The following is a 69,117-nucleotide window of genomic DNA, read 5'->3' on the forward strand; positions in this document are numbered from 1 at the left end:
ATTTATGTGAGCACACAAGCCTGTGTGTCTATTCCCAGAGATGGTTGCAAGTCTGTGATGACGAAACAGAAATACTACATTTGCAAATTCCCTGGCAATAGTCCTCTTTAATTTTAGAAATTATACTCGCTTGCTTTTAAAGTTTCTATTAAAAAGTTACAGAAAAATGTGTTTATCAGTATCCTCCATAATGCTATATAAATTCAATGTCCTCTGAGGGAAATAACAGAAGGGATCGTGACATTTCATTGTCTGCCTCTGTTTCTGCTATAGATTCCTGCATGACAAATTACCCCCAAACATCGTGACTTAAAATAACAATCATTTTATTATGTATTATGATTATATATATTGGTCATAAATTTGCACTGGACTCAGCACAGTGATTTTCGTTCTAAATGACATTGATGGAGATCACTTGGTGATACTCAGCTTGTGGAATGATTGGTCTCGAGGGTCCAAAATGGCACCCAGTAGGGATGGCTGGCAGGCTGCGCTGTCTACTGGAGCACCTGTGCTTGGCCTCTAACATGGCGGCCTCAGAGTAGTCGTAATTCTTATGCAGTGGCTCAGGGCTGCAAGAGCAGTCTTCCAGGGAACAAGGAGGAAGCTGCACGGCCTTTTATGATCTTGCCTCAGACGTCACACAGCAACACTTCTACTATACTCTATTCATCAAAGTAGTCACATGCCCACCCAGGTTCACGGAGTGGGGACCTAGATGCTGCTTTCAAATGGGAGGAATGTTAAAACATTTGCAGCAATGATTTGGAACCCATACAACCTCCCGACATCACTGTCCTTTACCTGTGTCTCTAGGAAAAGCCCCCATTGCTAAGGGAGCCAGGATTATACTGGTTTAGACGCTTGAAGAATCTCACCTTCAAGTTGAGGACTAGAAGCAACACAGGGATGGGTGCTCCCAGCATCGTGCTTAATAGGGAATTGGGGTGAAATTTTTGGGCCAGCTTCTTGATGTCTTGCAACTTCCATTGCATTCAGAGGGAGGAACCTCACTTTTGGTGGTCCTTGGGACGGCATGTTGTCAAAACAGAAATGTGGACACACAGAGTGAAGTGTGGATCTAGTGACGAGGTGAGAATATGTTCCCAAGACCAAGACCAAAGCCCAGGTTCTGTAACTGGGGCGTAAGTTCAGAGCAGACTGAGCATCAACATCCATTTGATGCCGGGTCACCTGAGTAAGGTTGATTTCCATATCCTCCTGGGTAACCACGTGGTTGGTCTCAGAACCCAGGCAGGCTAACTCTGGGGTTGGGTGCTTGGCTTCTGGGTCAGATAAAGGGGGAGTGTTCAGCTAGTTGTGGATGGTCAGTCGCCACACAGATGAACATATGTTTGTTGAATTGATACTTTGTGCCAGGCATTTTTGGCCCAGGGCAGAGTAGAGAATGAGGTGTTGTCTGCCCTGAAGGAGCCCCAGCCTAGCAGAGGAGACAGATGGGTAAGCAAACCCCACACTGTGTGATTGAACTGGATAATGGAAGGAAGTGCTAGGGGTTCCAGGAGCACAGAGGACGGAGTGGCCAGTTATAAAGCCTTTCTTAACAGCTGACCTTTGAGCCAACTTTGAGGTTGAGAAGGTAGGAAGAACCTCCTGGACAGAAGAAACAGCCTATGACCAGTGTGGACTAAGTGATACCATACGTTATGTCCAGGGAACGCTGGGTACTCCTGTGAGATGGCAGTGCAGGTCTGAGAGGGGAGGACATCAGGCTAGAAGAGGATTTGGGCTGGATTGTCAAGGTCTTTGCATTTCAGGCTGAGAAGGTTGGAGTTTTACCCATGGAAAATAGAGGATGCAAAAGAGTAGAAAAGGTGGCAACTCACCAATGCTGTATGAGCTGTTTCTAACCAGGGAAGCCAAAATTTGTCCCTCGGCTTGGAGCTTTGTAGTGTTTGATATTTTGCAAACCTCTGTTGGAGCCAGACTTTCTCTTGTGTTTCTAACTTTCTGTTTTCTGAAAAGTTTAAAATTTTACATTGCTGCCATGTTCCATCCAGTTAAGACAAGATTATCTACCAAAAATAATCTGAAAGGCAAATAGTATATAGTTTAGCCAGTTTCCCTGTCATACGCTTCACTACCAAGGAAAGAGCAGATCAACAAACAGACAAAATCCTTTTTGTTCCAGACACAAGAATTAAGTCGTCAGCTTTATATATGTTGATGGATTTTTTTTCTACGTGCGTGCGGTGCAAACCATCTCCCAGAGGCAAATTATTTAAATCACCTCCTGACACCACACATACGTATTTGTGCAGCCAGCAGTTGGAGGGGTGGGTGGCAGGGGATTCCAGGTGACTCAGTACATCTGGCATCTGGGTCACAAATTTCTCTCAGCTGACAGGAGAGGTGTTGCCGCCATGATAGTCGCTTCCCATGACCTGCCACCAGATCATTGCATGCGGTGTGTGCTGTATGAGGCAATTACAGGTTTGTTTTGAGGTTGGTCAGCCCTCAAAATGATGCAGCTTCCTTGGCTTTTCCAGCTCATTGAGCTTGGACGGCCTTGAGCACTTGTTCTCCTGCTAGCTTCTTAGATGTCTACCCTGGTTGGGAGCAGTAAGTCCATCTTGGAGTCTAGACCTTCCAGATATTGACATGAATCACACACGTTTTGAAATTTTTAAGCGGTTCAACCACATGTGTAGCAAGACGCCCAGCGCGGGAGAACATTAATTTTCCTTCCCACCTCATTGAAGTGAAACTCCATGCGAACATAAACGATGGCACTACTTGGACGAATATCGTTTCCCTTTCCAGCTGGGGCTACCTCCATTGCCTTGCACAGATCTTCTTTGTCTGGGGGAACTCTACCTGCTTGGCCCCTTCTGGGAAGGGAGTCCAGATGCTGCTGGGAAGAAATGGGCAAACTGGCACAAAGCCCAAGGAGATTCAAAAGAGAGGGATGGGGTGCCAACTCCCTGCCTCAATGTTAATAAAATATCTCTAATGGATTCAACTGGCCCTACATCGAGGCCACCGAGAAGGAGAGCACACGACCCTGAGGAGGAGCTCACCCCTGGAAAAGCAGTGTGGTCTAGTGGTTCAGTTTCTCCCCAGACCCTGACTGTCACGGGAGGTGGTTCAACATGGCTGAGGTTGGAGACCCTTCTCTTCTAGTCATTCTGTCACTGTTAGTGGCCTTCGGGAAATGACCAAAAGTGCTGTGTAACTAAAGAGCTATAATAGGGGAGTCAGGCCCACTTCTTCATTTTGCATCTACCTCCCTGCTCCCTTTAAAGAAACCACCACTTATACCCCATCATCAAAGCAGAGGCTCTGGGCGGAGTGCTGCATTGCCTCCTTTTGGGTGGCGGGGAGTGTTATTTATTTACTCATTAGCGCTGTTAATAACATCTTTGTTGCCTGTGTTCTTAAAGACGTCTCTACATGCATTACAGAATGTCCATCACATTGGCCCACCTCTTTTTGTGGAAACCTCAGCAATAGCCACAGAGAACGCAGAAATCCAGTGCACCAAGCAGATTTCCCGTGAGGCAACAAGACAGGTAATAGATTAAATAACCTCCTGGGGCTTTTGGCCTATAAAGGAAAAACTCTGTAAGGATAGAAATCATTCTTGTGATAGGTGAGGCTTTGCATTATCAGTTTGAATAGTAAAGAATATACTCCTGCACACTGATGGCGACAGCAAGATGCATTGGTCATAATATATTTTTTTCTCTCCTTTTTTTTTTTTTCTAAAAATTGGCACCTGAGCTAACAACTGTTGCCAGACTTCTTTCTTTTTTCTTTTTTTTTAAATTGCTTTCTCTCCCCAAATCCCCCCCAGTACATAGTTGTATATTGTAGTTGTAAGTCCTTCTAGTTGTGGCATGTGGGACGCTGCCTCCACATAGCCTGATGAGTGGTGCCATGTCCGCGCCCAGGATCCGAACTGGTGAAACCCTGGGCCGCCAAAGCACAGTGCGCAAACTTAACCACGCGGCCACGGGGCCGGCCCTGCATTGGTCATAATATAACACAACATACTTAAAATGGTGTTGGGAAACCTGGACAACTACATGCAAAAGAATGAAACTGGACAACCGTTTCACACCATACACAAAAATTAACTCAAAGTGGATTGAAGACCTGAATGTAAGACCCCAAACTATAAAACTCCTAGAAGAAAACAGAGGCAGTGGGCTCCTTGACATTGATTGTGGTGATGATTTTTTGGATATGACAAAAGCAAAGGAAACAAAAGCAAAAATCAACTGGGACCACATCAAACTGAAAAGCTTCTGCACAGCAAAAGAAACAATCAACAAAATGAAAAGGCAACGTACTGAATGGGAGAAAATAATCGCAAATCATATATCTGATAAGGGGCTAATATCTAAAATATGTAAAGAACTTATACAACTCAACAGCAAAAAGCAATCCTATTAAAAAATGGCCAGAGGATCTGAATAGATATTTTTCCAAAGAAGATATGCAGATGGGGGGGCGAAAGGGGTGACTGGGCACATGTGTGGTGATGGGTGGTAATTAGTCTTTGGGTGGAGAACATGACATAATCTACACAGGAATCAAAATATAATGATGTACACCTGAAATTTATATAAAGTTATAAACCAATGTTACCTCAAAAAAAAATTTTAAAAATACATTTCTGCCTTATTATAAAATATAGCAAAAAATTTGTATTTAAATGACAAATATGTAATAAAGATTCTCACTGTAGGGGGAAATCAATCTTCAAAAAAAATACATACAGATGGCTAACAGGTACATGAAAAGATGTTCAACATCACTAATCATCAGGGAAATATAAAGCGAAACCACAATGAGATATCACCTCACACCTGGTAAATGGCTGTCATCAAAAAGACAAAAAATAACAAGTGTTGTGAGGATGCAGAGAAAAGGGAACCCTTGTGCACTGTTGGTGGGAGTGTAAATTGGTGCAGCCACTGTGGAAAACAGTATGAAGTTTCCTCCAAAAATTAAAACAGAACTATCATATGATCCAGCAATTCCGCTTATGAGTATTATCTGAAGAAACAAAAACACCAATTTGAACAGATCTATGTACCCCCATGTTCACTGCAGCATTATTTATAATAGCTACAACACGGAAACACCTAAGTGTCCATTGATGGATGAATGGATAGAGAAGATATGGTGTATTTATGTATACAATGGAATAACTATTCAGCCATAAAAAAGAATGAAATCTTGCCATTTGCACAACATGGGTGGACCTTGAGGGCATTATGCTAAGTGAAGTAAGTCAGACCAAGAAAGAAAAAGACCATATGATCTCACCTACATGCGGAATTAAAAAAAAAAAAAGCTCATAAGTACAGAGAACAGATTGGTGGTTGCCAGAGGTGGGAGGGTAGAGGGTAGGGGAAATGGGTGAAGGGGGTCAAAAGGTACAAACTTCCAGTTATAAAATAAATAAGTCACGAGGATGTAATGTACAACACGGTAACTATAGTTAATAATACTTACTGCATATTTGAAAGTTGCTAAGAGTAAATCTTAAAAGTTCTCATCACAGGAAAAAAAATTTTTTCTAACTATGTTTGGTGATGGATGTTAACTAAACTTATGTGATCATTTCACAATATACACAAATATCAAATCATCGTTGTATACCTGAAACTAATATAATGTTACAGGGTCAATTAGACCTCAATTAAAAAAAACTAACATACTTAAGAACAAACCATGAAAAACATTGTAGGATTCAAGTGAAAGGTAGTGGGATTATTGGAGCAAAGATTATGAAGCTCCATGTTCCTGTGGGTGGGGGGACTTGAGCAGGGGTTAAGAATGGACCCCTTCTAAGATGCTGAACAGTTTGAATTCAGGCAGTTGTACTGATGGTTCTGTTCTCTAAGGGATGTCTGTTCTCATCTGTTACCCTTCACCTCCTAGACTGACGGGGATTTTCCCCACTGCAGGGCCGAGAGGAGTGAAACAACGGTCAACGATGATTAGTGAAGAGAAGTCGTGCTGGGGTGATTACCTCATACGCTCATCAACCCGTGGAGACCAAAGGGTCTGAGTGGATCTCAGATACTTTCTGAACCCAGCTGAGATGCTCAGATCCACTTCTTTGTCTTCATTTGGTGAAAGCATATCTACTAATAATAACCGTAAATGCTAATATTCATTTATCACCTACTCTGTGCCAGGCGCTATGCTGAGGACTTTTCATTGGCTGTCTCACTTAGTTCTATGTTAGACTCTGTTTTGTAGGTTTAAAAAGTAAGGCTCCTAGTGCATAGATTGTTGCCAGTTATTTGAAACATGAAATAATGACCAAAAAATCCACAAGTCCCCTGAATTATAGAAAGGTCTTTTACATATGCAACAGGATGTTAAAATGGCAGCCTCCAGACTCATGTTTGGCTGAGGACCCAAGATAACACCCTTCCGTTTCAAAGTGAGACCCAGACTACCTATGCAGGACTTCCAAAGGAGTGAGCTGGCCTACAGTTGGCGTATGAGTGTTGAATTGGCCAGAAAGCTGGAGATCAGAAGGAGGATTCTTTCACTGGGAGGATGTAAGTGAGTCCCGCAGTGCCCCCCTCCCCTCACAGGGAGGTTTCAAGAGCACTTTTCTGTCACTTCAAGGCTACAGAGAGGGGCTTCAAAGAGAGATTGATGTTTGGGGTGCACAGTGGGCCAGGGTCTGATTCATACCTGATGAATGTTAGGGTAGTGGGCTCACCCAAGTAGCACCTGGAAGTAGAATAGGGACTGTGGTGTATGCCAGGACAGAAGGTCCTAGTGGACCAGGAGGGAGAGCCAGGGAGCTGCTATCTTAGATCCTGCCTAAGAAGGCCACATGGGGAGACCTTAGCAGAGAGATGCTGAAGGTATACAGCCCCATCGCCACGGGCTGGGCCAGGAGTCTTAAGTGGCCAGCTGGCAAGCCCAGTGTCCATATCTAGAAACCACAGGTGAGAGATGCCTGGTGAGTGGGAGTGGAGGTGGTTTCTGAAGAACCCATGGAGGTACCGATGAAAGAACCAGCCTTAAGTACCATTCAAGGCCGGAGGAAACCAGCATCGTGTGGGCGCCAATCAAATAAAATCTTTCCCGACCCCACCCTTGCTCCCACCTGGGATGGGTCAGGAACTGCAGTTGACTAAGGAGCAAGGTGGAGTTTGAGAGGAAAGAGAGGAGACACTGGCCCGCCCCTTTCTACCACATGCTTCCCGCCTGCTGCAGACCCCAGCTTGGGGCAGGAGAGCCCCTAACTTTCACTGACATTTTCAGGGTTTTGTCTGTCTATTGACTTGTTTTAAGTACACTGACCTGGAAATATTAAATTACCAAACAGAGACTGTTTTTGTTAGAAATGATGGAAGACTTCTGTTACCTAAGAATAACCAGAAAAGTTATGCCTCCTGTCCTAGGCTTTCTCCAAGGGGTAGGGAAGAGCTAACCCACAGAGCGGATTCGCAGGGGCAGTAACAATAACTTCAACAGTTTATTTATTAAAGTGGACAAGTCCCCTTTTTTCAAGCCACCAGTTACATATATAATGTGAGTTTACGTCTAAAGTCTGTAACAGTTTGTCTCTTTCAGGTTTTGAGGAGGAGACTGGCTGAGATATTCTTATTTTATGGGTATGAACTTATGGTGACAACATACATGGAATTAAGGAAACCCATGGAGCTATCTGAGCGGGATGTGTGGTCCTTTAGAACTCCAACATTACAATGCAGGACAGGCTCGAGGGAATCAGAAACAGTGGCTTCTCATTGTTTGGGACACATTGTTGGCTCCCGTTATCCCAGGCATCTTGTCTCATCCTGGGATTGACCGTCTGTCGCTCCTCACTCTCTTCTCTGTGGGCATCTTGCATCTGATAGTCTGTCTGTCACCGTTCAATATGGAGCACCCCACTGGGCAGTTTCCCATCCCGCCATTTCCTAGGCACCCGACCTCACCTCCCCTTGCTTGAGAACTAATCCCCAGTCCAATCATTTGGGACTAGAGTAGAGAATTCTGGGGCACAGGCATGGCAAATATATGAAGAAAGAACTGCTTGTACTTACTTCATGAGATGAGTTCTGCAGGCGGAACGGGCATCATGGACCAGCTGATGGAATTATCCACCAAAATTCTTTCACCAAACTCCACAACCAATGGCTGGATGGCAAATCAGCTATTCTGCTGGCCACTTTCCTGCTTGGTTTTTATGCTATTGTGTGTGTCATCATTTCTGTGCACCGACTTTTATCAATAAATACATATTGAGCATCAATTATGTACAAGTCATTGTTACCCTAGAATCTTTTTCTTTGAGAGTTTCTCTCTCCCCTTTCTTGTAATAAGGTCCTGTAGACAAGATCATAACAGCAGGTGCCTTCAGTTTTCCTGGCCACATAATTTCAAAAATCTTCTGCTCTGGCACGCTCAAGACTGGAGTCAGGCGCTCTCTCTTTTCCACCATATTTCCTGGATCTTTTCTGCTGCAGAACTCTTTATGAGCCTTCATCTTTGATTTGCCATGGAAAGTTCATTGTAGGAAGGCTACAATTTGTTCTAATTCTCATTAGTCACCCTTAGAACCCAATCTTGTGTTTTATTGCTTGATGGTTGAATTCTTTTGAATTACTAACATATCTCTTTTCATTTTAGCTGTTTCCATTTCCTCAGTCATCTAAAGATTCAGACAGAATCTAGCATCTCTAGATTCAGAACAGTTGTGAGCTTTTCTTATTGAAAAGAACCTTCAAATACTTCAGGATAATAATTTACAAATCCTAATTTAAGAGCATTCCTAGTTAACTACCTTCATTTTTTACATGTAAGGAAATTACATGTAAGGAATTGGAAAAGATTCCCAATTCTTTTCAAGAAATATTTTTAGATGGCCTCATATGCATCAGGCACTCTATTATGTCCTAGGGTTAAGAGACTACAACCGTATCATTCCTTTCTCAGAAACTTTCAGTGATGAGCCAATATCTAAAAAATTAAATGTAAACATCCCAAGTGGATATTCAAGACCCAAAAACTCAGACTCCAACCTTTTCTAGATTTTTTTCTCAGCTTTATTGTGAAATAATTGACAGATGACATTATGTAAGTTTAAGATGTACAATGTGATGATTTGATACATATATATTGTGAAATGATTACCACATGGTGTCAGTCAACACCTCCATCACCTCATATAATTACCATTTCTTTTTTATCGTGAGAACATTTAAGACCTTCTCTCTTAGTGACTTTCAATTATATAATACAGTATTGTTAACCATAGTTACCATGCTCTATGTTAGACCCACAGAAATTACTCATCTTATAACTCGAAGTTTGTACCTTTTGACCAACATCTCCCTATTTCCCCCATCAGCCAGCACTTGGCAACCACCATTCTACTCTCTGTTTCTGAGTGCAGCTTTTTTAGATCCCACATATAATTGATATTATACAGTATTTGTCTTATTATTCTCTAACATTTCACTTAGCTTAGTGCCCTCAAGGTCTGTCCATGGTGTCATAAATGGCAAGCTTTCCTTCTTTCTCATGGTTGAATAATATTCCACAGTGTGTGTGTGTATATATATGTGTGTGTATGTAGATCACATCTTTACCCATTTATCTGTTGACGGACACTGTTATTTCTATGTCTCAGCTGTTGTGAATAATGTTGCAAAGAACATGGGTTGCAAGTATGTCTTTGAGATGCTGTTTTCATTTCCTTTGGCTACATAAGAGCAGTGGGGTTGCTGGACCATATGGTGGTTCTATTTTTAGTTTTTTTGAGGAAACTCCATACTATTTTCCGTAGTGGCTGCACCAATTTACGTTCCCACCAACAGTGCACAAGGGTTCCTTTCCCTCCACATCCTCACCAACATTTGTTATTTCTTGTCTTTTTTGATAAAAGCCCTTCTAACAGGCGTGAAGTGATATCTCAATTTGGTTTTGATTTGCATTTCCCTGGTGATTAGTGATGTTGAGCATCTTTTCATGTGCCTGTTAGCCATTTGTATGTCTTCTCTGGAAACATGTCTGTTCAGTTCCTCTGCCCTTTAATTGGATACTTCGTTTATTTACTATTGAGTTGCATGAATTTCTTATATATTTTGGATATTAACCCCTTATGAGATATTGCAAATCTTTTCTCTCATTCTATAGGTTGCCTTTTCATTTTGGTGATGTTTCCTTTGCTGTGCAGAAGACTTAGTTTGATGTATTCCCACTCATTTGTATTGGCTTTTTTTGCTTGTGCTTTTGGTGTCACATCCAAAAAACTGTTGCCAAGACCCAGGTCAAGGAGCTTTTCCTCATGTTCTCTTCCAGGAGTTTTATGGTTTCAGGTCTTATGTTTAAGTCTTTAATCCATTTCAAGTTAATTTTTGTGAGTGGTGTAAGACAGGGGTCCAATTTCATTCTTCTGCATGTGGTTATCTGGTTTTCCCAACACCGTTTATGGAAGAGACTATTCTTTCCCCCTGAGTGTTCTTGGCTCCCATGTCAAATGTCAGTTGACTATATATGGGAAGGTTTATTTCTGGTCTTTAGATTCTGTTCTGTTGGTCTGTGTGCCCATTTTTATGCTGGTACCTTACTGTTTTGATTATTATAGCTTTGTAGTATAATTTGAAATCAGGAAGCATGATGCCTCTAGCTTTATTTTTCTTTCTCAATATTGCTTTATCTATTTGGGGTCTTTGTAGTTCAGTACAAATTTTAGGACTGTTTTTTCTATTTCTGTGAAAAATGCGAATGGAATTTTGATAGGGAATGCATTGAATCTATAGGTTTCTTTGGGTACTATGGACATTTTAGCAATATTAATTCTGATCCACAAACATGGGATATCTTCCCATTTCTTTGTGTCTTCTTCGATTTCTTTCACCAGTGTCTCATAGTTTTCAGTGTACAGGTCTTTCTCCTCTTTGATTACATTTATTTCTCAGTATTTTATTGTTTTTGGTGCTATTGTGAATGAGATTGTTTTCTTTATTTCTTTTTCAGATATTTCATTGTTAGTGTACAGAAACAGAACTGATTTCTGTATGTCTATTTTGCATCCTGGAACTTTACTGAATTAGCTGGTTAGTTCTAACAGTTTTTTGGTGGAGTCTTCAGGATTGTCTATACATAAGATCATATCATCTGTAAACAGAGATGATTTTCTTTCTTTTCCAATTTGGATCCCTTTTATTTCTTTTTCTTACCTGATTGCTCTGGCTAGGACTTTCACTATTACGTTAAATAGGAGTGGTGAGAAGGGGCACCCTTGTCTGCTTCCTGATCTTACAGGAAAAGCTTTCAACGTTTCACTGCCGAGTGTGATTTTAGCCGTGGGCTTGTCATCTATGGCCCTTGTTATGATGAGGTAGTTTCTTTCTTGTCCCAATTGGTTGTTGTATTTTGTCAAATGCCTTTTCTGCATCTATTGAGATGATGTATGATATTTATCTTTCATTCTATTAGTGTGGTGTATCACATTTATTGATTTGCAGATGTCTTACTATCCTTGCACCCGAAGGATAAACCTCACTTGATCATGGTGTATGATCCTTTTAATATGCTGCTGAATTCAGTTTGCTAATGTTTGTTGAGAATTTCTGCATCTGTGTTCAGCAGGGATGTTGGCCTGTAGTTTTCTTTTCTTGTAGTGTCCATATCTGGCCTTGGTCTCGGGGTAATGCTAACCTCGTAAAATGAGTTTGAGAGTGTTCCCTCCTCTTCAGTTTTTTGGAAGAGTTTGAGAAGGATTGGCACTAATTCCTCTTTACATGTTTTGTAGAACTTACTAGGGAAACCACTTGGTCCTGGGCTTTTATTTGTTGGGAGGTTTTGGATTACTGATTCAAGCTCCTTACTAGTTATTGGTCTGTTCAGATTTTCTATTTCTTTATGATTCAGTCTTGGTAGGTTTTATGTTTCTAGGAATTTATCCATTTCTTCTAGGTTATCTAATTTATTGGTGTATAATTTTTCATAGTAGTTTCTTATGACTCGTATTTCTGTGGTATCATTCTAATGTTTCCTCTTTTATTTCTAATTTTATTTATTTGAGTCTTCTTTTTTTTCCTAGTCTAGCTAAAGGTTTGTCAATTTTGTTTATCTTTTCAAAAATCCAGCTCTTAGTTTTATTGATTTTTTAATTGTTCTTCTTGTTTCTGTTTCTTTTATTTCTGCTGTGATCTTTGTTATTTCCTTCCTTCTGCTAACTTTGGGCTTAGTTTATTCTTCTTTTTTTAGTTCCTTGAGAAATAAAGTTAGGCTGTTTATTTCAGATCTTTCTGTTTGCTTAATGTAGGCATTTATTGCTGTAAACATCCCTCTTAGAACTGCTTTTGCTGCATCCCATAGGTTTTGGCATGTTGTGTTTGCATTTTCATTTGCTTCAAGATTTTTTTTTTTAATTTCTTTTTTCACCCATTGCTTGTTCAGGAGTGTGTTTGTTTTTTTGTGTGAGGAAGATTGGCCCTGAGTTTACATCTGTTACCAGTCTGCCTCTTTTTGCTTGAGGAAGATTGTCATTGAGCTAACATCTGTGCCAGTCTTCCTCTATTTTACGTGGGATGCCACCACAGCATGGCTTGATGAGCAGTGTGTAGGTCCATGCCCAGAATCCAAACCTGCAAATCCCAGGGTGCCGAAGCGGAGAACGCAAACTTAATCACTACACCACCAGGCCAGCCCCAGGAATACGTCTTTAAATTTCCACATATTTATAAGTTTTCCAATGTTTCTCCTGTTATTGATTCCTAGTTTCATACCATTGTGGTCAGAAAAGATAAACGGTATGACTTCAATCTTCTTAAATTTGCTAAGACTTGAGAAGAATGTGTATTCTGCTGCTGTTGGATGGAATGTTCTGTATACACCTGTTAGGTCCATTTGGTTTAATGTATAGTTCAAGTCCAACATTTCCTTGTTAATTTTCTGTCTGGATGATCTATCTACTGTTAAAAGTGGAGTATTAAAATTCCACCATTACTGTACTGTTGTCTATTTCTCCCTCAGATCTGTTAGCATTCACCTAATATATTTAGGTGCTCTGATGTTGGTTGTATATATATTTATGATTGCTGTATATTCTTGATAGATTGACCTCTTTATCATCATATAATGACCTTCTTTGTCTCTTGTTACAGATTTTGAGTTAACATCTATTTTGTCTAATAAATACAGCTACTTCTGCTCTCTTTTGGTTTCCACTTGCATGGAATATCCTTTTCCATCCCTTTACTTTGAACCTAAATGTGTTCTCAAAGTTAAAGTGAATTTCTTTCTTTTTTTTTTTGAGGAAGATTAGCCCTGAGCTAACTACTGCCAGTCCTCCTCTTTTTGCTGAGGAAGACTGGCCCTGAGCTAACATCCATGCCCATCTTCCTCTACATTATATGTGGGATGCCTATCACAGCATGGCTTGACAAGTGGTGTCATGTCTGCACCCGGGATCCGAACTGGCAAACTCCGGGCCGTCAAAGCGGAACATGCAAACTTAACCGCTGCACCACCGGGCCGGCCCCAAAAGTGAGTTTCTCATAGGCAGTATATAGTTGGATCTTGTGTTTTATCCATCCATCCACTCTATGCCCCTTGATTGTATAATTTAATCCATTTACATTTAGAGTAATTATTGATGGGTATGGACTTACTAATGCCATCTTATTAATTGTTTCCTGGCTGTTTTATAGTTCTCTTATTCCTTTCCTCTTCTCTTGCTGCTTTCCTTTGTGAATTGATGATTTTCTGTAATGGTATGCTTTGATTCCCTTCTCTTTATCTTTTGTGTATCTTCTGTAGCAACTGGTACTTGTAGCCAGCCTGTCAATGCTCTGCCTAGATCCCTTTGTGTCCCTTTTGCGGGTTCTATGTACCTCTTGTTGGGCTTCTGTGTGTCTTTACTTCTAAACGGCCTGCACCTGTCACTCACTGTGAGCCCTGCCCTTGCATACTAGAGCTGTTTACCTAGACACAGAAAACTAAGTGCTTAAGAGTTTATGTCTCCTGGGTGGCCAAGGAGTGATTGATATGGGCTTCTGAAAGACCAGCTACCTGGCCTCCAGTTGGACACACTCTGAGGAATAGTTTACACTCCTGAGCTGCCCTCCTGAAGGATCAGGCAGAAGCTGGAACTTTGCTTTATATCGTATCTTTGCTTGGATTCCTCCCCTCCCTGTCCTGCTTCTCTTACCCCCTTCATGGACTCCTCATGGGGACACTTTCACAGTACATCACTGGTACACGAATCCTCTCAGAGTTTGCTCCTGAGCTAAGACTGCACCATGTGGAAGACGACAGAAGACTAAGCAAGATTTAATCATTGCTCACAAAGACCAGAATCAGGAGGAAATCCTCGTCTATGGATAGTTTGCTTTCCTAGGAGACTCTTTCTGGCTCGCCATCAGAAGCACCCAGAGTTCAAAATGCATGGTCTATATAACTTACATGTGAGGACCAAGGCCTTTGGAAGTCTGACATTAATATGGTATCACATTTGGCCTCATCTCCTGGTTTATTGACTGAATCTTCAGCTCTTGAAAGGCATTTGAGATTGCCTGCCACCATGCAGGTTACCTATCACTGGTTCATTGAGTGACATTTGACTCTGTCTGCTTTCCCAAAGTGGAAAAGTCTGTTCGTGCAGCAAAGCAGTGTTTGAGGAGCGAACTGTACTTGGAAAACATTGGAGATAATTGGCCGTCAATCCTAATTGCCAGCTTCCTGTGTTCACAGGCTGGGATAATACTATTGCCCAATCACAAAGAAACAGGGAAGGGGGGGCTGGCTCAAGGCGCAATGCTCTTCCTGGGTGCTCCCTCTGAGGTGACCCCCATGGCATTTAACTCTGACACAGTTGCTGCTGTGAGTTCCTGCTTCCCTCCCTTAGACTGTGAGACCTCTGAGGGCAAAACTGTGTATGTTTTGCTCCTGGTTGTATTCCCAGAGCCTGGCACACCGCCTGGCACTCAGTAGGTGCTCGATGAATGTGTCCTGACCACGCATGGGAGCCTTGTGACCATGAAGCTAGGTCTCCAGCAGGTGATCACATCAGGTTCACCTTCTCAGGACTAAATATAGACGAAAGGATTCTGGAGTTTAGGCTGTTCCTGCTCCAGGCACCCTGGTCACACACCAGAGAAACTGGCCGCTCCAGTTCGCTGTTACGCTGATTTCACCTGTTCTTCCAGCTCAGTGTTGATAAGAGGCCCCATGGAAAATATGAGCAAGGTGCAATCTCCCCAAACCTCAGAAATCTTGCAGAAGGCTCAGGTGTCAGCCTTGGAGTTTCCTAGCTTAAAAAAGAAACACATTTGGCATGGTCTGAATTCACTGTTCTGAAAACTACAAGACTGAATGGTGGGCTAGTCTACAGTCTTATTTTAATAGAGACAAGCACCTGGTCCAGGAGAATGGAAACCAGACTTTGGAAGGAGAAGAGAGAGTTCTGGAAGGTCGTCTCTGCCTTCGATTCATCCTTGCACCCCAACTGCCTATGAATTAATTGTATCAAATGTCACTTGAGTTGGATGTCTCTGAGAGCCAGATCATCTTCTCTCCGTCCCCGTGTCCACATTTGTGATTCAGCCACTTTGTGAGGGGTAGACCAGTGGGACCTGCTCCTCTCTCCAGCACCCAAGGAGAATTCACAGAATCCTGATGGGGGTTGTCAAAAAATAACAATTTTTGATCAGGGTCAAGTATTTGGAACATGATGCCAAAGGCAAAATAAGAACACTGGAGCTGTCTGTTTCATTTATTTTTCAAGCTAAAGATCCGTGAAAATTATTTACTGTTTTTAGTATTCTCCCTGGCTCCACCTCACACCTTGAAAGTTGAAGCAACCTTTGGCTGCCACGGAGTAATTAGAAGCAGTGTTCATCCTCCCCTGCCTGGCTTCCCAGAAGCTGGGAGAGGGGAGTGTTGGCTGAAGGGAAGATTGGGCAATGTTTCATATTTCAAGTTATTGCTAAAGAATTGATACACTGTTTAACAGGTTCCATAAGTGAATTCAACGCTCTGATTTCTCTCGCAAGTGCTTTGAATGGCGCCACAAGATTTACGTCACATCGTGTTTTTTAGAACTGCGGCCCACGTCAAACTTCATACCTTCCTTCGTATGCTTGTCGTCTGCCCAGTAATGTATGGACTAAGGCCGATATTCCTGAGGCAAATTTTGAAGACAAGTCTGCTTTTAGGTTTAGTTTTAGTTTGTTTACACTTGGCACCAAAACCACAAAAAATCTACATGAGCCAATGCTCAAAAAACACTGCCCTGAGCTTCTTGCTAGAAGCTGCTTTTGGCCCTAAATTTCCAAAGGGAGAGAAGCCAAACACAGGTTTCCTGTTGAGGTCCTTGAGCAATATTGGTGTCCGTGAAATGCACATTTTGAGGATTCACTTTTTTTTTGAAGAGTCATCAGCTAGAGAATGTTGGGTGTGAGTGTTTTAAACAACTCTAAATATAACAAAGTTATCAATGAGTTTGTCCGTTACCACAGTTCATTGGTCCTTGATCTAATAAATACTTATTGAGACCTGTTACCTGCCAGGAACTCCATGCTGATTTGAGACAAATTCATCTTTAAGATAAATTTGAGTTTACTGTTGCTTCCAAATGGGAAATATTACAGAAGCACAAACAAACACTAGTTTTCAAGACAGTCATCTCTCTTTATGTTTTTATTCTCATAATTGTCAAGTTGTCTGCTTCTGTTAAGAAAAAAAAGCTTTTGATAAAGAATTATGCAAAGTCAAGTCTTTCATTTTTAGTATTTAGATTCTTAAATTGTTTTCCTCAACTGTCATTGAAGTAGACAAACGATGACAATGTGAAGTAGGAGGATCTGTAACACAGCCGTCTCTGCATCACACACATTTCCTACAGGAACGCCTACCCAGAGGGGGGCTCTCTGACAGGAAAGCAGCGAAGGAAAGTTCCATAAAGCCTCAAGGGTGGTGGTGTCTAAGAACTGTGAGCGTCACAGGGCCAATCTTCTGAAAAGTCTGTGCATCGCACATGCAGGTATGCCATTTTTGGGTAAGGGCTTAATGTTTATAAAACGCACATTGGGTCTTATTCCTTCTACATGGTAATTCAGAGTCTGTGGTGAAATGAATAAACGCTCTTTTTGTTTTCCCTAAAATATCTATTAAGCATCACAAGTATGCATTGTTGTCATCTCATTCAGAAATATTTAATTAACCCAATCTTTTGTTTTCAGGCTTTTTTAGAAGTCACTTAGATTAAGTCATTTAAACTCGTCATAAAGTAAGAATTTACATAAAAACAGTTAAATACAGGGTGCACTACACATTGAGTACTGGCTGTGTGTTAAAGCTCTGTTTGCTGCTGGATTTAATAAAGGCGAATAGGACACTGATTCTGCCTTCTAGAAGCCTGCAGTCCCGTGGGGCTGACTCACCCAGACAAGTACAACACCAGGTGCTCAGTGAGACCGCACAGGACAGAGAACTCCCTCTGCCTGGGACAGACGGAGGGAAGAGTGTTGAGACCCAGGAGGTGACTTCTGAGTCTGAGCGGATTCTGGAAAGTTAATGTTTGTCAAAAGGATTAGTTGAGAGAAGGAGGTAAAGAGGAAAGTCAAGAAGCTATAATAGAAAATATAGACATGTTTATATAAAATTAAAAACTCACATCATAAAAGAAGTAATGAACAGAATTAATAGGTAACTTCTGTATCTAGAAAAAATGCTTGAATTGTTACAAAAGTTAATGTCAGCTGTATTTTATACAAAGATTTATTTTAAATTGACTAGAAAAAGACTCTGTAGAGAGCAATCAAATAACATCCGCTAAAAATGTCTGTATACTTTGATCTGTAATCTTACTCCTGGGAGTCTAGCCTACAGAAATAAAACCAAAAGTGCATAAGATTTTCCAGTATATTAAGTATAAGTATAAGGATGTTTATTATAGTATTGTTTTTGGTAGCAAAAATCTGGAAACAATGTGAAAATCCATCAGTAGGGAAATGGCCAAATAAATTATGGTACTATTCACCTGTGGAATATTATGAAGCTATTAAAAAGACTGAACTACAGCTGTACAAGTTGACCCAAAGGGATTCCCACCAGAAAATGCTGGGTGAGGAAAGCAGGGTGCAGAAAAATATGCAATATGATCCGATCCTTGTGAAGAAAAATAATGCACACTTGTATAAAATGTATGTGTATAGAGGTGTGAGTGTATGTAAGTATTTATTTAAATAGGCTTATATGAGCATCGATAAAACCATGGAAGGATGCAGACGGGGACTTGACATGGTGTCCTTCAGAGGGTGACTCACGTGAGAAGAGGGGCAGGAGGGGAGCAGGGGCAAGCCAAGAAAAAAAGGGGAAAGAAAACATGAAAAAGACAAGGTTACATTTGTGCATATGTGTGTGCGCATTTACATGTACAATATATGTATATGTGTGTGCAATGTATTCATATATTACATATAAATCATTATATCTTATGACAATTCATACATCGTTATGGCTTATGACTATCTATCCATCTACGGATTTATCTATCTAGAGAGAGAATGTTTTAGTAGAAAAGAAAAAGAGGTACAAACTGAGAGGCAGATTGGGTACCTGTGTGAAACCACCAGCACATTTGGGGGGTCACAGAGATGCAGCACAGGGCGTGCTGGGACCCATCTTTACTCCTGTCAGACACCCCTGCTAAACGGAGGTGAGGTGGATGATCTTTCTTTTCAAGCTGATGTTTCTTAAAGAAATATCTTGGCCTGGTTATTGGCAATAAGGAAGGTCTCCTTTCCATAGGAAGATGTTAATCTTCAGGTCTGGATTGTCTGGTTCATTAGATCTTATGACACCAAAAGCAAAGGAACCAGACTGCACGGGCCTGTGGAGTGGCTGCTGAACCAGCAGAGAAGCCTCGGTCCACACCCGGCCCTGCCTCTTTGCAGACCCACCTGAATCAGATCACTTAATCTCGCCAAGGCTCGTTAACCTCACTTGCAAAAGAGGGCTCACGCTTTGTTCCTTGGTGGAAGGGCATGCAAACAGAGGAGAAATTCTCATAAAGAACCTGAAACAAGCACGCCAGTTTCACAATGCATTGTTCTGTGCCTGCTTCCCTTAAGCTTCCGAGTAAGAGTCTTTCTGTCTAATTGAGTAATGGAAATGCCTTTCATGGGTGTTGAAATATGTTTGTTAAATCATTTCTATTCATTTTCTCCTGAATGTCACACCTGCCACTGTCACAGTCATAATTAAACTGCAATTAAAATATAGACTAAGCATTGTCAGCCTGAAAACTGAGCCACCTGGATCTCCCAGGTTTCTAAACACAGGTGATAGAAACTAAAACTACATCCAGACAAGGGCAGAAGAGAAATGGCCTTAAATAGACGAAATTGGATAAATAAGAAAAGAAAATAGGGAGTAGGAAGGAAAGATTTGGACAAAGCTATGAACATAATCCAGGAGCCGCTGCAACCATCAAGGATGACCCTTCCCACGAAGTCTAATTTGCCATTAAGGAAATGTAAGGGGCCTCTTATGGGCCATCTCAGCCAGGACTGCAGGAGGAGGAAGGAACTGACGGGGTCTCAGAGCCAGGCTGTGCTTTCAGCTCTGCCATGTGCCAGTCAGAACTTAGTTAACTTCTCTGTACCTGGATTTCTTCATCGGTATAGTGGAGAAGAAGATGATGCTGATGGCAGCAGGCTATTATGAAGAATAAAGTGAATGAACAGGCACAAAGCACTCACTTCACACTAGACACAGGAGGTGCTATGTAAGTGTCAGCCATTGTCACTCCCTTTCTTTCAGAAGGAGAGAGAAGTGAGTGGTTTAGGATCTATGAATCCTGTTCCTGGAAGGTAGATAAAATATTAAATGTTTGGAACAGAGGAGAAGGGAAAAAACATGTCGTGTTTGCAAAATTCTTGTGAGAAGCCCCTTCTTGTCCAGAAAGTTTGCTTGTTTGCCATTTAGCGTTTTTGTTAGAGAATAGTGTCTCAAGTGAGGAAAGAGAGTTGGTCCTGAGCCTGCCTCAGAAGAGCAGGGTCTGTGCTTGCACGTCCACTCAGTCTACCAGTTCAGACGCAGGCGAGCTAACGAAAGGGCTCAGATCACCCCACTGGGCTTGGCTCTGATCTGTGGGCAAAATTCTTTTTGTTCTTTTCTTTGTCCGAGTAAACAGAGCCATCTATGTTCAGACAGTCGGAGCCCCGTCATCTTGGCAGAGAGCAGAGGGAATGTCTGAATGATGTTCAGTCTGTCTTGAGCAGGAAATACAGGGATGAGGAAACCCTTTGACTGGGCTCCGGCTCTCCCGTCTGAGTCTCCCATCTTCTCGTGATGAAAGGTGTCAAGGTGAGGCCAGGCTCAAAGAGGGGTGAGTTCTGAATTCTGGTGCACCTAAAACAAGGCCCCACTCTGAGAAGTAGAACTGAACATTACGGCCACCTTTGCAGAGTTAATTAGCACATTCCTTTAAAATATTTATACTCTTTCATCCAGCAATTCCATTTCTAAGAATTTATCCCAAAGAAACAGTAGATGTGCACAAATATTTAAGTACTGTTCAAGGACGCTCATCACAGTGTTGTTTTTAATGGTAAAAATGTGGAAATAGCTCACATGTCCAAAAATAGGAGGTTAATTAAATAACAATTCATGTATTTGTGAGCTCTTATGGAGAGACTAAAAATCAAGTTATAAAAGAATGTGTACTCTGTGCTCACAAATTGAAAGAATTAATATTGTTAAAATGTTCATACTACCCAAAGCGATCTACAGATGCAGTGCAATCCCTACCAAAATTCCAATGGCATTTCTCACAGAAATAGAACAAACAATCCTAAAGTTTGTCTGGAACCGCAAAAGACCCTGAAGAGCCAAAGTAATCTTGAGAAAGAAGAACAAGCTGGAGGGCGTCATGCTCCCTGATTTCAAACTATACTACAAAGCTATAGTAATAAAACAGTATGGTATTAGCATAAAAACAGACACATAGATCAATGGAACAGAATAGAGAACCCAGAAATAAACCCACACATAAAAGGCTAATTAATTTACAACACAGGAGCCAAGAATCTACAATGGGGAAAGGACAATCTCTTCAATAATGATGCTGAGAAAACCACATGCAAAAGAATGAAACTAGACTACTGTCTTACTGCATACACAAAAATCTACTCAAAATAGATTAAAGACTTGCATTTAAGACCTGAAATCACAAAACAACCAGAAGAAAACAGAGGCAGTAAGCTCCTTGACGTTGGTCTTGGTGATGGTTTTTTGGACCTGACTCCAAAAGCAAAAGAAACAAAAGCAAAAACAAGTGGGACCGCATCAAACTAAAAAGCTTCTGCACAGCAAAGGAAACCATCAACAAATTGAAAAGGCAACCTACCGAATGGGAGAAAATATTTGCAAATCATATATCTGATAAAGGGTTAATATCCAAAATATGTAAAGAACTCATACAACTCAACAATGAATAAACAAACAATCCAATAAAAAAGTGGGTGGAGGATCTGAATAGACATTTTTCTAAAGAAGACATACAGATGACCAACAGGCACATGAAAAGATGCTCAACATTGCTAATCATCAGGGAAATGCAAATCAAAACCACAATGAGATATCACCTCACACACACCTATTTGAATGGCTATTAACAAGTGTTGGTGAGGCTATGGAGACAAGGGAACCCTCGTGCACTGTTGGTGGGAATGGAAATTGGTGCAGCCACTATGGAGATTCCTCAAAAAATTAAAAATACAACTACCATATGATCCAGCAATTCCACTTCTGGGTATATATCCAAAGAAAACAAAAACACTAACTCAAAAAGATATATGCACCTCTAGGTTCATTGCATTATTATTTGCAATAGCCAAGATATGAAAACAACCTGAGTATCCACTGATGGATGAATAGATAAAGAAAATGTAGTATATACATATATGTATATGTATACACACACACACAAAATGGAATATTATTCAGCCATAAAAAAGAATGAAGTCTTGCCATTTGCAACAGCATGGATGGACCTTGAGGACATTATACTAGGTGAAAGAAGTCAGAGAAGGACAAATACCGTAAGATCTCACTTCATGTGGAATCTAAAAAGGAAAACAAAACCAAGCTCATAGATACAGAGAAGAGATCAGTGGCTGCCAGAGGTGGGGCACAGGCAAAATGAGTGAAGGGCCTCAAGAGGTACAAACCTCCAGTTATAAAATAAAGGAGTCCTGGGGGTGTAATGTGCAGCATGGGAACTATAGTGAATAATAGGGCATCGCATATTTGAAAGTTTCTAAGAATAGATCTTAAAAGCTCTTATCACAAGAAAAAAAATTCTGCAACTATGTGGTGATGGATGTTAACTAGACATTGTGGTGATCATTTTCAAATATATACAAATATCAAATGATTATGTTGTACACCTGAAACTAATATAACATATGTTAATTATACCTGAACTGAAAACATATGTTTACTGGTGTGGGAAAATGTTCACAATTTATTGGTAAGGAAATTTTGCAGAAAGCCACAGTGATAGCAAGAGGAATCAAGAGTGGCTCACCCAGTTCAATCAAATGATTCATAAAGTTCCCTCACCTTTGGCAGTCTCTGATTCAACAAGTTTTAAAAAAAAATTTTTTTGAGGTCATGTTGGTTTACAAGACAGTATAAATTTCAGGTGTGCATCACTGTATCTCAGTTTCTGTATGGACCGCATTGTGCTCACCACCAACCATCCAGCTTTTACCCGCACCATACACGTGCGCCCCTGTACCCCCTTCTGCCCTCTCCCCACCCCTTCTCCTCTGGTAACCACCCATCTGTTCTCCTTGTCCATGTGTTTCAACAAGTTTTTCTAAGGGTGAAGAACAGGAGGGTGGTTATGGGAGACCTTGAGAAGATCAGAGGCTCCCAGGTGTGCATGTGGAAAAAAATTCTAGGCCGGTCAAGCTAGTTGCAGTATCTGAAATTTCTACTGTAATTTTTCCTTTATATTAGAGCACAAATCACATTTATAGGAAACCTCTTGGCTCTTATTTGGGAGGTGGGGATGACATATGAGTATCACTCCCTATCCAGCAGGTACTCGTGAGCGTTCCTTCAGAGACCCCCGAGAAGCTGCAATCAGATGGAAGGAGACTCTAGGTGCGTCTGAAGGTTGCTGTGAAAGGACTGACCCGCCTGCTCGGGGAACGTCCATGAAGCACAGACCTCTGGCTTGTTCTAAGTGCAGTTCTGAGGCGTGAAGGTGCCTGTGCTGCTCTCCATCCTGAGAGTCATCACAGTTATTAAATGTTAGTTAACCAGGTTCTCTTTTTCAAACGGCTTTGGCAAATTCTTCTTGTATAAACATAACATCTCCACATAAAGATTCTCAAGCATGTGGTTGATGATACAGTGTGTTTATATTAGCAAAAACAACATTTAAGAGCTTTACAAAAATGTTAAGTCATAAAAACATCTTGTACCAGACAAAAGAAATTACTGGGAATTACATAGACAATTCAACTATGTGTGTGGCCAATTTTCTACAGATGTTTTAAAGGTGCTGAAACTTCCTCTTTTTTAGTATTTCTAAATATACTTCAAACTGTTGTAATAATGTTCACTAAAAATTTAAAAATCACTCATTATCCACCACTTGAACCAGCTCCTTATCCTTCTGTATTTCTTTTCAGGCTCTCTCTGCATATCATTTTTATGTAGCTGTGACGCACAGCTGACACGTTTTGGGATCCTGCTTTTAACATGTCACGTTACGTCTGAAGTTGTCCCTAATGTTGCCTCATAGTCTCCGTGTACGACCATTTGTAACGACTGTGTAATATTCCACCAAATACATACACGTGGTTGTTTTGATGCACTTCACGATGCTTTCCCAGGGCAGCCTAATCCTGAGTTGCTGCTGCCTTCTGTGGTCTACAGGCTCGGGGAAGGCCTGAAACTTTCCTCTGCCGCTAAAAGTCACCCCAGGGTGACCCGCCCCTTTGTGCAAAGTCTTCCTTGCCTTTTCCTTGGGATAAAGATGGCTTTGGGAAAATCGATATTTTTAATCCCTAACGTGTACAATGCTCGTTGGTGTTTATCAGCTCACTTTTCCCTCCTGACAGAAGGCTGGGATAGAAGGAATGCTGCCGGGAAAGGGAAATAGGGGAAAGACCTGCATGGACGGTGGGTTCTGCCCGCTCCCCAGAATCTCCTAGTCTTGCTTCTGAGCACCGGTCCTGGGAGGGCTTGAGGGCACCTGTTGTCACTGTCTGGTCTTCAGATGAGAAGTGGAATGCTCTGAGGTTAAGTGGCCGGGCAAAGGTCACACCGCCAGCCTGTGGTGGAGTCTGCCCGAGAATCCCTGTCCGCTGGCTCGTTGCCCTGAAGTGACGTCCGTCATCAGGGCATTACGGCTGTTCACTTGGGGCCACCTCGACTCCCACCCTGAGGGACCCCCGCAAAGCAGGCCAGGAAACCTCCGAGGGCTCAGGCCACTTTGCTGCTGCCGCCAATCACTACCCCTCACACCAAACCAGAAGACCACCGCGCCAGGAGTGACAGGGCCTCCCTCCAGCTCCTTCCCACGCTCTCGTCTTCCCCTCGTGCCAGCCCCAGCCCACAGTGGAAAAGAAGGGAATAGGGTGTGAGCTTTAGGGGACCCTTTGAGGTAGGGCACTGTGCTTGGCTAGAAGTGCAGTGTGAAGCCCAGGGGACCTGGTGTGGGCTTAGCAGCTGTGAGCCCAGGTTCTATTCTCGGCCGAAGATGCCCACGTAGTGCCTTCGTTCATAGTAGGCCGGGGCTCCCCTCTGGGCAGGTGCTGCCCAGCTGGTGTTGGCTTGGCGAGTGGGTCACAGGCTGGCCTTCAGCCTCGGTATGCCCTGGGCTGGTGCCTCTGCGCGTGGTGATGACCTGCTCCACCGTACACGGGAGCCTAGCCATCCTCTGCTCTTGGGCGACTTGAGCAAATGGTTCAGGCTTCCTGAGTCTTGGTTTCCTCATCTGTAAAATAGGCAAAGTAATAGTACCTCAAAGTGTCAGGAGGCTAAAGGAGACACAGCTCATAAACGCCCCAGCACCGCGCCTGTCCTGGGCTGCGCGGGCGTTCAATACGACGGGAACTTTTACTATTAGCTGTTCAAGTTGTGGCTTGGCTTCTAAAATCAAGAAAAGCCTACCTTTTTTTCATACTCTCTTGAGAAGTTTAATTTGCCTAGAGATGTATTTTGTAGATGGAGGACAATTATGAAAAAGGAGGTGAAAATCATAATAGATTTATTATCATTTTAATACAAATATTTATCATTCTTTCTGGTTGCACCATCTGAAGTAGGCATATCTGATAAGGAATTTCTAATTACACGTTTAGTTCAACAGAGGATAACTTATAAGTCCACACCCTGACACACCTGTGCCTCTGGAGGTTACTTCCCGTTTTGTCAGGCGTCTTGGGCATTGGGACAGACAACCTCATGCAAGTTTTTATTTGGTGAATTCCTGTCCTACTCCTGCATGGCAGAGTGAGTGACGTGGGTGAGTAATTAAGGAGCAAGCACTGAGGAATGTCTAATTTGCATGGGCACAGAAATGAGCCTCCTAGGCTGGGGTTAAAAAGGAAAAAAAAGGAGTTGTTGTGTAGCTCTCAGGCCAGGTAAGGTCCTGGCTTGTGATGCCCGCATCCCCAGCCCCACAGGGCCAGCCATCCCAGCTTCCTTTGTGTAATCATCTTGGTTGGAAGGGAACATTTATAATTTAGCCCTGGGAGCTTTAAAGAATTTTCCTGACAATGAATAAAGAGAATAGTGCTTTGTGTGGGTTTTTTAAGTTACCGGAGGGCAGGAATGAATTCTCAGCTTACCTAAAAGTGGAAGGCTTGCTTTTCTGGAGGAACTAGCATTATCTTCCAGGGCGCACATCGTTCATAACTGAGCGTAACTGCTTTGAAGGGACGTCTGCAACCCTTAAATAACTCTGTGGCTCTCTCTGCCTGGAGTCTTCCTTCCAACTTTTTTCAAGAAATATTTATAATCAAGTAATTACACTGGTTTTAAAACAAGCAACTGTAAAAATATCACTCAAGAACTCACTTAAGATTTTGCGGGGAGCCCAATTCACTCACAAAACAAAGCAAAGCAACAATAACAATAAAAATCACTACAATAAAACCTTAGCAGAAAGAGGACAATGAAAGACTCAGTGACTCAGCGGGAAAGTGATGGGAAATCAGGTGTTTCCACTTCTTGGGGCCCCTCACTTCCTGTTTCTCAGGATCAGATGAGATGGGAACCAGTCTGGAGATGACGACGATGACATGCATCTGTTTGTGGCAGGTGAGCCTGGACTCTATTGAGACTTAGCTGTTTGCAGGCTGCTGACTCCTTCAGGTATGGACTTGCAGAAGTGAATGCTTGGGAGCAGAAGGAGAAGAGAATTTCATGCCTGGCTTGGGAGAGAGATGGGGAGGGGAGATGAGGAAAATAGAGGGGACATCCTCCTGTCTGTTTCGGTGCCACCCCACCCAACGCTCACACAGTTTCCACTGGCCAGAGGGGCTGGTCTAGAGCCAAAAAGCAAAGGATGTGGCTCCCAACTGTGGGGCTCACAGAGCCCAGATGACAAGAACAGTACAGGCGGTGACAGGGTCAGCTTTCTTATCACCACTTTGCTTCAAAACTCAACGCAGCCTTTCATCCAGACTCAGGGCAGCCTTAAGCCAAATGCGTAATGCTTAAGAAGCATTCATATGCATTAAGAAGGCATTCTGCTAAGTGAAAGAAGTCAGACAGAGGAAGACAAATACTCTATGATCTCACTTATATGTGGAATCTAAAAAAGCTGAACTCATAGAAACAGAGACTAGATTGGTGGTTACCAGGGGCTGGAGGCAGGGAAATTGGGGAGATGCTGTCAATTATTATTATGTCTAATTATTAGACAGATAAGTTCCGCAGATGTAACGTACAGCATGGTGATTACAGTTAATGATACTTCATTACATACTTGAAAGTTGCCAAGAGAGCAGATCTTAAATGTTCTAACCACAAAAAAGAAATGGCAATTATGTGACATGATAGAGGTGTCAGCTAACATGGTGGTGGTAATCATTTTGCAATGCACGAATGTATTCAATCAGCATGTTGTGTACCTTAAACTTACACACTGTTATCTGTCAGTTATATCTCAATAAAGTTGGGAAATAAAATGAAATGGGGACCCCTGAAAATCAGAATGTAGGCTATCTCACTAAATTGGTTGTTCATCTCTGCTTACCTATCAAAATCACTTGGGAAACATTCAGATTACAGAGGCCCAAGCTTAATCCTATTTCTACTGAATCAGGATCTTTAAGGGTAGACCTCTGTTTAAAAATTTCCCAAGTGATTCTGGTGGGTACCAAAGTTAAGAACCAATCAGTGCACTAAACCCACGACTGTCCTACACCACAAGGACGCAGGAGCCTGTGCAGAATGCAGGAAACGCCCTCTGGCGGCCAAGAGAAGCCGTTCTCCGTTCTCGGTTCTGCTGGCCCTGGGACCAACTGCAGAGTCAGGGATGGGAAGACACAGTGCTACGGTAAACCACATCACAGTCCGCTGGTTCCACCCATGTGCCCTGAAACTTAAACGAGGAGACTCATAAAGACAGGAACCACCTGCTCTTGTCTTGCCCAGGAGGGTGCCTAGTCCAGAGGCTGGCCGACCGTGCTGGAAGGCCTAAAGCAAAGGCCCAGCGTAGATGCTGCCCTGACGCCCGTGGTAAACGGGGAGGGCCTCAACGCCCAGCTGCCAGCTCCCTGCCCTGCTCTGCTCTCGTGGAAAAGGCCCCCAGCCAAACAACCCTCATCAGACGGACCAAACACAGCCCCTGCTGGTCCCCAAGGGGGGCTGTCTGCCAGCCCATGGAATCAAGCTCCCACAGGAACCGGGGGCCCCCCACTCTCTGACACTACACAGCCTGCTCCACAGCACCCGGCCGTCCACTGTCCCTGAGGGCAGCCCTGTGTGGCCCTGCAAGGCACGGGGTGTCCTCCTCCTGGAGTGTGGCTCTGTGTGACTGATAACCTGCAATCGACCTCATCTGTCCAGTGTTGGGGACTGCATGTTCAGCCGGCCCCATAATCCTGGGGTGAGACTCCCTCCCTCACTGATGGGATAAAGGGGACGCCATCAAAACATCCAAAGGGGATGTGCAGTAAATATTTGTTAAATGAATGAATGGTTCAGACCAAAGTGCTCTTGACAAGTTTAGATGTCCTCATTTTATCGATTTATTATCCACTTGCATAAACTCCCAAAGTGATCACAGGCACAAACAAACAATTCAGTGAATGTATTTACAAAATCTTAGGTCTGGAAGAGATCTCAGAAATCTTCAGGATTAACCCTCTCATTTTACTTCTGAAAGAATGGTTGCCCAGAGGAGACTGTGTCTCCTGGAAGGATGGGGACTAGCTTTTATTTATTTTCATATCCCCTCAGGTTGGAGCAGAACTGGTGTGCAGGACATACTTCATCAAGAGATGGAGGAATAGACAGAGATGAAGGGAAATTTCCCCGGAGCTCACGCTAGTTCACGGCGCCGCAAGGACTCGGTTCCAGGATTCAGTTCAATAGATATCTATCAGACGTCTTCTGCGAGGTACAGTATGTTGCTTGGAGGAGAAGGTGGGACTTGACGTGAGGGCTCTAAAGATGGGAAAGACGCAGTCCGTGCCCTCACAGAGCACACGTTCTACAACCGTGCTGTCCAGTCTGCTGGCTGCTAGCCACATGTAATTATTTAAATTAAAATTAATTACAATTTAAAATTCAGCTCCTCAGTCACACCAGCTATGTTTCAAGGGTTTGATAGCTACATGGAGACTAGCGGCTCCCACGCTGGACAACAGATACAGAAGGTTTTGATTGTTGCCGAAGTTCCATCGGACAGCACTGCTGTAGGAGGACACAGGTGGAGAAACCTGAAAGCACGGTGTAAAGCAGAAGGTGAAAACAGAGGTACAAACTAACTGCCCTGGGGCTGAGGGAGTGGTTTCAGGGCCAGCCCTCACCGGAGCCTAAGTCCTCCAAGGACAGGGGCTCTGATTCCCACCCAGCGCTTGGCATAACGCCAGACTCATAGAAGATGCTCGATCCATGTTTATCGAGTGAAAATGAACCACCCACAGGAGTAATGGCTTTTTCCCTAACATTTCAAAAACAGGAAAGTATAGCGAATATCAATGTATCCAGAGTCCAACTTTGTCAGATTTTCACATTCTGCTGTATTTGCTTCAGATCCTGTATTTGTGTTAGGAAATGAACGACAGATTTATTCCAAGCTCCTGTATTCTCTGCCCACTCTCTCTGTATATCCTCAATTTGGTGTTTGCCAACTCCCTTCATTTTTTATGCCCTTTCTGTGTAAGATTGTGTCTGTAAACAGCGCAGATGATTGTTTTGCAAGTTTTTAAACATAACATAAATAGTAGCATACTGTACACATCCTTCTGCAACTTGCTTTTTAAAATTTTGCTTAACATTGTGTTTTAAAGATGTGTCCGTGTTGAAACACGCAGCCCTGAGTTCATTTTAATTGCTAAAGAGTAGTCTAGTGCATTAAACACACCACAATTTGTTCTGCTTTTGACAGAAAATTGTCCTGTTTCCAATTTTTATAATCACCAGTAAGGCTGTAATGAACATTCTCTTAAGTGTTTTCTTATGCAAATGTTCAGAGTTTATTCCTAGAAGTAGTATTGCTAGGTCTGAGGTTATACATATCTTCAACTATTCTCAATATTGACGAGCTGATTTCCAAGAGGATTGGCCAATTTATATTTCCATCGTTTTGTGTGAATTTTCATTGTTATTCATCCGTGTCAACACCCAGTACTGTCAGGCCTTTATTCTTTGCCAATCTGATAAGGTGAGATGGTGCAGTGTAGCATTTCCTGGCAAGTTAAAGACTTAAGAACAAGGTAAAGAAAGCCTACCCTGTTATAATCCTGGCATTGGGTACGTGGAGAATACCGGAGTTATTGGCTTTTCGTGTTGTAATGAGAAAATTGGCACTAGGACCAAAGCGGGAACTGACCTTCAAGATAAGCAAAGGTATGCACGAAGAATACAAGACAGTTTTACCATCCTGTACCTTCAACCCCCCGTCCGGCATCAGGCCAGGAAACTCTTAAATAGGATTTGGAAATCAGAATATGTTCAACACGTTTGCAGTCTGTTATATATTCTTCCTAACATAAACAAAATTTATTTTCTCATGTGTCCCATAAGTGCATTCCAGGCTTCCTAGCTCTCCACTTCTTTGCCTTAAGCGAATTTCTGGTGGAAGAAATTACTGGAAAGTGAGGAGCTGTATAAATTAGATATCCATTGGTGGGAAATCTTAGCAATCTGAAGGCTTGTCAGCTTAACAAGAGGCAAGATAATGAGTGTAGACCATATCTTGAAATATTTGCTCATGGCTAATTCACATAGATACTTTAAATGCTTGAAGCACAGAAAATACGTCTATAATTCAGGAATATATTACTATCTCATCTTGTAGGGATTTTCCAGTATGAGTCTAGCTAATACCCAGGGACTAAAATGAACCCGTTTAGAAGGTCTTTAGAGCCTGGGGCAGTGGAAACACCCATGGCTCCATTTCCCCAAAGTGGTTCTTTGATGGAAACAAGGTATTTCTCAGCAACCTTTCATTATGGCTGGCATACTCATGGGAAATTTGAGATAATGTTGATTCTGCTTCCCAGAGTAATAACTTGAATTTTTTTAAGTGATACAAGATCTGAGAATGTTTTTCTTGCTTCTTCGTGTGAACCAGAGAGTTGTGACAGAGAAAGGGGATAAGCTGGACTCTGAGCAGCTAATGCAGACCAGCAGAAACATCCGAGACGAGAGCTCAGATGGACCAATTGTGTTCCACTTGCTAATCGGAATCCAACACTTGGTTTTCTTTTTCAGAAAGGAAGATTTATGTCACCTATGGCGTACTTTCCTAAAACCTATTTGTGGATATCAGCACTTAGAAAAATTATATCTTCTTAAAATAATCCGCCCTGCTCATTGAAAACACTTGGCTGTCAATTTCCTCCACAACTTCTAGAAGTTGCAAAGAAAGGGCTGGTTCCATGTAGAGCGGGTGACCGTGAAAAGCTAACGGACATTTTTCTTAGGAGATGAAGAGAAGAATGCATTGTAATTTAGTTCCTTTAGAGAAGCATACAATCTAGGTGTTACACGTACAAATTAAAGTCTAAAATGTGGTATTAAAGTTGAGCTTAGGCTGTAGTTAAAGTACATAGGTTCCGATCTTTTTTTTCTGCCGTTGGATGATTTTGTTTACCTTCTTCATATTCTTCTTTCATCATCTGTATAACGGGGAAGACTGTTCTGAGTAGTAAATGAGATTCATAATTTAACAAACATTTATTAAATTCTTTCTACTTGCCCCGCGTCTATGCCAGGTGATGAACAGAGCAATGTCCTCGTTCTCTCAGGCTCTCCTCCTAGTCGAGGAAATGGTCACAGTAAAAAACAAATGGACGAGATCATTAGAATGGCCTCTAAAGGGCGTGCTTTAGAGGGGACTGTCTGGGAAGCCCTCTCTGAGAAGGTGACATTGAGCTGAGGTGAGAATGAGGAGGAGCCAGACCTGTGAAGAGGGTGGGGTGAGGGGAAAGGGGTCAGCATGGGGAAGAGCAGGACACAGGCCTGAGGCTGGACAGGCATGGCGTGCTTGAGGAACAGAAAGAAAGCCAGCGCGGAGTGTGGTGTGAGAACTTGAGAGAGACAGCCCAGGCCGTGGTGAGGGGACGGGGTTTATCCTGTGGGCAGTGGGAAGCTACTTGAGTGTTTATGTTTTTAAAAACCCACCGAGGTTGCTGTGAGAAGATACAGTTAGGAAGCAAGGAGTCAGAACCAGGTAGGAGGCCGTGCAGTCGTCCACCGCTGATGGTGGCGGTTTGGCTGGGGTGGCCGTGCCCAGGACAGAGAGAAGTGAGCAGGTTTAGCACACATACTAGAGGCAGAACTTCGGGAATGTGGCGATGGACTGGATATGAGGAATAAGGAGAATAAGAGGAAACGTCGGTTACTTCCAGGCTTTTGGCTTGTCGATCAACCAGGCAGATGGCTGCAGAGTTCTTAGGCTGTTTATTGTCTTCAGCTCCAAACTCTCCCTCCACACTCTGTTTCGTAATGCTGCGGCTGCAACCCTGCAAAGCACTCTCTGCTTGGCCGACTGGCTCTCTGTGAGGCCCTGCCAATTGCAGGTGTTGAGGGGGATGCAAAGCCTGAGGAGGAAGAAGGAACCTGCACCCCCATCTGCTTCCTGTTTCTGAGCACGTCGTCCGACAAAGCTGCTCCACTGGCAGCAGCCATTCCTTCTGGGAGCAGCAGCGAATCCGGGTTGCAGCTTTCCCAGCACTTGCAGAGCTGCCTTCATCATGCCGTCCTTGGGGAGACAGCACCAGCCACGCAGAGCCCCTCCTCCAAGGGCAGTTTCCGCTCTGTGGGGGCCCCTCCTTTACATTTCTAAATGTTCACCATCCCCGGCTCTTCCTTCTGTTTCCGCAGCCCTCTGGCCGTGGCTGCTTCCTGCAGTTGCTATTCCATCATGTCTGAGAATCCTCTTTTAATCCTCCCAGTTAGCAACACCTTTATACCTAGTTAACAATTCTCTGCTCAAACAGCTGATGTCATTTTTGTCTTCCCACAGGACTTGGAGTGGTCATTTGGGGTTTCCATTTACTTGGATTAGGAAGACTGGGGAGGAAGGGATGGGAGAGTGAGGGAGAGGAATCCAGAGTTCTGCTTTGGTCATAACACTCTGAGATGCCTGTTGGACATCCCAGCAGAGATGCTGACATGGCTAGCTGTTCGAGAGACCAGCTGACAAAGAGGAAAAACATGACACCCAGAGATATAAATTTGGGAGGCATCAGCAATTAGGTGGGATATAAAGTCGCCTAGGGAGAGACCATTGATGGACAGGGAAGAGGGCGGGGGACCAAGCTCTGGGATGCCACAACACGTAGAGATGAAGCTGAGAGGCTGTGGCCAGTGAACAAGAGAAAAATCAGAAGTCTGTGGGCTCTTGAAAGCCAAAGGAGTTAAGCATTTCTGGAAATGCTGGAAGAGGAGGAGAATGAGGACAGAGCAGTGACCACTGCGTTTAGCCATGTGGAGTCTGACCTGTGAAACCCCGCGTTGCAGAAAGCTGGGGCTGGAAGCTAGACTGGAGGGAGTCAGATGATCCTGGGGAAGAGGATTGGATCAAGTGCTCCAGGCAGCTCTTTCTGGTTTGCTGTGGAGGGAAGCAGGAAATAGGCTGGAGGGCCACGAGGGGAGAAGAAACGAACGGGTTAGAGTCCAGTTGTGCTCCCTGAGGGATGCAGTGGAGGCAGAGAGAAGAAGGCACAAATTGCAGGCGAGAGGATCAGAAGTGATGAGGATGGGCTGGCCCCAGCTAGGAGCACGTCATCGTTAATGACTGGAGGCCAGGCAGCAGGTTTGTGCTGGGTGCGGGCGGGTTTGCAGAAACAGTAGTAGAGAGTGTGGGAAGGAGTGGGGTTTAACTGGGGTGGGGTTTTCCAGGCGGTACATTTCCCTGCACACTGAAAACCTGATGACATTAATGAAAGAAATTGAAGAAGACACAAATAAATACAAAGATATCCTGTGTTCATGGATTGGAAGAATTAATATTGTTAAAATGTCCGTACCACCCCAAACAATCTTTAGACTCAAGGCAATCTCTATCAAAATTCCAATGGCATTTCTCACAGAAATAGAAAAAACAACTCCAAAACTTGTATGGAACCACAAAGAACCCTGAATAACCAAAGCAATCTGAGAAAGGAGAACAAAACTGGAGGCATCATGCTTCCTGATTCAAATTATTCCATAAAGGTAAAGTAATTAAAACAGTGTTGCATTGACATAAAAACAGACATGTAGATCAATGGAACAGAACAGAGAGCCCAGAAATAAACCCACACATAAATGGCCAATTAATTTACAGCAAAGGAGCCAAGAATATACCATGGGGAAAGGACAGTCTCTTCAATAATGATGTTGGGAAAACTGGACAGCCACATGCAAAAGAATGAAACTGGACTATCTTATACCACACACAAAAGTCTACTCAAAATGGATTAAAGATTTGAATGTAAGACCTGAAACCATAACATTCCTAAAAGAAAACATAGGCAGTAAGCTCCTTGACATTGGTCCTGGTAATGATTTTCTGGATCTGACACCCAAAGCAAAAGCAACAAAAGCTAAAATAAACATGTGCAACTACATCAAACTAAAAAGCTTCTGCACAGCAAAGAAAACCCCAACAAAATGAAAAGGCAACCTACCAAGTGGGAGAAGATATTTGCAAATCATGTGTCTGAAAAGTGGTTAATATCCAAAATAGATAAAGAACTCATTCAACTCCATAGCAAAAAAAAAATAAACAATCTGATTAAAACATGGGCAGAAGATCTGACTAGATCTTCCAAAGAAGATCATACAAATGGCCAACAGGCACATGAAAAGGTGCTCAACATCACTAATCATCAGGGAAATACAAATCAAAACCACAATGAGATGTCACTTCACACCTGTTAGAATGGCCATCCCCAACAAGACAAGAAATAACACGTGTTGGTGAGGATGTGGAGAAAAGGGAACCCTCGTGCACTGTTGGTGGGAATGGAAATTGGTGTAACCGCTATGGAAAACAGTATGGAGGTTCGTCAAAAAATTAAAAATAGAACCACCGTATGATCCAGCAATCCCACTTCTGGGTATATATGCAAAGAAAATGAAAACACTAATTTGAAAAGACATATGCACAGCCATGTTCATTGCAGCATTGTTTACAATAGCTAAGATACAAAACAGCCTAAGTGCTCACCTATGGATGAATGAGTAAAGAAAATGTGGTATATAAATATGATGGGATATGATTCAGCCATAAAAAAGAATAAAATCTTGCCATTTTGCAACAATATGGATGGACCTTGAGGGCATTATGCTAAGTGAAATAAGTCAGACAAAGAAAGACAAATACCATATGATCTCACTTATACCTTTTTTTTTTTATAAAGGCATTTCTACAGTTAGGGTTTTTTTTTTTTTTTTGAGGAAGATTAGCCCTGAGCTAACTACTGCCAATCCTCCTCTTTTTGCTGAGGAAGACTGGCCCTGAGCTAACATCCATGCCCATCTTCCTCTATTTTATATGTGGGACGCCCACCACAACATGGCTTGCCAAGCGGTGCCATGTCCGCACCTGGGATCCGAACCAATGAACCCTGGGCCGCTGAAGCGGAACGTGCGCACTTAACCACTGCACCACCGGGCCGGCCCCTCACTTATATCTTGAATTTAAAAAAAAACCAAGGCCACAGATACAGAGAATAAATTGGTGGTTGCCAGAGGCAGGGGCGGGAGGTGGGTGAAGGGGGTCAAAAGGTACAAATTTCCAGTTAGAAAATAAATGTCATGGAGATGTAATGTACAGCATGGTGACTATAATTAATAATACTCTATTGTATATTTTTAAGTTGCTAAGAGAGTAAATCTTAAAAGTTATCATCACAAGAAAAAAGAATTTTGTAACTATGTGTAGTGACAGATATTAACTAGCCTTATGGTGGTGATCATTTTACAATATATACAAATATTGAAATAATGTTATTATACCACAATTAAAAAAAACAAAGATAATAAATACTCAAAATTAATCACTTCCTAATTATCTTACTACACTTTACTGCTATCTCTGCTCATGAGGTTGTCTCTTGCGTCTGGGTGGTAGAAATACTACATAAAGATGTGCTACTGTGTACCACTTTCCAACTCTATGTCCTGTGATGTCACTGTGGTAGCTTGCAATAGTCACGGTGGGGATGTCTACACCACAGAAATTGGCAAACACTATAAATCAGGGCTAGGTTTATTGTCTTGTTGATACTCTACTCATGAAAGTGATGGAGAATATACTAATAAGGACGATGAAATTTAAAAGTGTCTGTAGCTGTTACATTGTGAATAGCACAAAAAAAAATTGAGGAAATATTCTTCCAGTATTTGGAAATTAAGCTCTGATTCAACCAAGCTGCACTCATATCATCGATGGCCAGTGACATCCTGACGTCTCCATTGTTGCACTTTCGTCTTGCTCATTAGTGTCAATGAAAACATGAACTAACACTCAGGTCAGAATACACTCATTCTTCAGTAGTATGAGTGACTTCTTTGCTGAATCAAATAGAAATCAAACATTTGTTCATAGTCTGATTTTGTCAAATTAGAGCTGAATTTCAGCCATGGCTTGGCTATGGATACAAAAGTTTGGCAAAAATCAATGAAAGCATTCTGTGAAAATCCTTTGGCTATATGAAATTTACAATAGTGATGTATATTATTATCTGAAACTTGTAAGCTATATGTACTTCATATCAGGAAAATTTATGATATATTTATGAACATGTATATACACACATACCTCTTTTCCCAAAGAGCCAGTTAACATTTACCAACACACCACTGCCCACACATACACCCGTAAATAACTTAAACGAATATTTTATAAGATACTGATTATACTTACTACATCTGATGCCCTCTGATATTTTATATTCTACTATTTTATTAAAAGAATAAATCCACATTGCAACACTCTACATTGATTTCACAACCCGCTAAATGTTTACGAACTGAGTTTGGAAGACCCTCTTTCAGAGGTCTTCACCTGCAGCTGCTGAAGCTACTTTTTAAAGAGATGTTCAGAAGGACGGTGAGCAAGCGTCCTTTTTATATTCAGAGTTTAACAGCAACGAAAACTCAAGAAATATGAAGCAGAAAGTTAAAAAACAAAACAAAAACCACATGAAGGCAGAATTGGAAATCCAAAAGCCTAGGCTTTGCAATACCTTCTCTAAAGACAAATTATGCAACTTTGTAAGGGCGCTCATAGTATCTGTCTGTATTTCAGCTTTTCAGATGAAAGGCCATTTCTGTAATTAAAGCCTGTCATTCCTGGTGATACTTTCACTTCTCAATTATTTACACCCATGGAGGTGAACATTAATGCAGATAATTTTTTAAACGCTGTTCATCTGCCCAGGTAGGTCAGGGATATTGCTGACATACTCATTTTATCTGTATTTGGTAAAAGAGAATTCAAAGTTTATAGAAAATGGTAGTTGGTACAAGTTCACCTGACCATATTGTAAGGTTACTTGACTGTGTCGGATATCCATGGATCATAAAAGGGAAAAAACCAGCCTTTTGCAGCTCACCTACGTGGAGTAGATGTTCTGTGCTCAATTCACGTGCCTCTAAAAGTGGGCTCATGGCTTGTGGAGCTTTTGACAAGCCCTTGGGAAAGAGTCAAACTCGGCCTCTCACAGCTGATGGGTGGCTTTCTGACAATGTTAATGAGGAGGCCCTTTAGGATCCCACTGCTAGAATGTCAAGAGAAAGCCCAGACAAATGGGAAAGACGACTCACCTCTCAGGTGGTCCAGGGTCGCGGGACGACGACGATTGCGGAGTGAAGACCCACACTGAAGACGGAAGTTCTGAGTTTTTCCTAAACCCCGCCTAGAAACCGTGATAGTGAGCAATGGATCTTAACCTTTGGAGGAACGGGATCATTTGAGGATCTAATGAAAAATGTGTCCTCTCCAGAAAAGCCCTAATGCAGCAAATTCTGGCACAATTTCGAGGGCTCCACAGATGCCCCTGACACCCGTTCCCAGGTGAAGAACCTGCTTTTAGATGATGATCCTCCTGGTAGAGAATCTAGAAGGAGAAGGGAAACTCACATAGGCCTTCAGAGAGCTTCAGACCCCTAATCAAAGAAAACCCATCTTGTGAGTGCGAAGTGATCCTGAATTAGCCGTATCAGTGACACCTACACACACATATGACGACTCACGGCCCAGAGCACCAGCTGAGGATGACTGGAAATTCTGGGCTGCCTCAAATTATTGGAAATAAGCAGGATTCAAGTAAATTAACAATAATGGGAGCAATGGTCTCTACTCTCTATGGGTTCACTCACAGGCAAAGCTTATCTAAGACTTCTGTGAGAGAATCAGCTGAGAGAAAGTTTGCTCTAGAAACCTCAGTGGAGAGAAGAGACTCTGGGCATCCACCCCCGGTAGACAAGCAGTGGCAGAGCCTTTGACCCCCCATAATCTGTCAGCACCCAATCTTTGATATGGACAGCTGACACTTACTACGTTTTATATAAAGTACCAGACAAATACAACTTTGAGAACAACACTCAGATTCCTGCCTCTTAAGCCCCTCCCATGCAGAAATATTGGGACCTGCCACTATCACAAATTGCAAGCTGGACCCTCCACCCTCCGCCATTGGCCTGAGAGTTATTGTGAAGATGGGCCATTCTCTGCTACCCTCCTGTCAGAGGATGAGCTGTAACAGGAGGCCAGCAAAGGCTGACTCCCCAGCTTCCAGCTAACAAATCCACTCCAGGAGGAAAGACTCCCCACAGAGTAAAACGTTTATACAGTAGAAAGCAGAGACCTCTCTGGCAGACTTCATGAAACTCACAGGAAGCTCACTCTAACGAGGCTTTCGTTCTGGGACCCCAGGCCTGCTCAGTGAACAGTTCGCCTCCATTGGAAAAGAAAGCCCAGAAGAGCTTAGGGACAAGAACAGAGCCGACAGAAAATCGTCCTTCTGTGGTTCTGACCACTGAGGAAGGGTGCCTTCCATTGTCTCAGGTTTGTTTGGATGTGATAACATCAAATAACCACTTGGCACTGGGTGAGCTTGAGGCTTTAAACAAAGATATTTTAGACTTCTAAATAAGTTGCCCTACTGGTTGTAAACCACAGAGTACAATGTGTGATGGCCATCTTCCCCCTCACGTCTTATTTGAAGTGTCATGTCTTGGTTCCAGTCCATGGGTCTCAGGAAGGGTGGGAACTGAGGTAAGTGGATCTGTCTGGGAAACACCAAGCATAATTGTTGGTTGAAAAGTAGGTGCCTTTTATCATGAATTCCTGTCTCTGAGGCTCTGGAATAATATGAAACACAATTGAACCTTATTATCCTATAAATAAATTGGCTCTTCACATTTCCAACCAAATCCACCAATAAAAATGGACAGTTTAATGAAAATCTTTAAGGATTTTCTTATACATTTTACCTTCTGTCTTTGTGTTTCTTTGTGAATGTTAAAGGTCGGTGAATACACTGAAATATAGACAAGGAAATGAAACAGTATCTGGGATTTGCTTTAAAACACTGAAGAAAAGGAAAATGTGTGTGGTGGATAAATGAAACAAGAATGACAAATTATAGATAATTGTCGAAGTTGGGTGCTGAGTACATGGGAACTCATCATACTTTTTTATTTGTTTGAAATTTCCAAATTTAAAAAAGAAGTCAAGGACACAGAAATTTTCCAGTAATAAAGAATTGACATAAAAACTTTCCTTAAACAAACAATAAGGTCATCTAATCAATCTTGCTGGTGTATTTTGGTGAAAATGAAAAACAGATTGTGCATTTCTGATAAAATAAGTCTTGATTTAAATAAATGAAGGTGCCAATGTAAATGACTCTCAAAATTCTGTGTATCTTGTTTAGTCAAATTGAAAAATAGAGGTGAGTAGAGAGGGAGGCGTGCACAGCGTGGCATGGGGTGGTCTAGCTCTCCAACAAAAGAGCAACACTGCAAGAAGGGATGTTGACTGGGGAATCCTGAGGAAAGTTCAGTGAGAAAGGATGCAAAAGAATGAGGGAGAAGGCAGGGAGGGACGCAGGGAGCAACAACGAGGCATCAAAAATAGAGGAGAAAACCCTCAAGTTCCTCTCAAAGAGATTTCACACAAGCTTCTGCTTGAGCCCAGTTCAGAAATTGGAGCGACCCCCTGCTCTGTGGGACATCCACTCCTGGGAATGGAGCACAGCACCCTGTCACCTCACATAAGGAAGATATCATGGAATCGAGGCAAATCCCTCAGAAAGCAGTTCCCTCTCGTTCTCATGGAGCTCAGATACAAGGGTTCAAGAAGCTTAGTCATTTAACCTGTGTCGAGAAACAGGATCCAGACGCTTTGGAGATTAATTGAAAGGGCCCACCCTGAGGTTCACAAAGAAAGGCTAAACCTTGCTGGGGCCGGAAACTCCTAGTAAGTGGGGGTCCAGGACACGACAGGGTGCCGAGGAGGCCCCTGCAGAGATGCAGCGTGAGGGGAGGTCATGTAGTTCTGGGTGCACTCAGCGGTGGCACGACGAAGGATGCGCCAACTCTTCTCCTCTGGCACAGGCAATGAAGATGAGGAGCCCGCTGGCCTCCAGGGGCCCTTGATTACCTCCTGGCGCAAAGCATTCCCCTGTCAGAAAAAGAGGAAGAGAAAGGAAGAGAATGCCAGGATTTCTAGCAAGGACTGGCTCTGAGCTAACACTAATTAGCTAACCTGGTGGAAATCTGTGTGTCTGTCCTTGAACCATCCCCGAGGCCTGGAGTGGCTTATCTCCCCTGCCATCTGCACACCGTGTGCCAAACACCAAAACACTACTCTGTGCCTGGTCCAGCCCTCACGACGGCACCGGGGAGACTCCTGTGATCATTTGTTCTCGTGGTTTCACCAAACAGGCTGTTTAGAAGCACATTCAGAAGAGAGTCGTCGCGTCAGATTAGCATGTTGAGTCCCACCGGGACAGGGATAACACGGATAAAGGGTTCTCAGGGGACTCTCTATGGCCCTGGAGAGCCTACCAAGGTCTTTCTGTGTGAAGGCAGCAAAAGGCTATGTTTTTTTAAGTTTAAGCATAAATTACAGTAAAAAACACACATTTTCTTTGGAGTTCAGATTTCATTCTTACAGAAATCTACCCCTGTGTAACAACCACTGGGATCAAGACATAGAATATTTCTGTCGCCCCGTGAAGCTCCCTCATGCCCCATGGGTCAACAACCCCTCAAAAGTAACCATTAATCTGTCATCTCTGATCAATTCTTGAACTTCACATGAAGAGAATCACGCAGGACATGCCTATGGCACACACTCTCGTTTTTGGCTTCCTTCCGTCAAGACCTGTCTGTGAGCTTCCCCAATGTGGCAGGTGACAGTAGTTCATTCCTTTTATTGCTGTGTAGTCGTCCATTATATAAACAGTTTGCAGTTTATTTATCCATTCTATGGTGGTTGAACAGTTGGGTTGTTTACAGTTTGGGGTTGTTGAGAATAAAGCTTCTATAATCCTGTGCATGCCTTTTGGAGGGTCGAGGCACTCATCTCTCCTGGGGATACACCTAGGAGTGAAATTGCTGGGTCCTAGGGCAAGTGTCTATGTAACCGGTTTCTCAGAGTTGAACCATTCTGCACTCCTGCCAGCACCGTGTGAGTACCAGTTCCCACATGCTCACCCTCGCTCAGACTTGTCAGCCCTTTCCATCCCTGCTACTGATGTGAAACGAGCCTCAGTGTGGCCTCAACGTGCATTTCTCTGAAGTCTGACCAGGTTAGGTACGCACATATTTGTGTATGGGAACAGCAGTCGCTCTGGAATCATCTCCAAGTAATAATACGTTTAAAAGACCCCTGGAGGAAGCGGCCGTGAAATGCCTGCTCCCACCCTCCTGCTCTTCCTCCCGCCATCTTTCTGTTCAGTAAACACCTGTCAGTGTCCGGACACTTGGTGCCAGAACTTCAGTGGACACGCCTGCACTCTCTCGCCTCCCCTCTGCAGTTCTCCCCAGAGCTGAAACAGTGACAATTAGGGGTGGAATGTAATGCATGGCTCTTGGAGATCCTGCCCCCCCTTCTCTAGAACCATCCACATGAGCAGGCCGGGCACTCAAGTGAGTTTGCACCTGTAACCCTGTGCCTCCCTCTGCCTTCGACTGATTGGCCAAGAGGGGACACCTGAGCCAGAGGGGGGCCATTCATGGGTTGGCATGAGCCCAAAGCTTTTCTCCCCTGAGCACTGGCATCTTGGGGGCTGAGATGCGGCTCAGGTTACCAGGGGCCCTGGGGCTGAGGGTACCTGAAGGAGTACCTGCACCGGGCGCTGCAAGTCCCGAGAGCTCGTGCTCGGAGAAACAGAGCAGGCTGGCCCATGGAGAGCGGGAGGAGAAAGCAGAGATGCTGAGACCGGAAAACCACATGGATCCCGACATGGGGAGAGTAACCACCACATGCCCGATTCCTGGTCGCAGCCCTGAGACAATCAGCAGACTTTCCTGCCCTGGGTTCCCTGAGACGCCTTAATATCGACTCAGGTGAATTTCCCATTTGTGGGGAAGCTGGTTTGAGTATGTATTTGTTACTTGCCCACAAAGTCACAGGGTAGAGGAGTTCATGCCCAGCTCCTGAAAGGAGGCCAGCTCCGTGGGCCTGTGCCCGCGCCATCCAGCATCCTGCACCCAGCTAACTCTGCAAATGCTAAATTATTTTATACCAAATCCAGCAAATAATGGGAAGAGAATCAAAACGAGAAAGGCTTACAAATAAGAGACCGTGGGATCTCCTGCTGAATGCTAGCCTCGTCGCCCTTTTCCTTTTCCTGCTTTCCTCTCTGGCGCTGCCAGTTTTATCTTCTTTCTACTTCACTGCTTGTCTTCTAGTCCCTTGCTGCAGCCTCTTGCCTTTTGAAAACATGCTGTTTTCAGAGCCAGGACAGGCATAAAACAAAAGCATTTTGGTTTGGGTGAAAGCGTAGGGTGCTGTATTCTTGTTTCCTTAAGTATCCCTATGAGACTTGGGGGCACAAAACACTACTGACTAAAGAAAAACAGTGCCTGGGAGAAGGGTTCATGAATTGCAGAGATCAAGGACGAGCCAGGCGCTGCACGAGTCCAGCCCAGTTTTCAGAGCCCTGTGCATTCCAACTGGATAGAGATTTCACAAACTTGCAAACACAAAAAGACAGGAGGAACAAAATTCTTTGCTAAATAAAAGGAAGAATCTAGCAGTTAAAAGAGTAGGAAATGAAAGCAAATAAATAGAATAATAACTTCAAATGTTAAGAAAAGTGCCCTTTCGAACTATTTGACTGGTTTAGTGATCTAGCTGTGGCCCAGATATTTATTTGGAAGACATCGCAGCTTTGTATTAGACAACGTAATTAACATTTTATGCAACTGTCCCCTCACTATTATAAAATGTAAAAGTACCAGGCATGAAATTGCTCTGAGAAACAGCACGAAAGATGGATAAAGAGACAGGTTTCCCAAAAGGTTTGTGACACTCAAAGACAGATGAGACAACATTAATAGAAAAAACCAAGATAAAAATACTGGTTGGTGAACATAAGCGGCATGGCCTGTTTTTCCTCACACGTGTCATATTTGCTTCCATAACTCAATTTTTAATTCCCGCATGTACATAATGCTTTATGATTTGAACATTCTTTCGTGCAAGGTGTTAAAGGAGGAGAGGAAAAAACACATGGAGGGCATAGCCTCACAGTTAGTGTGGGGAAAGACTTGGAAAGTTCCAGCATCCATGGGAAGGCTTCCAATGGTTGGAATGAGTGAGCGCCTACGAAAGCACGTCGCCTTTGTTGTCCGTGACACACGATTTACACTGCAACCTGATCCTGTGGTTTCTGCTGGGAAATTCCATCTCATCTTCCTAAGCATTATTTTCTTTTAAAATTACAAAAGTGAAACAAGAAAAATGCTTTTCTCACGGATTCCCTTTCATCTTTAACCTACTTAGCCTTGTGTCCTTCAAATGGCGAACAGAATTAGTAACATTGTAGTGCGTGAAAGCCCAGTGGTTGAAAAAGTTACGTTCTATAAAGGGGAGGTATTAGCTACAGGCTGAAGTCTCTTGCCTGATGCCACACCTGTGTGCCACTCTCCACAGACAGGATGGAGTCACACTGGGTTAGACAGGTTCTAAGCATGCAGGTCTCCACTGAGATTGTCCCAAAGGCGTGCTCAAGTATGTGACTTAGGAGGACAACTTTGTAATCGTGTAAATGGGGCTTAAACTTTGCACGTGCATTTGCAATATTTTTCCAAGTACTTTTCAAACTCAGGTTTTTAATATTACTCCTCTTAAGTAAGGCAACTTGATGTACCCTGTGGGGAACAACCTGCACAGCGTGATTTAAGAAACCTTTACTAGGCTTCACTTGCAGAAAACGATGTGGGTGCCCAGAATCTGGCATAGCCCTTGCTTCCTCTCACCCGGAAATTCCGTGTTAGTGTCTCTTTGCTGGGTCAACTAGCAGAGGCCATCAGTCACTGCTGATAAGAACTGACGAACATCCCAGCCTCAGCCAGGCTTTAGATCTTAGCTTGAACGTCGCTCTCTTAGAAACACATTCGCTGACACTCCAGACTACTGATGCGTTTCACACTGGTGGTTGTCCTGTTGGGATTATTCAATGAAGGTTTTCTCCAACCCCCCACCCCCAACTGTAAGCTCCCAGGACAGTGTTCATTTTGATCATCAATGTAACCTCAACACCCAGCACATAACCGAATCCTTTCTAGGTATTTCATAAACAGCTACTGAGTGCATGGATCAACGAATGAATGAAACATAGACATACTATTTAACAGTATGCAATTTAAGTGTTGTTTATTGGATCCCTTCTACAGAGGCACTGAGCCAGCCTCCTGGAATCTAACCGGTGGTCCGGCCCTGAGCTGGTGCTGCCCTCAGCTGTGTCCTCAGTCCCCTTCTCACCTCCTCGCTCTCTCCATGCAAGCTCATCCCTTGCAATGGCTTTAATCACCACCTTTGTATGTAAGGATCACAAAAATCCTATCTCTGATCCAAAGACACCTCTCCTCAGATTATAGCCACTTTACGAATCCAAAAGAAGACCAACAGGGAATGTCACGATTTGGAAAGCTCAATATCTGGAAGTACTCCAGCACACTCCAGCTACGCCCAGAGCTTCTGCCTGGGAATTTCAAGACCAGCATGTAGGGAAAGACTTCCGACTGCCTGGGGATCAGTTTATGGGGAACCTTAAAAGCCAGACAAAAGAGTATGTTAATGCCCCAATTATACCTCATATTTCTATAGTGCCTTATCCCCCCCCCCCAAAAAAGGTGCTTTCACGTTATCGCTATAGTACAGATAAGAACACTAGAAGTCAGTGAAGCTCACTAACTTGCCCAGCTTCTAGGGATAATATTAATGTGCGGTGGAGCTCTGCATCCCAGCTCAGCATTGTGCCTCCTCTGCAACAGGGCATCAAGTCGAGACTGGATGCTTTAGGAAACAGTGGGCCTTGTAAGCCGTTTGAGTGGGTAGATAACAGGATGGAAGAGCCGTTCAAGGAAGATTAATGGCAGTGATGCAGAGGATGGGGGCAGGGGAAGAGCTGAGGTCGGGAAGCTGAGTAGAAACCACTGGGCGGCTGGTGAGGAGGCCCAGGTAGAGAGAGACGAAGCAGGAGCACGGAAGTGTTGGGGTTTGATGCTAAATGAAAGTAGAAGATAAAGGAGAGGGCTGATTTCAAAACGTCTTTAAAGGTTTAAACCTTGGCAGCTAGAAGCAGAGACACTGGGAGTGAGAGGAGTTTTGGAGGGAGCTGATGACCTTGATTTTGGACATTTGGAAAGAAGGATGTGAGACCTATGAGTATATCTGAACCTCCTATCTTCATGCGGAGGCTGGGTGAGAAACAGCCCCAACTAGAGAGGTGGTCCTGGGAAGAAGATGAGAATCTCTCTTATGGAGGCTGTGGTGATGGGGCCAGGAGGGCAACTACCATAATTCAATCCATGGGATATGTGTCTAAAATTTGGATTGTGGCTAAAAAGTAGGAAGAGGCAGGAGCAGATGGAGGATTTAGAAGAATGGAGCAAAATGGAGGTCGGTAAAGAGAGAAGGCAAGAGAAGACAGCAGTGGTTTGGAGGAAACTGGAGGTGGTTTGTGTACATCTTTGAGAGCTGCTCCAGCAGCTGGCACGTTGCATCTGTTGTGAGTGAGGTAGGCCTGGACCCGTGGAAAGAGCCAGGTTGGAAAGGACCAGGTGGATGCCCTTTAGGGAGCAGGGTCAGAGGGACTGGAATCGGGGTGAGAAGTGGGGCTGGAAGGTGGCAGAGGAGAGGTGACCACTGAGGCCATCAGAACAAGGGAGCCACCTGAGCGGAAACCGCAGAAAGGAGATGAGCGGACCAAGGCCTCGGCTTGGTGCCCAAAAGGGATGCTCTCTAGACCACAGCTGATTCCACGGACACCATGGCAACGAGCAGACAGAAGGAACTCCCATGGGCAAACAAGGCCTGGGGACCCTCTCACTTTGTAGCTACGCCCAGGTCCTGCATGGCATCATGACCCCAGAATTAGGTGAGGTGCTAATTCGGGTGAATTCCCACATCCGCCCTCCCCAAGTGTTTCAGTGTTTTCTCTCTCTCTTTTTTTGCTTCAGTGTTTGACAGCTTCTCAGGAACAGCTGCTATATCCTACCTGCAGCCTGACGCCTGTTCAGATGGAAGCAATTCTCTGCAGGCTGCGTCAGGACCTCTTTTCTCCAGCTTTAGTCCTCCGTCTGGGTTCTTGCACACACAGGGGATGGGAGAGAGGTGAGAAATAGGGCGTTTTTGAGAACATATTCCAACCTCTTGGATGCACATGTTTTAGAGTCCTGTCCTCATGTCAATTGACAGAGAAGGTATGTTTTGTATCAGTGACCCTCTGGGTAGGCAACTCTATTGCTTTCTGAGATGTTCTTAGGTTTCCAACAAAACTTGAGTGGGGGCTGAGAAGTTTGGGGCGCCTGCATTGTGTGCTGGTTTGACAAAACTTTGTTATGGGGTTGGGGGTGGGAAGAGGCCGTTATGTTTCAATTCTTTAAAAAGCTTCATGGCTTATCTCTCTCCCTGGGCAGTGTCTGGTGTGTGTAGAGACCAAGTTGAAATCCAGTCCCAGACTGACGTGGTGATGGGACATCAAAATATCACATTGAAAGAAATTAGCTCCTTCTTTGCTGCACTTGTCAGAGTTCTCCAGAGAAACAGAACCAACAGGATGGATAGATGGACAGACAGACAGACAGGGGGACAGAGAGATTGAGAGATTATTTTAAGGAATTGACTCATGCGATTATGGGGCTGGCAAGTCCAAAATCTGCAGGGCAGACCAGCAGGCTGTGTTGCCATCATGAGGCAGAATTTCTTCTTCATTAAACCTCAGTCTTTGTTCTAAGGCTTTCAACTGATTGAAGAGGCCCACCCACATTATGGAGGATAAGCTGCTTTACATAACATCTAGTGATTGTAAGCATTAATCACATGTAAAAACACCTTCAGAGCAACACCTAGACTAGTGTTTGACTAAACAACTGGTCACCACAGCCTCGCCAAGCTGGCACACAATTACCTGCCACGCTAAGTAAGAGCGTTCTCAGCAATATTCCCTTCAGAAGCTGTGACTTCGCTTCCTGAGTCAAGGAGAATGACACGTTGCCCTTTCCGGCATGCACAGAGGAAAAGACCAGCCCTGACAACCACTAGCCAGCAAAGAGGCAGAAAAGGAGAGAGTCTAGGGTCTCAAGGAAGACCATACGGGCCAGGCCTGGAAGCGACGTTCATCACTTCCGCCCCCATCCAGTGGGCCATACCTAAGAGCAATGGAGCTTAGCGGGTCTCCAGAAAAATGGGGAATATGTTCACGGCCAGTGTCTGCTACAGAGAAGCAGGGTGGAAGTTTCCAGCTTCAGAGACTAATAGGATGGCGGTTGTGTTAACCAAAATAAGGCGCGCTGAAGAGAAGCAGACGTGACAGGAAGATACTGAACTCGGTCTTCAGCATGTAGAGTCTGGAATCCCTCTGGAACATCCAGGCAAACATGTCCTGTGGGCAGCCTGAGGTGAAGGTCTGGGGCTCAGGAAAGGTTGGCAGTGGAGATAAAGATTCCGAGAGTCTTAGACCTGTGAGTATCATAACAAGAGGGAGAAGAGAGAAGGAGGACGAATCTTAAAGAGACAAGCGGGGAAAAGGAGCTGCTGAAAGAGTTTTTAAGTTGAGAAGAGAGCAAGGAGGACGGGAGCTCCAACGTGAAGGGAGAGGAGAGTTTCAAAAGAGGGAGCAGTCAGTCACGTCAAACGTTAGAGAAAAAGGAAGAAGACTCAGAAAATGTTATTTGCACTTAGTGACAGTTTTCCATCTTCTACATTCAAAAATCCTCTCTCAGATTGTTCTCCTTTTAGAAAAGGGGATCGACCGGTTTACAGCAAGATATTAATATCTGGGTTCAGGATGGTGGATTAAGCAAAAGCACTTATCTTCTTTCTCACCCAAGACACAATTAAAATGGCAGCAAAGGAATAAACGAAAGTGTATAAACCCACAACGAAGAGAACAGGAGAGTTTTCACAAGGTTTCTAGAAAACAGAGGGGCGAGAAGAGTGTTGACACAAAGCAGAGGAAGCCAAAGCTAATGACAGCCTGAACCGAGAGGAGGCTCCCAGGAGAGGCAGCAGGCGGGATGCGACAATGCGGAACAAGGACCGGGGAGGGAGGGGGATGAGAATTCGTTTCTCCTGGAGGCTCCGAATTGTCTCCCTTGAGAAGCGCTGGAACTCTGACCACCGATCTGAGGAGCAGAAGCGCAACGCAGCTCTGCTGAGCTCTGCAGGGAGCCCCCCAGTCACACGCTTAACGATGGGGACATGTCCTGAGAAGCACGGCGTTGAGCGATTTTGTTGCTGTGTGAACATCCTAGCACGTGTTTACACCAACCAAGGTGTTAGAGCCTCCTGCACACCCAGGCTGCGCAGTGCTAATCTGATGGGACCACCGCCGTGTCCTTATGTGGCGCAGGACTGTACCAGGCTGGGGTATCATAATACAGATGCTCTCGGTTGTTTTTCAGCTTCTAAAACCAACCTACAGACGGATCACGGAAAACTGATTATGGCGACACGATAAAATGTGATGATATCAGTCTTGGCAAGAAAAAATTGATGGAGGTGTGCTGTGGGAGAGGGGAGGTGCTAGGTGACCGTATTGTTGTCCTTCCCAACAGGCTTTGGAGAGGCACAGTCTGTGCTGGCGGGAGGGGTGCTGGGGGGTTGGCGGTTTGGGGTACAGATGGGACCCGGAGGAGCTGAAAGTGGCGCTATAGTTGCGTCAGGAGGGAGAGCGGCACCCAGGGCAGTGAGAGGAGGTTCAGTCCTCATCCATCAGAACCGGAAGTCAACATGCGGTGCTTCAAGTCGATAAATTAAATACTACAGATAGAAAAGGAACTGTCGGAAGAACTTAAAGCAGAAGTTGGTAAAAGTGGTTCCCTCTGAGATGTGGGACCAGGAGACAGGAGGACCGAGGAGAAGGGTGGCTGCTTTTATGTCTTTTTTTGTTATTTGATTTTTTTTTTTTAGCCACGTGTAAAATTGGTTAAATGTTTTCATATTCAAAAATATACACACTGATATGGGAAGATCTCCAAGTAATATCGTTACATTAAAAAAAAAAAGCCCATCTCAGAATGATATATTTATTATGACATCATTTAATAAAAAGGAATAGGGGGCCGGCCCGGTGGCGCAGCAGTTAAGTGCGCACGTTCTGCTTGGGCAGCCCAGGGTTCGCCGGTTCAGATCCCGGGTGCGGACATGGCATCGCTTGGCAAGCCATGCTGTGGTAGGAATCCCACATACAAAGCAGAGGAAGATGGGCACGGATGTTAGCTCAGGGCCAGTCTTCCTCAGCAAAAAGAGGAGGATTGGCAGCAGATGTTAGCTCAAGGTTAATCTTCCTCAAATAAATAAATACAAATAAAATTAAAAAATAAAAAGGAACAGAATAGGTGCTTATGTTCTGTGAGTACATATGTCTGTGTGCAAGTGCACAGAACAAGGTCTAGGCGGATTTATACCCAACTGACAGCAACGTTTCCCTCTGGCAGGAGGATGGGGTTGGGGGTGGGGCACAGAGGGTCACGGGCAGGGTCTCTGAGTCAACACCGCACAACCATTGTGTGCAGAGTCAACACGGGTCCCGGTCAAGGGATGCTGAGCATTATCTGCCGCGTTTAGTTTTTTGCTTTGTTTTTTTTTAACAACAAAAACATATTACTTTTGCAATAAAAACAAACTTTAAAAAAATGATGGCTGATTGTTAACGCCTGACAGTCATTCAATGTGTTCTCTCTCCCATGACGACTCTGTTTTTATTAGAGGACAAAACCTTGCCTCCAAAGAATAAATCTCCAACGAAGCTGCTCAGAGATCGAGGTGGGTTAAAGCAGTTCCTGAGGATCGGGAGGGGTCCCAGGGGCCTTGAAGTCGCCCCACGTGGGCAACTGTCAGTTCTGAATGTGAGCGCCTCTGCAATCAACACACTTTCCTGACCTCGGATGCTTTTCGTAAATTAAACTAGACGATTCCTCCAAAGCCGGAGCACCGGGCCAGCTCCACAGGAAGATCCCTGTGACTCCCTGATCCCTTTATCCTTCAAAATAAAACAGACGAACAAAATAATGGCAAATCCACCATACCTGGTTCCTCCCATATGCCCAGTTACCCTCTCCGGTTCTCTGGCTCTGCAGCCACCTTCCTAAGAAGCTCCTGGGCAGAATCTCTTGAAACTGGGAAGAAGCATGATGTTCAGGTCTGAGATGCGGGAGGCGGGAGAGCGGGGAACAGCTGCTGGGAAGAGGAGAGAGGAAGATGGAGTGTAAGGCAGTAATCATATTCTGGCTTAGCCCTTCCGTAGAAGCCACAGGCAAAGGCAATGGTCTCTGCTTTCAGTTTCCGCCATGAAGAATCACAAGTCTCTGGAGAGGACACATGTCTCCTAGGGTTACAGATCATTAAAGAAACAAGGCTGTGAGTTTGGGTCCTAAGTCACGGTGGTCACTTGAAGACGTGGTTCTGGAAGTCCCCATTTCGCATTAGCCACAGTCCAGCTTTGCCACAATCCAGATTCAAAAGAGACGTATTCTGGCAATTCTCTGAGAAACATACTGCATATGTTGCTGCATTAGAAACTAAGCCAGGCCCCACAGGAGGCCCTAAAGAAATGGGGCTCAGGCGCGTGCAGACACAAGGGGGTGGGAGGGCTGCTATTCGACATGTGCACTCTTCGTCTTCCAAAGGCTGACACGATTACAGAACGCGAGGGCTGGGAGACATCTGAAGTCTTTACACCTAACGAAATTGAAGTTCATGCTGAAGAAATTGTTTAAATTTCCCAGTTAGCCCCAGGGGCAGACTTAGAGTGTTGATGGCCTCGGAGAGGAAAAGCTTCTTCCACCCTCTCAGGTTTTGTAGTGGAGCCTAAGAATCAAATGGACATAAGACAGATGAACAGGGGAAAGCATCCAAAATTGAATATTTACAAGTACACAGCAGTCTTCAGAAGGAAAATAAAGACCTGAAGAAGCTGCAAGGCCAAAAAGCTTATATAGCACTTTATGAAAAGAACTATAAATTGTGGGAATGTGGCCCGACAAAGGGCTCAGGCTGGGAGGCAGTGAACTGTGGGGCAGGGACTAGGAAATATGGGGGGGACCAACGGGAGATCAGGGCGATTTAGTCAGTTTGTGTATACAGATCCTTTCAGATGTCGGCCCCCTCTCTGGTGATAAGGGTGTTCTTCTCTTCCTGGTACGGGAAGGCATCTTTCTCACAGGAGATTTTATGATCTGCTTTGAGGTAGAAAGGCGGAGGTCAGAGGGCCCTTCCTGCAGCTGAGGTTTCTTGGGTGCCTTCAGCTCAGAATAATCAATACGCCAGAGGCATATTCTGGTGACTCCTCACTGATCTATTTATTCAGTCAACAAACGCACATGAAGGTTTTACCGTGTATTCGATGCTGTGCTAGACTCAGTAAACGCAGGCACGCGTGTCCGTGCTGGCATGGCTAACCAGTCACTGCTCTCTTTCCTTAGAACACCAGTCAACATGGAGCTCCAGGCAGCTGCTGGAAATGAGTCTTTTTTTTTTTTTTTTTGAGGAAGATTAGCTCTGAGCTTACTACTGCCAGTCCTCCTCTTTTTTGCTGAGGAAGCCTGGCCCTGAGCTAACATCTGTGCCCATCTTCCTCTACTTTATGTGTGGGATGCCTACCACAGCGTGGCATGCCAAGTGGTGTCATGTCTGCACCTGGGATCTGAACCGGCAAACCCCAGGCTGCTGAGAAGCAGAACGTGCGCACTTAGCTGCTGCACCACCAGGCTGGCCCCCAGAAATGAATCTTATCTGTGGTCCCCCAACGTGGTGTTTCCTTTAAACAGGTCTCCTCTAATTTATTTTAAATGAATAAACATTGTTGGACTGGGTGCCTTAAATGTTCTAAGGAAAGTCCCTCACGGTGACCCATGGCACAGACGTGGCTCTTATGGTGCTGCTGGTGCCTGAATCCACCAGATTCGTGGTCCAGCCGCCAGGAGAGGACAGAACGACCCCTCTTTATGTAACCATCTCAGAAGTCATCATGCTCGTCCTCCCATTTACTCCTCAGATCCCCCGGCTCCATTGGCCAGGGCGAAGGTGTGCCTAAGCCCCAGGTCGAAACTCTGTCTCCCTGAGCCCTGACAACAGCAGCTCAACCCGATCCATTAACGTGGCTTTAGGACAAGGTTCCCACTCAGCTCGGGGAGTCAGGTGAGCAGAGACTCAGGTGCACAGTCAAGCATGAAAACAGCTTACCGCTCAGACAGAGAGAAATGGTTGAGGAGGAGGGCGGGAGGCGTGTCCAGAATGAATGACCCCTTTTATGGTGAACTTGACACCAAATGTGGCACTATCCCGATAGTCTGCTTGTTGCCCTGGCTATGGGAATGTCCCTGAGGCCTCTTTCAGGCACTCAGTCATTCAGCAAATATTGTCCAACCACTTACGGAAAGTCAGGCACTCTTCCGGGCCCTGGAGAAAGAGGTCAGCAAGCCCTCGCCCCGGGAACTCTGCAGTCTGGCAGATGGACACAGACACATAAATGCGAGCAAAAGAGGGGCATGAACTATGAAAGAAGTGACCCTGAAGTCAAAGGGCTCTCAACCCAAGAAACCATCCTGGAGACCAGGACCGACTACATAATTTTCAGAGCGCAGTGCAAATGAGAATGCTGAGTCCTTATTAAATTTGTTAGGGTTTTCCAGACAGCCGCAGTGGAGCAGCACACCAAGCATGGGGCGCCTCTAGTGCAGGACCCTGTGTAACTAGGACAGCTCGCTCGCTCATGAAGTTCGCCCTGTTGGAGATTCTGGTCTCTGGAAAGATAAGGACCAGCCCTGAGGATACCCAGCTCGGTACTGATGAAAGGAGAAGTGGGCAGGTAGCTCAGAGGAACCCCTGTCCTTTCCTGCACCAAGGATAACTGTGAGGAGACTGAGCCCCATGGTGAACGGGATGTGGACGTTGCAGTGATTCTGTGTGTTGAGTCCCATCTCTAGAGCCCCTGCCCTTGGCAGGGTCCTCATCCCCATCTCCCTGCGCAGCTCCTCAGGACGCACAGACAAATGCTTCCAAGACAGCCAATTCTGCGTCTGGCTTCGGAGACTGTTAGCTAGCCAAGATCAGTCTGCAGTGATGGTCGAGTGCAGCCAGACCCCCTGGGCTCCGATGCAGGTGCACCCCCTCGCAGGGGAAGAAATAGGTATTTGAAAGGCGGTAAATTATCCTTCTCATGGCTGATACACGCTGTGCAAACAAACACCAGCTGGTTCCTGAAAATGCACGCCTCGGTCCACTGGGAACCCAAGAGCAGTGAATGTTCTTGAATATGCTCACAGCTCTGATAAGAGGGAAGAGTACTTAGTTAAAGAGGTAATCAGCTTTGTACGCAGGAAGGGCCAAATGGGTGAACACATACACAACGAACATACGTGTCAGCAACCTTTCGTTTAAGAGCTTAGAGTTTGAAAGGGAATACTCATTTGCTGGTTTGTAGGGAGAAACTCAGTGTTCCCCATCCTCTTTCTCCACCCCAGGGAGGGGAGTGTCTGACGTGAGTGAAAGTCAAGGACACAGCCAAGCCGTGGTGTGAGGGGTGGAACTGTTTTTTTAAGGAAGATTAGCCCTGAGTGACCTACTGCTAATCCTCTTCTTTTTGCTGAGGAAGACTGGCCCTGAGCTAACATCCGTGTCCATCTTCCTCTACTTTATACGTGGGATGCCTACCACAGCATGGAATTTGCCAAGCGGTGCCATGTCCGCACCCAGGATCCAAACCAGCGAAACCACCGCCTAGAAGCAGAATGTGCTCACCTAACTGCTGAGCCACCAGGCCACCCCGGCTGGAACTTCTGATGAGATTAACAAGGAGGCGACAGCTCTGCCTGCCAATGGCTGGTCGCTGCATTCCTCTCTCTTTCTGTTGAATGCTTTCATTTCTCTCTTGGATCCTCTTTCCTCTCTCTGCAGCTGGAGTGATAAGAGAGACTTGGGGTGCCCATTTGCTCGGGAGGACACCCGGCCTGGTGGAGACTGAAGGGTGGGAAGCTAAGCCAGCTCTGCTTGGCTCCTCTAGAGAAAAGCCTTCCTTGGGTTTGTCCTCCTGCCTCCCTGGTCACAGACTGGGTGAGACGGAAGGCTGGGGTCAGGGGCAGGCCTCGTGGGAAGGAACGCCGCCTGCTCTGGTTCTAGGCCTCGTGCCATGAGTACAAACGGAGGCCTTGACCACACATGGTTGAGCCCAGCTAAGGGGCTAACGGGTCTGAGGTCTTGCAGTCAGAAACCTGACGTTTGCAGGGAAGGTCCCTCCCCTCGCTCCCTCATGATTCTCTGATGTAGCTCTCGCATGGAGCTAAATCCAAGATATCCAGCACTTTGTGACTTTTCTTAATTCAATGAAATCCAGTGAGGACTTGATGAGCCTAACGTGGGCAAGGCACTGTTGAATCAGAAACAGATTTTCATTACAGCTTATAAAGAAGCAAATTTATTTTGACTTGTTTATACCAATTATTCATTCATTAACATTGCATACGTTCTGCTTTTCTGCTTAAAATTAGTCTCAGTCCTTTAAAAAGCAAAAGCTTTATTTTAGAAGTTGACTGAGACCAGCAGAGGCAGGCACCATGCATCGAAACCAGCCAGCTACATCGAAGGGGAGGCAAAAGGCATTGACTAGAACTGCTGGACACAGTTGGTTCCATCTCTGGCCTTCCTGGCCCCCTCGCAAGGCCCTGCCCCCTGTTTCCTGTGAGTCAAGGTAATGGCTGGTGGTGTGCGCACAGCATGCTGCCCCTGGAGGTGACGGATCCTGTTACGCGTTCTTACTCCTCTGCAGTCTGGTCTCCAGGGACCCGTCTTCTATTTACACTGTACACTTTGAAACACTTGTTCTATTGCCAAGAGTTAAAATAGTCGCTACACTCTCAACCTTTCCCTCACTCCCCCCTCTACTTCCTGGCTTGAACTGAAGCATGGATTTCCCCGGAGGACTCTGTCCTTCACAGCCCCCTCAAGTGGAGACAGCATCCTTGCACACGTGCCCTGTCTGACGGCCGGAGGTGGTTTCTTCTGGCTGGAGCTTCCGCCCACAGAATGCCGCTCTTTCACTTTCAAAATCCCGTCCTTTGAAACAATTCATAGCAGTCAGCTTCTCATCTCTCTGGGTTTCCTGGGGCTGCTCTGACCAATTACCACACACTGAGTGGCACAGGAATCACAAGTTTGCTGTTCACCATTCTGGAGGCCACAAGTCCCACAACGGGTCTCCCTGGGCTACAATCGGGCGTCAGCGGGACTGCGCTCCTTCCTTCTGAGACTCGGGGCCACCATCTGTTTCCTTGCCTTTTCCACCTTCCACTGGCCACTTACGCTTCTTGGTTTGTGACTCCTCCCTCCATCTTCAAAGCCGGTATCACAGGACTCAGACCTCAGCTTCCATTGTCGTTGCGTCGCTCACTCTTTCACCTCCTTTTTCTCTTTTAAGGACCTTTGTGATTACATCGATCCTGCCCGGATAATCCTGGATTATCTCCTCCCTCAAAATCCTTAACTTAATCTCATCTGCAAAGTCCCTTTTGCTGTGTAAGGTCACCGGTTCATGGGTTCTCGGGATGAGGACGTGGGTGTGTTATTCTCCTCTCTCCTCCCCCGGCCTCGTCTCCAGAGAGCCCACTCGTTCCCCTTACTCTTGCAGAGATCTCTGTCTCCCACCCTCCCACCGTCCTTGGTGATGTCTAGCCTTGACCTCCAGGCTTGATCTCCTCTGTGCCACCCACCTCACCCGTCTACATCCCCCGTTTTTGGCAACCCTCCCTCACACTTGTGCCTTCTCGAGCCCTCCTTCAGGAATCCTGCTCAGACCACGGTCCCCTCTCCCCCTAGTGCTCTTCCCACTAAACGTGCTCTCTGACCTCTCCAAGACCCGCAGTCCCCAATTCCAGTCTATGAACAGTCTGCTCTCGGGTGGATCCCTGCGACATGTGTGTCAGCATCTCCATTTCCTCTGCCTCTTGGCCCCCCTTCTCTCCTTCCTGAGCCGACTCGGGTCCTGGCAGAATCAGAGTCACGTGGACGGATCCTAGCACCGCACTGCCCTGTACCCCACCCAGCTGGGTTCGTTCAAGCTGCTCTGTGGTGCTTTCTCTTGCCCCTGGTGAGCTCCCTCTGGCAGGTTCCATGTTGAAAATCCCAAACAGAGACTTCTCCTCAGACCTCCCACACCACGTCCCCACCCCTTGGCATAGATGTCTTCTCAGGATCCAGAGAGAAAACAGAGGCCACGTGAGCCAGAGCCTTCTGGATTTGTCGATCCCTTCTTCCTCCTGTTAGCTTAGAGGGTTAGGGGGCGAGGGTCCTTCCTCCTTCCCAAGGCCACACCCCTCTCCTACTGCTAACCCCGGTAGAGTTACCTCCACTCTAGACAGCCTCATTGTCCCTCCATCCACTCTTCTTCTTCATAAACACGTTCAGGTTTTTCTAGTCTAAACACAATCCTTGCCTTCACGCTCACCTCCCCTCAAGCTACTCCTCAAACCTCTTTCCCTACAAAGATGGATAAACTGCAGGATGTCACCAAACCTGGAAAAAGCCCAGTCCTTCAGAACGAAAAGAAAGGAAACTTCCAGGGGTGAACTCAGCCACCTCTAGAATGATCCAGAAGTAGGAGAGGATACAGGTTTGGGGCCTAAACCTTACACAAGACAGGAGTGAGGGGTTCTCTTTGTAAAAAGAGGACAAAATTAGGTACCAACATTCAAGACCTTGGAAAGGACAGAACGGTGACACTCAAACCTCAATAGTGTCTCGGTAAACCCGCCCTGCCCAGGGGGCAGGATACGGTCGCTCCAACAACTGATGGTGCTGCAGAGAAAGCCCACATCCAGTGATTGCGCTGTGCTGTTTCAGAGAGCGCTTCCCAGAGGGTACCCGGAGGGTAGGAAGAGCATCACTGCTGGTGTACAAGAAGATTTAGGGGGACAACAGGTAATCAGACTTTTTTTTAAAGCCGTGTGTTTAGCTTCACGGTTGCCTTCTATGTGTGGCAAAGGACGCTGACTTTCCATTTATGCTCGTAACATGAAATTCCTTTAAAATGAATATCTTCATTATTAATTTTAAGTAATTTTTAGGCATTATGCTAATAATAGTACATACTGGTAGTATATGGATGTGGCAAATATTGTGAAGATAGTACGAGAATTTTTGTGTTTGGGAACACAGAACCAAAGAAACGGGATGGTTTCTCTAAAAGAAAAATCCAGAGAAATAAAATTTGTCAGTGTGATTACACTGCTGCCCAAGGGAGAAGGTACTGGGGCCCATAAGCACGAGCACCTGAACCGTATGGCAAGCATAGTACATGGTGGAGATAGACGCACAGCGAATCACAGACTGACAACGCTGGTCGTGTTACCTGCATGATTCCTCTTGCTCTGGGTTCACGTTTCCTGGCAACACTTTGACTATCATTAGGCTTTGCCTACAAGCTAGAGCAGTCTTGTTAGCAAACCGTGAACATCTGGCTCGCTTGGTAGTTTATCACTCAGCACCAATGATTCAATCAACATTCTGGTTTTAAAACATAAGCTCTCATGGGCTTGGCTCTCTGTGCCAGCAGACTCGTTTCTGAGCGCGCCAGCCTGAGGACGAGAGGTCAGCTTCCCAGGGATGTCACCTGTGCACTTATCTAGGCGGCCAGCCTTCCCTCCTTCCTCGGGTGCACGGCTTTGCATCAAACCCCAGACTGTACGTGCCCTCAGCCCTGTCACTAAGACTGCTCTCAGGAAGGCATCCACGGTCTTCTCATCCGATTTAGGCTTAAAATCCAAGCTCATCTCCACTGATCTCTCTTGGAAGCTTTTGAGCATTTAGTGCCCTCCATCTGGTTTCTTGGTTCCCTGTTAAATTTTTTAAAAACTGTCCTGCCCAGACTCCATTATTGCCTCCTCCTTAAACATAGATCTCTCCATGGCCAAGGGCCGAGAGAAGGCCACTGGGGTCAGACCACTTGGGTTCAAATCCATTTATCACTATGTGAACTTGAGCAAGTCACTTAATCTCTCTAAACCTTAAATGATTCATCTGAAAAAAACAAGCAGTAACAATAGTATCCTCTAAATAAAATTGCTGTCAGCATTAAATGAGATAATCCACTAGAAGTTCGTGCTTGGCGTCTGATGAGCACTCAGCCAGTGACAGCTGGCTTGTTCTCAGCCACACCCCGGCTTCAATTACTGCATGAAATAAGCAAAAGGATTTTTTGCAGCCTTGAGCTCTCTCCTAAGCGCCAAATCAGTATTTTAACTGCCTGCTGACATCTACAGAACCTTCCAACTGGGCGTGTTTAAAACTGAACTCTTCAACACCCTTCCAACCACTGTGCCCCACCCCCGGCAAGCATTTCGCCCTGTTTTTCACCTGTTATTATCTTATGCTTAACAGTGTTATGACCCGCCCAGTCATCCAAGCCAGAAAATGAGGAGTAATTCTCACACCTCGCCTCTCCCAAACATCCCCTCTTACTGGCCGCCAGACCTTGAATTCTCTCCCAAATTTTGCTCTCTTGTGTCTCTTTGCACCGCCTTTTAGATCAGGCCCCACTGGGCTGTGCAAACGCTTCCCGGAAGTTTTTTCCCATCCTACTCTGTCTCCTGCACTGCTATTGGAGTCTTACCTTTCTTTAAAAAAAAAAAATCTATGGCATCACTCCTCTGCTTACGCTTGTGCGTGACCAACTCCAGGCCTTTCACATTCTGGTTACAACTCGCCTCCTCACGACCTCCCCACCGCCTGCACTAAAGCTCTAAAAATGCCTTGCTCTCTCTCAAGTGTCCTGCCCTCCTCTGAGCCTAGATGCCTCCTCTCTTCTGGCAAACTCCTACTCAGCTTCATGCTCAGCTCAAACGTGACCTGCTCCGTGACATTTCCTCTGCATCAGAATGCTATCCATCTCTCATGGCTGTGCTGGTCGTGCTGTCCTGACGCTGCTGCGTCTGTCTCCTCCACTTGACTCTGAGCTCCTGAGGACAGGCACCTTGCTGCCTACGTGACTGTCATCCTGGCACATCCCTGTCACAGTGGGAGCTGAGAGGCAGCCCCTCAGAGGGCAGCCAGCAGCAGCTACCGTCGGTTGAGCGATTGCCACGTTCCTTCCACACCTTAGGCTCAGCATTCTGCATCTATTTCCTCACTCAGTCCACCTTTATAACCAGCCCTTGTTCCATCTTCTCTAACATCTGTCTGGTAAAACCCCATCCCCTGTTGGATTAGTCTGCTCGGCCCACCATAACAAAATTCCACAGGCTGGGGGGCTTAAACAACAGAAATTAGTTTTCCTCACAGTTCTGGAGGCTGGAAGTCCATGACCAAGGTGTCAGCAGGGCTGGTTTCCGGTGAGAGCCTTCCTCCTGGCTTGCAGACGCCACCTGCTCACTGTCCCCACCTGGCCTTTCTTCTGTGAGCGCATGGAGAGAGAGCTTTTTGGTGTCTCTTCCTCTTCTTCTGAAGGCACCAGTTCTGTGGAATTAAGGCCCCACCTTTATGACCTTATGTAGTGGTTGTTACCTCCATATAGGCCCTATCTCCAAATATAGTTACATTACCACATGCCCCCCTCACCCCTCCTCCCCAGCTCGTGCCCTTACTTCCTGTTTCACTGAGAAAATCAAGCAATCATCTCCCCAGCTTTCTGCATCTGTTCCCACAGGTCTGCCTTTTCTCCTATAACAATGGATGAATCTGAATGCGAGAGGCCAGGGCGCCATGCTAAGACCAACCTTTCAACAGTACGTGCATTCCATCCGCCTCACCAGCTCTGCAAGAAGCTTGTTTCCTCCATCATCAATTTCCCCCTTTCTATTGGATAATTTCCTTCAGCACAAAATCGGAAGGATGTTACATAGACACAGTATCTTCCAGCTTAAAACGACAACAACAACAACAACAAACCTGCCCGGAGCCCCCCTCTCTGGTGCCGCTTCATTTTGCTTTCTGGGAAATTTCCTTGAAGGAAGAATGAAAGGACTTGCTGTCCCTTTTTCACCATCCACTCCCTCTGGGACCCACACCGATGAGGTGGTCATCTCCCCACTTTACCAAAACCATTTTACTTGAGGTCACCAGTGGCCTCCCAGTTGCCAAACCAAAGGGCAGTTCTCAGGCCTCATCTCACTCGACCCACGAGCAGCCATCGACAGCTCAACACCCCCTCCTTGAGATGCCCCCGTGCTTGATCTCCAGGACAATCTGCTCCACCTCTGAGCGGCCACTGTTCTCGGGGCTCGCTGGCTGGGTCTCCCCTCTTTCATTCCTCTGTTGGATGAAGCCTCAGGGCTCTGATTCAGACCTCTCTCTTTTACACAATCACCCCCTGGGTGCCAAGATCTTAGTTTAAACTATCATTTTTATCCTGAAGACTCACCAGTTTATATCTGTAGCTCAGACCTCTCTCCCAAGCTCCCCTTGTATGTTCCATAGACATCTCCAAACCAACACGTCCAAGACTGAGCTCTGGATTCTCTTTCCCAGAGTTGCTCCTCTTTCAGTGCTCACTCTCTCAATAAATAGCATCATGAGTCACATAGTTTTTCAGGCCCCAAACCTCGAAGTCATCCTTGACTCTTTCTCTAACATCTCCTATCCAATCTGCCAGCACATCACATCCATTCAAACTATGAAATACTCCAAGAGGTACCAGTTCTTATCCTCTCTCCCACCGCCAACTTGGACTTGCCACTACGATTTCTCTGTAGGATCATTGTGACAGCCTCTTCCTATATAACTTGTGTCCCTGCTTCCATTCTTGCATCACCACCATTTATTCTTCACACAGCAGCCAGAACGAGCCTCTAAAAAGTAATCAGATCCTATTGTTCCCCTGCTTAACACCTCTGATGGCTCCCATCACACAGAGTAAGACCCAAAGCCTTTCCAGGACCTGGTCCTAGAGCATCTGACACTGGCCTTCTCTGTCCCCATCGTCTGCCACTCCTCCTGGTCTCTTGCTGGGCTCCAAACACATTGACATGTTCAAGGAACAGCAAGAAGGTCAACTGCATGTTTGCCTCAGGGCCTTTGCACTTGCTGTTCCCTCTGCCAGGAACCCTCTCTCCCTAGAGAGCCATAGTTTTCTCCCTCTTCATTCAGGTCTCTGCTCAAATATCACTTCCTCAGAGAAATCTTCCTTGAACTGCCCCCCAATCTACATAACACACTCCATCTCTGTCTCCTTAACTTGCTTCACAGTGCAGATCTTGATTTGACATGTTTTATCTATTTATGTTCTTGATTATTGTTCTCGTGCTAGAAGGTGAGTTCCAGAAAGGCAGATGCTGTCGGATTTGTTCATTGCCATGTTCCCAGCACACAGGACATTGTCTGGCACACAGTGAGCGCTTGTAGTAGTTTGCAACGGCTGCCTTCACAAAGGACCCCAGACTGGGTGGTCTAAACAGCAGAAAACGATTGTCACATCATCTTCCCTCTATCCCTCTATGTGCATGTCTGTGTCCAAATTTCCCCTTTTTATAAGGTCATCAGTCATACTGGATTGGGGCCACCCTAATGACTTTGCTTTAACTTGATTACCTCTGAAAGCCCCTATCTCCAGATGAAGTCACATTCTGAGATGCTGGGGGTTAGGATTCCAACATATGGATTTTAAGGGGACATAATTCAACACATACAGTGCTTAAGGAATTTTTGTTGAATTAATGAGTGCATGAAGACCGACTGGATAAATGAATCCCCAAAATAGCCCTTTATGTAATAAGGATGCTAATCCTTGCCTGGCAGTGCAATTATTATTAGCCCCAATTTATTGTTCATCTTTTAACTCACGTCCCTCTGGAACATGGTTTATTGTATGAATCCAATAACATTCTCAAAAGCATACAAACCCCACACATTCCAGGGTTGGCATAACCCATTCAACCTAAGAGATGGCTAATGTCAGCTTTATCAAGGGTCCCATGCTGTATGTTGTTGACGACAAGAGACCTGGGACCCCTGTGTGAATTAATCAGAAATGAATTTTTTCCTGCACAAAACAAATATACACCAGGGGTTAGAGCATAGAGAGGGAAGGAAAGAAACAAGGTGGGAAATGTAAAGCAATCTTGATTATTAATTCTTAGAGATAGTGGTGAAAAGACTGCTAGACGTGTGAGCCAAATTAGAAAATAATCAAATAGCCTCAACTTTCTCCTGCTGAACATTTCTCCTCCCTTTACTAGATTCTAAAACACATGCATAAGAAGAAACAAGACGGCGTCTAGCAAGTCAACTAAGATGCTCCTGGGGAAAAAGGCAGACAAGAGGCGCAAGGATTAGCATGCGGATCACAGCAGCATTGCTGCATTTCATGGGATTTGACAACATAAAGAGTTACTTAAACTTGTAAGTTGACAGACAAGAAAGTGAGTACTGAATACAGGACTCATGATGTTTAACCAATGCTCACAACTTTGGAAAATTTATCACCTTGCTACGTGAGCAGCCCACTGAGGAGAGCTTACACAAATGGGGTTCACTGATGCAGTCAATTAAAATTTAGAGCCAATGGGACCGGCCTGGTGGCGCAGTGGTTAAGTTCACACGTTCTACTTTGGCAATCTGGGGTTCACCAGCTGAGATCCCGGGTATGGACCTGCACACTGCTTGTCAAGTCATGCCATGGCAGGCATCCCACATATAAAGTGGAGGAAGATGGACACGGATGTTAGCTCAGGGCCAATCTTCCTTAAAAAAAATAATAAATTTAGAGCCAAGCTAATCTGACACATTTAATAACACACATCATCACGGTGGTGCTTGAAAATTAAGAGTAAATGGGAAGTAGTTCACTTAGTCATTTTAATTAGCACCTTACAGTCTAATCCACAATGTCTAGGTCCTGCTGGTAAGGAAGCGAGGCAAAACATGGCCAAGCACCCTCCTCTGCTGGGACCCTTCCGAGAAGACTTTGAATCCCCAGAGAAAGTCTTCTTTAGTCCACAGCAATAGACAGCTTCCTTGGTCCAACAGAGGCACCAGGGCCTCCAGGCAGTTTGGGCACTAGTGCCTGGGTTTCACTCGGCTGTTCCCTCTGGAATGCCTCCGTCACTCCTCCGCATCTGGGTCAGTCTTTCTCACGCTTCAGATTTCACCTACGGCGTCGTCTAGAGACATCTGCTCCTTTAGTCCTCACTATGCCCTCGTGAGGAGGAGGTACTGCCATTCTCGATCAGAAGTGAACTTCTAACACACGTGACCTTCTTTCTTTCTGCCCCCACATTTCCTCCAGGTCTCAGATCAGGATGGGAACTTGGTGAACAGCCAGAGCAGGAGGCGCTGAGACACAGGTGCAACAGAGAAAGTCCAGACGTAGTATAGAGTGTTCTCTGGAGATTCAGGCGGCAGGAGGTGGCCCAAGATGGCAGAGTGCTGGCTGGAGAGGTTCAGTATAGGAGGAAGTCATGACAGGAGGACAGAACAGTGATGGAGAGTCTCGGAGATGCGGATCACGTGGAGACCTAAGCAGGTGAGTCCAAAAGGCCCCTGACCCCAGGACCTTCAGGACTCCAGCCTCTGGGAGGCTACGGGAGCAGGCGGTCTAGGGCCAGTCTTAGAGAAACTGGGCTTGCAAGCTAGCAACCAAGGCACAGATCCAGTTGTTGGAAAGTGGGGGACAAGATCAGTGACGGCCTTAAGCAAGACTGACCAGATGCTACAGCCTGGTCTGAAGACTTGGAGCTCCTTAATTCTCCCGTGACAAGAGGACTTTCTGCACGTAGTCATCAGGTAGCAGCTCTGCGAGAACAAGAGGACCACAAAAGGAATCACTGTGACCACGCTGTTTGTCCAACTCCCTGCTCTTGTCCCTGTGATGAAGGATAGACTGATCTCCACATCACGGAGGTGCATTAAATATGTTTGACCTTCCACTTTAGATAACATTCTTCTCCTTTTATCTTGATCTTAGACCTTGCACGAAGCTTAATAATTTACTACGAGAGAGTCCTTGAGACTCAACACTCAGGAAATAAGTGACCCGGGGAAGTTGCCGGGATACGTGGAGTGTGTTTGGCAGTATTTGTGCTAATTCTGTAGCCACCCGTCGAGTCTTGCCTTCGATGCCTTGCATTCTCTGCTTCAGGGGAGACTAGATTTGTAGAAATCCCCAGGAATAGGTGAAATCACCAGTATTTTCTCCAACCTAAAATTGTTTGGCCTATTTCATCCCTCTTCAGTATTTTAGGTTTTGCTGCCTGTTTTATTTTATGAAAGTGGAGTATGGGTTGCAGTTGCGAACAGGAACAAAGTGCAGGCCACACAGCCTTGGAAAATGATGGCCTGACAGACGGTCAAAGTGGTGACCGTTTCAGATGGCCGTACAACAGAGCAAGTGCCTATTTTTTGGTGTGATTAAGCTTAAGTTAAAATGAAAGAATGTGAGAATTTATAAAAATAAGATATAAAAACTATTAGGAAAGAAGAATGTTTCTGGGGACTGGGCCAAGGGGTGAGAGGAGCCATTTTTATCAGCTTTTGTAGCTGCCTGAGCCTTGAACGCGGTATTAACGTGTCTCAGTGAAGTTGTTGAATGAATGAGGCGGAGAGACCAAGCTTCACCCCCGAGTTCCTGAGGCAGGGAGCCCCGTGTAGCTGGTTTAGGGGTGTTTAGGGGCCTTTGGAGGCATTTAGAGATGGAAATGGGTCTTGTGCTCCGTGCTGCCCATCATCCTCCAAGGAGCAGAGACTCCCCTGCCCGTGACCCTCTCCCATAACACACGACATTTTTTTTTAAGCTAACATCTGAGTGCTTACCATGTGCCAGATCCGGCACATTTAATCCTCTCTACGACCCCAGAGGTAGATAAGTTTTATAGACAGGGAGTCAAACAGGGAGAAGTTAATTCGCCCAAGGTCACATAGAGAAGCGTGAGCTGGGCCAGGAATCAACTCCAGACACTGGGGCTCCAGAGCTGAGAGCTTTGCTGCATTTCATACTCTTCCCATTAAAAAGGAATCTAGAAAAGGGTCGGAGACAGCTGGACAGAGAGACTGGGGAGGTAGGAAAGAGGGGGGTGCTTTCCCCTATCGCAGCACCCTCCCTGTGGTAAATGGGGAGAAAGGAGAACCCCGTCCCCCACAACTCCCCTCTACTTGCTCTCCTTCCACAGCACTTACCACCCGCCAACACACCCTACCGTAAACTTGTCCATCATGCTGTGAGTGCGTCTGCCTCCCCACTAAGGCGTAAGCACATAAGAGCGGCCTCTTGGTCCACGGTTGCTGAGGGATCCCAAGTATCTAGGGCAGTGCTGGCCCAGGGTAGCACTCAGTATTTCTTAAATAAGTGAATACCACCGCTACCCACCCACCTAAGGAGATCTCTGGGAAGATTAAAATCTTTGAATTTATAACACTTCCAAACAGTGTTTCGTGAGTGAGTGAAACACTAAGAGGCAAGGAAGACCCCTGGAGCTCAGGAGTGTGAAGGTTATTGCTGTCTTTAACATCTGAGGGATTGCTCAGCGCTGGAGTCGCCCTGAGATCTGGCCACCCACTTCCTTCCCTGGGGATTCTCCCACAGGTCAGACAGGCAGGAGGAGACAAACAGCACTGCGGGAGTGAGACAGGGGAAGTGGGAAGACGAGGTCACTGGTTTCAATTTTCCTCTTCTTCCCAGGCTTATTGTTTCACTCTCTCCCTGTTTTTTTTTTTTACTTCTCCTTTTGATCCACTTCGTTAAATCATATACTCAGATGCTTTCTTCTCGTGACGTCTTTAATTGCGTGACTTTAGAAGGTTGTTCCAGGACCGAACTGCACTTGGTGTAACCGAGTCATCCTGTGTGCTGAACGGGGAGGGGTCCCTGCTTGAAATCTGACCTTCCTGATGATCAGAAGCCACGAGGTAGCCTCAGGTGCAGGCTCTGGGTCCCTCAGCAGGGGGGTCGCTGCTCACCGCAGGGCTCCTCCAGGCTCCTCTCATTCCCCTGACTCAGGACCCTCCCTGCAGGCGCGGGATCCACGTTGTCAGCTGGTCCTGCCCGTGGATGGGGCTGACACAGAAGCAGAGAATTCCGCGGCGACTACGTGAGGGCCTCTACTGAAGGATGATTCATGTGATTCTCAAACCTCCCAAAGGACCTGAGCTCATAGGGACACTCCTGGACAGGGCAGCCTCAAGACATGTGGCATCTCACACAGGCAGAGCCGCAGTAGACCAATGGCTACACGAAGACTCAGAAGCATCTGAAGATGAATGAGGGTGAGATGAACTCACTCTATTAATATTATTTAATGGCACAAAGTAAAGGGACCGTGTAGGTGCCCAGAAGGTAATAAGCACTTTACGTCAATCTGCTCCTGTGTACACCAATTCAACCCTCACAACAACCCTGTGAGGAAGGGCCTGTTACTAGTTTCACTTACGGAGGAGGAAAACTGAGAGGTTAGAAATGTGGCTGGCTCACAGAGCTAGAAAGCAGCAGGACGCAGCCCCGGGCAGCTGGCTGCAGACCCTCAGCTCCACCACAGCTCCGCTTTGCTGGCTGCGTTAGAAGTGCACACGGATAATGAAAATACCTGCCAGATGGGGTCCCCAGTGCTTTACCAATTCTCTCATTAAATCCCCATTCAACTCCATGAGGGAATCCCCATCCAACCCTGCAGGAAACACCAAATACACCTAGACTGGGGACATTCTACAGGACATCTGGCCATACTCAAGGCTGTCAAGGTCACAGGAAATAGGATGGAGACACTGTCACAGAGCAGAGGAGGCCAGGAGACAAGACAACGAAACGCAACATGGTTTCCTGGATTGGATCCTGGGACACAAAGAGGCCCCCAATGAAAAAATGGGGAAATTAAAACACCACCTGTAACATGTAACAATGGGCTTGCTCTGCTGGCCACAATCTGAGCCAATTAATCACAACAAGTTAGAGATCGAGAAAGGAAATTTAATTAGATTAGCCAGCTAATGGGAAGATGACAGACTAATGTCTCAAAAAAACCATCTTCAAAAATGACAGAATCTTGAGGCAGTTATATAGGGAAACGGGTAATGGGGAAGGGTCCAGGGATGCTGGTCTCCAGGCGTCCCATTGTTCCATTCTTCTGTCAGCTGTGATAGACTCCTTGTAGGTGTATTTCTCACCTGTGGTCAGCCTGTTCCTGGAGAGAAACTCATAGAACAAAGTTGTAATTTATCAGGGTATTGGGGAGGACATACGTAAGCAGAGGCCACAAATCAGGAGAGCACGTGAATTTTTTCGAGTACATGCAGAGCAGAGAGTAGTCACACAGAGGAGGAGCTGGGCCATTTAGTGTAACAAGACGGCCTCACGTGCTCACTTACAGAGCCACTTCACGTGAACTGTGGCTGTCAATCAGGAAACCAGTAACTTCATACTCAAAGGAACTATTCCTAGCATGTCTTCAAGTTATATCTGCTCACTTACTAATGGGGCGGAGATTCTTCACTGCTTTTCCTGCTGCGGGAGTCAGTACAGTGATGGTGCAGCGAGCTGGAGGCCCTTCTGTCCCATACGTCATAAGCTTCAATCGTCAAATAAAACATATTGTCTTCATTTGTTACTGAAGCAAGCAGAAAACGTGAAACTTCATTTCCAAGTTCCAGGACTACTTTACAGAATATGCTATTGAAACACAGTCTCTTAACTTCATTAGCCTAGTGTCTTGAGAGGGAAAATTCTTCGTCATTCCACACTGCTTTTTAAACTCAAGGTGCCCTAGGGGCCTTACAGACTTCAGACTTTTTTTTCTTAAACACATTTGTGTTCCTTCCTCTATTAAATTATTTGTATGCAAAATGAGACATAGAAAGTAACTTCTTTTGCTTTTCAGATTCTAATTTCTAAGGAAACTGAAGAGAACTGTGCTTTTTTCACTTAACAAAGTTGTTAGTGCTATCTCTTTGCAGTTGAACTTAAGGAAGACCTCATGTTTACCTTCTCCAGCCACCAGGAGAGATGAACCACAGTTACGTTCTTGGTCAAGAGACCTGCAAGGTTACGTGTGGTCATTTGAGGCAAAAATTTTTGACCTTCTCTCCCTCAGGTCTGAGGGCTCGCCCCAATGCTGGGCCCACAAAGACGTCTTCCATTTGGAAGCTCCCCTGGGCTGGACCGTGGCGACTGCAGCTGCTGCTCTCCGGCCCCCAGCTGAGCAGCAAAGCAGAGGCAGAGACACATGCCAGAGCTCACTGGGAAGCACGAGCCTTCTACTGAAATGTTTCGAGTTTCTTTCTTTGAAAGAAAGGTTATTTTCCAATAGTTCTGACTGATAACAATAATCCTAGAAGGAGATAACGCGTATAAAACACTTAGAAATGTGCCAGGCCTTGCACTGCACGGTTTTTACTCAGACGATCTAATCTAATCCTGAGTCAAGTACTGCTATGCGAATGTGCATGTTTCAGGTGAAGACTCTGTTCCTCAGGGCCTCCTCAGGGCGGGGAGGCAGGAGCACTATTGCTTTTCTCTCTTGCTTGTTAGGCATGAGTGGGAACTGCCCTTTAAAGAAAGAGTTCCAAGGTGTGATGGTTACTTTTATGGGTCATTGTGGCTGGGCTATAGTTGCGTGATCAAACACTAATCTAGATGTGGCCACACAGCTATTTTTTAGGCATGGTTAACATCTTTATCAGTTGACCTTGAGTACAGGAGATTACCTTCAATCATGTGGGTGGGCCTCATGTAATCGGTTGAAAGGCCTTAAGAGCAAAAACTAAGGTTTCCTGGAGAAGAAATTCTGCTTTGAGACTGA

General features: G+C 45.1%; 2 long non-coding RNA genes across 2 annotated transcripts in view; one reads left to right on the forward strand and one right to left on the reverse strand.

The window, feature by feature from the left end:
- LOC139041605 (uncharacterized) overlaps positions 1–167 on the forward strand; it is a 7,118-nt gene extending 6,951 nt beyond the window's left edge. Inside the window, exon 3 of the long non-coding RNA XR_011497069.1 lies at positions 1–167. This exon is cut by the window's left edge and continues 1,780 nt beyond it. This is a non-coding gene — a long non-coding RNA (uncharacterized lncRNA).
- Positions 168–28,242: 28,075 nt separating this feature from the next.
- LOC123279994 (uncharacterized) lies at positions 28,243–59,859 on the reverse strand. The gene is made up of 3 exons (XR_011496953.1): positions 59,679–59,859; positions 50,440–50,587; positions 28,243–28,943 (listed from the first exon to the last, which is right to left on the reverse strand). It is a non-coding gene; the product is annotated as an uncharacterized lncRNA (long non-coding RNA).
- Positions 59,860–69,117: the final 9,258 nt, after the last annotated feature.

Source organism: Equus asinus, chromosome 22 (genome assembly GCF_041296235.1).
Source record: "Equus asinus isolate D_3611 breed Donkey chromosome 22, EquAss-T2T_v2, whole genome shotgun sequence".
Taxonomy (NCBI): Eukaryota; Metazoa; Chordata; class Mammalia; order Perissodactyla; family Equidae; genus Equus; species Equus asinus.